The 61,504-nt window shown below is 38.3% G+C and overlaps 4 protein-coding genes across 4 annotated transcripts; all 4 read left to right on the top strand.

The window, feature by feature from the left end:
• Positions 1–16,349: 16,349 nt before the first annotated feature.
• LOC308678821 (olfactory receptor 5J3-like) lies at positions 16,350–18,362 on the top strand (the record flags this gene model as incomplete). The annotated part of the gene is made up of 1 exon (XM_081346054.1): positions 16,350–18,362. Exon 1 carries the CDS (start codon positions 17,409–17,411, stop codon positions 18,360–18,362), a length of 954 nt encoding a protein of 317 aa, XP_081202180.1. The 5' UTR covers positions 16,350–17,408.
• A 9,764-nt stretch (positions 18,363–28,126) lies between these two features.
• LOC308678820 (olfactory receptor 5AR1-like) lies at positions 28,127–43,979 on the top strand (the record flags this gene model as incomplete). The annotated part of the gene is made up of 4 exons (XM_081346053.1): positions 28,127–28,760; positions 38,634–38,766; positions 40,028–40,128; positions 43,786–43,979. 4 exons carry the CDS (start codon positions 28,127–28,129, stop codon positions 43,977–43,979), a joined length of 1,062 nt encoding a protein of 353 aa, XP_081202179.1.
• Positions 43,980–44,277: 298 nt separating this feature from the next.
• LOC308678818 (olfactory receptor 5J3-like) lies at positions 44,278–47,084 on the top strand (the record flags this gene model as incomplete). Its single annotated transcript, XM_081346051.1, has 2 exons — positions 44,278–44,329; positions 46,117–47,084. The coding sequence occupies 2 exons, from the start codon at positions 44,278–44,280 to the stop codon at positions 47,082–47,084; spliced, it is 1,020 nt and encodes a 339-aa protein (XP_081202177.1).
• A 10,754-nt stretch (positions 47,085–57,838) lies between these two features.
• LOC308678817 (olfactory receptor 5BS1-like) lies at positions 57,839–58,792 on the top strand (the record flags this gene model as incomplete). The annotated part of the gene is made up of 1 exon (XM_081346050.1): positions 57,839–58,792. One exon carries the CDS (start codon positions 57,839–57,841, stop codon positions 58,790–58,792), a length of 954 nt encoding a protein of 317 aa, XP_081202176.1.
• Positions 58,793–61,504: the final 2,712 nt, after the last annotated feature.

Genomic DNA, 61,504 nt, shown 5'->3' with positions numbered 1-61,504 from the left:
CTCACTAATTACATTATTCTTCTAATATTTGTGTTTGCATTAGGTTTTAGCTCATTTCTTTTTACCCTAGTCTCTTACATTCGCATCATTTCAACCATCCTGAAAATTAAATCAGCAAAAGGCAGGCAAAAAGCTTTCTCCACATGCAGCTCCCATCTTATTGTTGTGGGTTTATTTTACCTTACATCTTTTTTTCACTATATGAAGCCAAGTTCAGAATCATTCATGGATCTGGACAAAGTGATCTCTATTCAATATAGTATTTTAACTCCAATGTTAAATCCTATCATATACAGCCTAAAAAACAAAGAGATCAAATCTAGTCTATTGAAAATGTTTGGAAAATGGAGGCCCTTTCCTCATCCCATGAAATTTCATCCCATGAAATAATACATTTAGTTCCTTATAATTACACAGCTGCAATCCTAGTATCAACAACATAAAAGGCTTAACAATACAGCATGGTGTAAGGGTAGCCTCCCTCTCTTTCTATGACAACTTCTTATTTGGGGACTGATATAATGTTAAATAATATTGAATAAGAGAACCAAGATACAGTAGGCTAAATGTATAATAATATATTCAATAATATATTTAAAAACTGCTGAAAAAGAAATATATGGATATGGATAGAAAGATAAAAATAGATACCTCCTATTTCATCAGTAACTATTTTAAAATGAAAGCATGCATCCCCATTTAAAATGTTTTTTTTAAAAAATGGTTCCATATATATATATATATATATATATATATATATATATATATATAATATATTAATGCCTGTATTACCCCAAATCTAATTTCTAAGCACACAAAGACAAACACACAAGTACACATACCCACAAACATACAGATGATAGATAGATAGATAGATAGATAGATAGATAGATAGATAGATAGATAGATAGATAGTTAGATAGATATCAAACTGATTATTTGCAAAATCAAATAAATGGAATTTCTAATATATTTTATACTACAATATGATATGCATATTTATCTGGGAAGATGGAATATCTCATTTAATATCAGGTACTGTTTAGAAATTTCATTTACTTTATTTAATTTAATTAAATTTAATAATATTTATATACCGCCCTTCTCCCGAAGGACTCAGGGCGGTGAACAGGGCAAGAATAAAAAATACAAAGTTACAAAAGTTAAAAAAGAATTAAATATATCCACATTGTTGTCATCAACAACAGTCTGAGAATATATTGCATATTTTCATCATGCAGCTATTTTTCAGTTGCAGCTACTTTTGTTGTCTTGATATTATTTTTTTAGTCCTAAACCACATAATTTGGTTCACACTGATAGACATATACAGATTAACTGGACATTTTATGGATGTTTTGTGAAGAAATTACAAATGTTCTAAAGGTGTATTTTTCATCATATAATGATAAAGACCCACTTTATGGTTTCCATATTCCTTTTTAATTATTTAAAGAATACTGTTTTGCTTCCTGAAACCCTATCATGAAAGAATATTTAACAGAGGTTGAATTGATGAACTCTGTTAATTTGGGTTAAGTCATTTCAGGTTTAGAATTATTTTTTTAAAAATATTCTATATGATTTATTTTTATTTTTTCTAAGTGATAAAGATTGATTGAAGTGGGCAATATGGTGACCTACAAGAAAATGTTTAAATGCATACTTTTTCTTTGTCATGCTCCTTTTTAATTATGAATACCATTTTAATTAATGAATACTATTTTGCTTCCTGAAACCATACCGTAAAAGGATTTTTCTCAGTGGTTGAATTTTGCTTTTAAATTGAAACTCAAGGTGTTATGTATTGATGTAAGTCACTTGGGGGCAGTTATAAATGGATAACTGCTGTGTTTGTTTAAACTCCAGACTGCCTGTCTGCAATATTGTAACATTGTGTTTTGGCCAGGAAAAAACTGTTTTAATCTCATTGGCCGCCACCTATCGGTGGTCTGTATAAATAGATGTTAAAGCGGCTGTTAGAGCTGCTTCTGTGTTAACCAAATAAATGTGTTGTTACTTTCACCTTCGCCTCGTCAATGCCTCAAAGATCCCAGTACTTAACACAAGGAATCCTCATTATGCCCCTGATTCAGTGGTGGGATTCAAATAAGTGAACAATCAGTTGTCTGTGTGGATGCCGCTTCTGGAAGTCCATTCTGGGCCTGGGCAACAAAAAATTAGCTACCAGTTCTACCAAACTGGTGTGAACTAGCTGAATCCCACCACTTCTTGATTGCACTAAATTTTGACAGCAACACATATAAAGGATATGAAAAGGCATGAAAGATACAAAAATATGAAGAATTCAATTCATACACTGTTGAAACTATATAATGTATAAGATTGCTTACTTGTTCATTGATCGTTAAATTGATGGAGTCTGTTAATTTGGGTTAAGTCATTTCAACTTTAGAATTTTTTTAAAAAATGTTCTATATGATTTGTTTTTTGTTTTTCTAAGTCATAAAGTCTGCTTGAGTTCTAAGATGGCGGTGTCTGAATCGGCTGTGGCTGCATTGGCTCTCAAAGGTGGAAAGTTTTGGGAGGGATATTTAATTTTAATTTAATTTAATTTAATAATATTTCTATACCGCCCTTCTCCCGAAGGACTCAGGGCGGTGAACAGGGCAAGAATAAAAATACAGGATTACAAAAGTTAAAACAAGATTAAATAAATGCCCATATACTAAAATACATCTTAAAAACCCAATAAAATGACAATAACAAACCCCCCCCAATCCCCTCATCAGGCCAGGCCAGCTTGTTCAAAAAAAGTATGTTTTTAGCTCACGGCGAAAGGAGCGAAGATCGGGCGCCGTCCGGAGCTCAACCGGTAGCTGATTCCATAGCTCCGGGGCGCCCACAGAGAAGGATCTCCCCCTGGGGGCCACCAGTCGACATTCTCTGACCGGTGGCACCCTGAGGAGGCCCTCTCTGTGGGAACGCACAGGGCGGAGGGAAGTCGATGCCAGCAGCAGGTGTTCCCTAAGGTACTCCGGACCCCTGCCATGTAGGGCTTTGAACACCATTACTAGTACCTTGAATCTATTGAGGGATATGGGCCACATGATTGGGAAAGTTTTGATGTGTTTGAGCAACATGATGGAACTAGGGTGGCATGCAACTGACAGTCTTTGTTGGCATGGCGAGTTTCTACCTGTTTCGGAACTGTTGGTGAGACCATTAAAAGTTGTTGGCACTGTTTGAAATTGTTCTGACAGCAGCAAGGTCTGACTGCTGGCCCAGTGACGGATTCTATTGCAAATCAGGGCTGTTTCCAAAGGAGGCAGAGAAGGAGAAGTCCCAGGGCTTATGGAGCAAAGGAACTGGATGAGACTGTTTGCAGGCCCAGAGGAAGAGAGAGAGACTTTTGGAGGAGTTGGTGGCAGTGGCAGTGTGCTCCAGGGGCGAAAAGAAGCAAGGTCTCTTTAAGGAAAAGATGGAAGAGTCAGGATCAGAAAAATGAAAGGAGGCGAGGTTGTCATGCAGGAATACAAGCTAAATTGAGGGCTAATCCACATAGAGTTCCATTTCCATCTGTCCTGTTTGCTATCATTCGCTCCCTAGAGACTAAAATGGATAATCTGAAACTTGAGCAGGCTACAAACAAGGAGTGTATATCGGAGGTGGTGACCCTTTGAGAGCTGTATGCAATGAAATTTCATTTTTGATGTATGCCAATTGGTGTACATTCAAAGTGACAAAGTTGTTATTATTATTATTATTATAAAACTTTTATTCATAAAACATGAAACTGAGTCAACTGAACATTAAAATTGACTGGCACTAATGGTTGACACGGGTTGCTGCCATCATCCTAGGTATCAACCAAGTATCTCCTTAAAATGTAAGATGTTCTGAGTAGCACAGTTTTTTGTAGCTTTGCTGGAGTTATTGCAGGAAGCTGCAATTTCTTGATGTATTTTGCAAAGAGTTTGGACATAGTTCCCAGTGCTCTGATGGCAATGGGTATCACTGTTATATGTTTCATCCATAATCGCACAGCTTCGTTGGCCAGGTTGCGGTATTTCATAATTTTTTCCAGTTCTTTTTCTTTGACTCTGGCATCTCCTGGTACAGCAATATCAATCAACTGTATGCTTCAGTTCTCTATGACTGCGATATCTGGCATGTTGTGTTCCAAATGGCAATCTGTCTGTATTTGGAAGTCCCACAAGATCTTCACCCTCTCATTCTCGACAACGTTTTCCACCCTATGTTCCCACGACTTTTTGGACACAGGCAATTTGTATTTTTTACACAATGTCCAGTGGATTAGTTTAGCAACTTGGTCATGTCTAGTTTTGTAATCAATTTGTGATAATAATAATAATAATAATAATAATAATAATAATAATAATAATAATAATAATAATAATAATAATAATAATAATAATAATAATAATAATTGGAGTGAGCAATATGGTGATCTACAAGGAAATGATTAAATGCATACTTTTCAAAGTTTTTTAGCCTTCTAGAGCAGAGTTCCCCAACCTTTTTGACTTTGCAGATTGGTGGGGGAAGGGGATGGTTCTGCATGAGCACTGGGCAAGCGCACACATTCACACAAATGGAGCCTGCATACACACACTCCCTTGCTGCTCACAGAAGTGGAGATGTGCACACTCATATTTGCCCACCACTTCCACTTCCATTCCGCTGGTTCCAAATGGCACAAGACCTGGTAGTGGGCTGCAGCCCAGGGGTTGGGGACCCCTGTTCTGGAGATCTCTGAAGATCTAGATTCCCCCAGGCATTGGACTAGAATGGCAGGTTGCACTATAAGGATGTTTGATCTGGCCCCCAAGGAAAAGAACATATTTTATCCAAATTTTATGGATTGTTTTGAGCCAGCTAGAGTATGAGTTACATAACCATATATGTCCTGTAAATAAATAAATTAATACTTGAAATAAATATAACATTATCTCTTTCCCTTGCTATAGCACTTGCAATAAAAATACTAAATTGTCCAACAGCTTTTATGCACAACAAGTGGTTATTAAGTGAATTCCTTTGAAAACATGAGTGTGTTTGACTACATTTTTTTAAAAAAAAACCTAATTCCCTTCAGCTTATATTCAGTTTCCAATAACATATGTTTTCTGAACTATACTGACCAAAATTATAAGGTTGTTTTTGAAAGAAAGAAAAAGCCAAGTGCTTTCACAAATATCTCTTCTACTAGAATCAATGGTAAAATTATTTTAATTCCTACTCCAAGCATGCTGCATTAGAGAGCTTTCAAAACTAATCCAGGTTGGTTGTCTTCTAAAAAAGGTAAAGGTTCCCCCGCACATGCGTGCTAGTCGTTTCCGACTCTAGGGGCCGGTGCTCATCTCCGTTTCAAAGCCGAAGAGCCAGCGCTTGTCCGAGGACATCTCCGTGGTCATGTGGCCGGCATGACTAGACGCCAAAGGCGCACAGAACGCTGTTACCTTCCCACGGGAGTGGTCCCTATTTTTCTACTTGCATTTTTACGTGCTTTCGAACTGCTAGGTTGGCAGAAGCTGGGACGAGTAACAGGCGCTCACTCTGTTACACGGCACTCGGGATTCGACCCGCCAAACTGCCGACCTTCCGATCGACAAGCTCAGCGTCCTAACCCACTGAGCCACCGCGTCCCTGGTTGTCTTCTAGTGACCATTAAAAATTCTTATCTAGCCATTCCATGTTTTGTGTCCATGTCCAAATTATACTGATGTTCCATGTTTTTCAACAAGCCTGGACCTAGCTATCATGTTAAGCCAAATGAAATTGGAAGTTTCAACTGTACTATTGAAACATTGTTAAGGACCTCGAGAGTCTGATTTGTTTTTCACTACTCCCACCATAATGGATTTATTACTATCACAAAGGATTAGAACATCTTTTGACCTGCTATCTTGGTGATCTCATAACATTCAACAATTATTGAATGAATGAATGTAACTTGAGGAGTAGTGATAAACTATAAGTGAAAAACCTGGAACATCAGTATAATTTGGATGGGGAGAAACAGGCTCCGACTCAATCCTGCCAAGACTGAGTGGCTGTGCGTACAGGCATCTTGAGTGAATCATTCTATTCCACCTTTAATGATGGGGGGTGAGGTGTTACCCCCTGTTGATAGGGCTCGCAACTTGGGTGTCCTCCTGGATTCGCGGCTCAGTTTTGAAGATCATATAGGAGCCATGACCAGGGGGACTTTTGCCCAGGTTCACCTGGTGCGCCAGTTGCAGCCCTATCTGGACCGAGATGCCTTGCGCACAGTCACTCATGCACTCATGACCTCCCAGTTAGACTATTGTAACGCTCTCTACATGGGGCTGCCCTTGAGGACCACTCGGAGGCTTCAAGTGGTGCAGAATGCGGCCGCGTGAGTTGTGATGGGGGCTCCCCAATACTCCCATGTAACACCTCTGCTCCGCGAGCTGCATTGGCTTCCGGTTGCCCTTCGGGTGAGATTCAAGGTGCTGGTGATGACCTATAAAGCCCTAAATGGCTTGGGTCCAGGATATCTGAGGGAACACCTGCTGCCGGCATCAAGTTCCCTTCGTCCTGTGTGCTCCCACAGGGAGGGCCTTCTCAGGGTGCCGCTGGCAAAGGATTGCCGAAGGGCGACACCCAGGGGGAGGGGCTTTTCTGTGGGCACGCCTGCCTTTTGGAACCAGTTACCCGTAGAGCTCAGGACTGAGAACTTTTAATTTTTAACCTATTGTAATTGGGTTTTTTAATTAGAGTTAAGGGTTTTAGATTTTAATTAAGGATAATTTAATTTATTTTAATTTGTTATTAACTTTTGTATTGTTATATTGTTTTAATCACCTTGTGAACCGCCCTGGGTCCTACGGGAGAAGGGCGGTATATAAGTTTAAATAATAAATAAATAAATAAATAAATAAATAAATAAATAAATAAATAAATAAATAAATATCATCCAGTCTTCTCACTGCCAATGCACCTGTTGCAACAATATTGGCCATTAATGAAATAACCAACACTTTGTTCCTGTAACAGAAGCAAATATGTATCTAGATGAAACAGCTAGCTCTGACCATGAACTGCTCACTTAGCAAAAGAATTGGAATCAAAGTCAGATGCCAGCACATATGGGTCTTCTGTTTCCCAACACTGGGTTTCCCTTTATTCTGGTAATCCAAGGAAATTTACTCATCTTCTTCCAAATCAAATATGCATTGGAGTCTCTCTTGCAATATCAAAGACATGTAACATCATAAACCTATCAGACTTTTACTGTTAATTTACCCCTAATGTTTAGTGCTGACTACATCACTTACTTTTAGTTCTGTCATGACAAATTTGTAGAGAACAGAAGGTTATAGTATATTTTTTATTCTCTTACACTTATTAGTATGTTACATAAAACTAATATCATTACATTCTAAATTTTGCCATGAATGTGGTTGGTATACATCATTTCAATTTCAATCAAAAATGCAAAAGTACAAGACATGTTATATTGGAAATGCCACTGATTGTAACCTTATTTGAATTGTCATTGCAGATGAATAAATCAAGCTTCCAATATCTGAACTATATTTGCTGTACCTGATTGGAAATTAACTAACCTTTATAATTAGATCACATCAAAATAACTTTTACACTTTAAAAAAAAAACCCTCAAAAAGAAGAAAGATATAGGTAGTCCTCAACTTAAGACCACAATTGAGGCCAACATTTTTGTTGTTAAGTGAAACATTTGTTAAGTGAACTTTCCCCATTTTACAACCTTTCTTGCCATAGGTTTTAAGTCAATCACTGCTGTTAAGTTAGCAACATGGTTGTTAAATGAATCTGGTTCTCCATTGATTTTGCTTGTCAGAAGGTCACAAAAGGTGACCACATGACTCCAGAACCCTGCAACCGTCATAACTATGAGTCAGTTGCTAAGCATCTGAATTTTGATCACATGGCCATGGGAATGCTGCAACTGTTATGTGTGGAAAATGGTCATAGGTCAGTTTTGTCTGTGTCATTGTAACTTTGAATGGTCACTAAATGAACTGTTGTTAGTTGAGGACTACCTGTTCTTAGACATTTGAGTTAGTTTGAAAATCTTCTTATTCAGAGTATCTGCTGAACTTTATTTAAAAATTGCTAGTGAAATATGATTCAAAAAGAGAACAAGTCAAATACTGTATGATCAGTTTGCTACAGAGTTTAGATTAGCATTATTTATTTATTTATTTATTTATTTATTTATTTATTTATTTATTTATTTATTTATTTATTTATTTGATTTATATACCGCCCTTCTCCCGAAGGACTCAGGGCGGTGTACAGGGCAATAAAAATAGGAATACAGGATACAAGATTTAAAGTTAAATGATTGTGCCCAATGTAGTAAGTTAGTTAAAAATAATGTTAAAACCCCAAACCCATCAGACCAGGCCGGCTTGTTCGAATAGATAAGTTTTTAGATCACGCCGGAAGGAGCGAAGGTCGGGGGCCATCCGTAGTTCAGCCGGTAAGTGGTTCCAAAGGACTGGTGTGCCCACCGAGAATGCTCTCCCCCTGGGGGTCACCAGTCGACATTCTCTGACCGGTGGTACCCTGAGGAGGCCCTCTCTGTGGGAGCGTACAGGACGGAGGGAAGTTGACGCCGGCAGTAGGTGCTCCCGTAGGTAATCCGGACCCATGCCATGTAGGGCTTTATATGTCATCACCAGCACCTTGAATCTCACCCGGAAGGCAACTGGAAGCCAATGCAGCTCACGGAGCAGAGGTGTAACATGGGAGTATCGGGAGACCCCCAAAAGAACTCGCGCGGCTGCATTCTGTACCAGCTGAAGCTTCTGAGTGGTCCTCAAGGGCAGCCCCATGTAGAGAGCATTGCAGTAGTCTAAACGAGAGGTCACAAGTGCATAAGTGACTGTACGCAAGGCATCCAGGTCCAGATAGGGTCGCAACTGGTGCACCAGATGAACCTGGGCAAAGGCCCCCCTAGTCACAGTTCCTATATGGTCTTCTAAGGAGAGCTGTGAATCTAAGAGGACACCCAGATTGCGAGCCTTATCTACGGGGGGTAGTAACTCACCCCCAATAGTAAGAGATGGAATAATCTGAATTTCCTGAGATGCTGGTATGTACAGCCACTCAGTCTTGTCAGGGTTGAGTTGAAGCCTGTTCCTCCCCATCCAGACCCGGACCGCTTCCAGGCAACGGGACATCACGTCGAGGGCATCACTGGGGTGGTTTGGGGTCGAGATGAAAAGCTGGGTATCATCAACATACTGATGATACTCCACTCCAAAACCACGGATGATCTCACCTAGCGGCTTCATATAGATGCTAAACAGGAGAGGTGAGAGGACCGACCCCTGAGGAACTCCATAAATGAGAGGTCTCGGGGTCGATCTCTGCCCACCCGCCAACACCGACTGTGAACGTTCCAGAAGGTAGGAGGAGAACCACTGAAAAACAGTGCCTCCCACTCCCAACCTCCTGAGACGCCGCAGTAAGATACCATGGTCGATGGTATCAAAAGCCGCAGAGAGGTCTAATAGGACTAGGACAGAGGAACAACCCCTGTCCCGAGCTCGCCAGAGATCATTCATCAGAGCGACCAATGCCGTCTCCGTGCTGTGTCCGGGCCTGAAACCCAATTGGTACGGGTCTAGATAATCAGCATCTTCCAGGAACAGAGGAAGTTGATGCGCCACTATGCTCTCAACAACCTTCGCAAGAAAGCGAAGGTTGGAGACCGGGCGAAAGTTGTTTAAAACAGCTGGGTCCACGACAGGCTTTTTAAGGAGGGGTCTCACCACCGCTTCTTTCAAGGCGGTGGGAAAACTGCCCTCTTTCAATGACGCAGTTATCACTGCATGGATCCAGCCTCGTGTCCCATCCCGAGCCGCATAAACCAGCCAGGAGGGGCACGGGTCCAATAAGGACGTAGTGGAGCTCAGTTTCCCCATGATCTTGTCTACCTCGTCCAGAGTCACAGGATCAAACTCTTCCCAGATAACATCAACAAGACTGTCCATGTTCTCATCGTCAGATTCTGCCCAGTTGGAATCCAAACCGGTCCGGATCTGAGCGATTTTGTCCAGCAGATGTTGGCTAAATTCTTTGGCACGACCCTGTAAGGGATCCTCCCTCACCTCTTGATTAAGGATGGAGCGGGTCACCCTAAACAGGGCGGTCGGGCGATTATCTGCGGACGCGATAAGGGTAGCAAAGTAATTAGACCTTGCCCTCCTCAACGCCGTGAGATAAGACGTCGTAAAGGACCTTAGTCGCGATTGGTCGGATTCGGATCAGCTGGATCTCCAACAGCTCTCTAGGCCCCGTCTCCAACGTTTCATCTCCCGGAGCTCCGTAGAAAACCATGGAGCCCACTGGGATCTGCACCGGGTCAGGGGCCGCATGGGTACAACTCGGTCGAGTGCTTCTGTGGCTGCCTTTTCCCAGGCTTCCACCATGGCATCGGCCGAGCTATGAGCAAAGGAGGCAGGTGGGGACCCAAGCGCTGTTTGGAACCGCTCAGGGTCCATTAGGCATCTGGGGCGGTACCATCTCGATGGTTCAGTAACCCCATGACGGGGAGTGGCAAAACGGAAGGTCAGCCGCAGGAGATGATGATCACTCCATGACAGGGGCGTAACAATTGGGGAACCCCCACCCAGATCATGTAACCACTGTCCAGATAGGAAAATCAAATTGAGCGTGTGACCCCCCACATGAGTCGGGCCTTGGATTACCTGCGTCAGGTCCATGGCCGTCATGGAAGCCATGAACTCCTGAGCTAACTCAGATGATCCCCCCAGGGATGGTAGGTTGAAGTCACCCAAGATCATAAATTTGGGGAACTCAACCACCAGTCCCGAGAGGATGAAAACAAGCTCAGGCAGGGCTGCTGCTACACGACTAGGTGAAAGGTACACCAGCAGCAAGCCCAACTGAGCCTTAGGGCCACATCTTAGGAGGAGAGACTCACACCCGGCTATTTGGACAACAGTGGCCTCCCGCAGATATAGGTTCTCCCTCACCACTACCGCCACTCCCCGCCTCTTCCCTGAGCCCGAGGCCTGTGTAGCACCCAGAAACCTGGTGGGCAAAGATCCACCAAAGGGACACCACCCTCTGGTCCTAACCAGGTCTCCGTAATGCAAGCCAGATCCGCATATTCTCCCTCAACCAAATCCCGGATGAGAGGAGCTTTATTAACTACGGACCTGGCGTTAAGATATACAAGCCTGAGCTCAGGTGGTTGCTTATCTTCGCTCCCAAAACCACGGGCTGAAACCAGAGGGTCGGAGCACATCACCGCTTGAAGATAGCGGGGACGCACTCCCAGATGTTGATGCGGCCCTCTGTTCGTACACCTACTGCCATTCCCTAACGTCGTGGGAATAGGTAATCCCACACCCCGCTTCGGGGCCCCGGGGGTAGCCAGTCCAAGCTCCATCTCAGCATGATCAATCTCAGGCCTGGCCTGAATAGCAGTTGGTGGACACCCCCCAGTATCCAGCCGAACCTGTAATCCCTCCCCTCTCCCTAACCCCACAAAAATTAGCTAAAAATAAACCAGGGATCTCTTATTGGATTTATATCGGAGGTCCCTGTCCCTGCCCAACCATCTCTCGGGGTCCCAATAATTGGGTCCATCATCAAGAGGAGAAGTAGAGAAAGAGGTGGGTTGCACCCAGGAAGAGGGGGCACCCCTGAGAGCGAATAAGTCTGTGCTAGCATAACAAAGGCGAGCCATAATTGTTCATAAGATCCAGCAATAGGCGATTCCATGATTGATCAGGAGGATTTAAAGTCAGAAAGTGGGCAGATATCCAGACCGTCAAAGCAGCTCCACTGCCACTCAAGCTGGTTAAATCTCTGGAGCAGGTCAGCCACCGTCCTCTCACGACGGTCATAGGCCTGATCCGGGAAGCAGCTTGGAATATACGCCCAGGGTAAGGCATACCCCCATAGGTCTCTCACCTCTAGGGGGGTAGCAGATGGAAAGTCTAAGCCACTCTCTCACAGTGACTTTATACCCGGGTCTTTCTGAGTCCTTTGGGGGTATGTCAGACAGAGGAATTAAGCAGCTATTGGTCAAAGGCATAACAGCCAGCTGAATAATAAAATGGAAAGGTCTTCCAGCTGCACATATTCTTTTCCGTATCAGGAGAGGGTTAGGCGATAAGTGGAACCAAAATCGGCTGGCTGAGCACCAACAGCTTCGAGTCCAGCATTCCCTGTCATGGTAAAGGAGCTATAAAACCAGAGCTCCCAGGTATAGTTGGCAGGTCAGTGCTAGTTTAAATAGACTAAATGGACTAAACAGGTCCACATTCAGCTCGCCAAACCCTGTGTCTCTGGATTTATTAGGGCAAGTAGGGGAAAAAATTAAAATCCTCGTAGATCTTCCATTTGGTCTAGCTGGCCTCACAGAGCGCGAACGATGTAAAGATGAGCTGTGTCGCCCAACGGTCTGTGGCTCAAACTGCCTGCATTCCATCACTGGGCTGTGGATCCCCATGTCGGAGTGGCCGGGGCATTTCAGTTCTCCTCCCCGCCAGCCGGTCTAGATGTTGTTGTCATTCTTCCGATATTTCAGCACTTCAAGCACCATTCTAAGCTGCAGCTCCATCGGCTCCGATAATCAGCTGATCGGCGCTATATAAATTGCAGCTCTTCCGGGCCTTCCAGGCTCTTCCAGGCTCTGTCGAGGCCATTCCGAAGGTCGCCAGAAATCTCGGAGCTGATTTCTGATACGGAGGGCTCTGCCGCTGCTGAAAAAGCGGCAACATAAAAACCTTCTGTCTGCGTGTTTTAACCCCAATACAGAGGGTAAAAACACCTCTGTAGGGCTCCTAGGATCGCATAAATAGCTGGAGCTCTTCGTGGAGCTCAGCCAAGTATGTCCGCCATCTTGGGCATGCACAAAATAAAAATAAAAATAAATGTCCAACAAAGGGATTTTCAGTTAAAGAAAAATATTACATTTACATCAAATATTAGAGAAAATTGGTATATGATTTATAGTTTGTTTTCTTAAAATTGATGGAAATGCCATGAACAGACCATTCTTTTATATGTAGCAGCAATGCTGCAAATCTCAATGTTTTAGGAAAATAATTTATACAATAAATAAACCTTAAATGTTGAATTTTCACTTTAGCCTGTGATATTTCATTATATTTTGTAAAATTAAATATTTCTACAAATACACTGAATTAATTTTGTAAATGTTAACTTAAGTAATACCTTTTATTAAAAACAATATTTGATATAGAAGAATGTTAACTAAGTTCTGGAAGTATGCTTTGATGTCTGAAATCTCAAAATAATTTATTTCAAATTGGAATCAACTCTTGGATGGCAATGTAGTACGTGAACTTATGACAAACTGATAATTTGATTTTCTCTATGCATAAAGTTTATATTTTAATTTTATCTGACTCCTAAATTAGAAATGGACTTTGAAGAAATAGGAAGAAAGAATATTGATGCTTTTGAAATGTGATTTTGGAAAAATATTCTGAATATATTATGGATTGCCAGGAAAATGAATTTATATGTCATCAAGAAATCAACCCAGGTTCGTCATTCCAGGTACAAATATATTAGGTTCAAATACATCAGGCACATAACGTAAAAGCTAGCTGTGTGAGCAAGTCTCTAAAACTGGGAAAGGTAGAAGGAAAGGGAAAAGGATAATCAGCAGCAAGGTGGATGGACTCAGTTATGGTGATGATGCATCATTAATGGAAGACATGAAATACCATTATGGGGGAAATCTATGAGGGTACTCCCAAAGGTGCTTTTTCAAAAAGCAACTGGACTTCTTTATTTTTCCTTGAAGACATTTCACTTCTCATCTAAGAAGCTTCTTCAGTTCTAACTGAATGGTGGAGAATGGAAGGATTTATATTCCTTGCCATCATCTGGTTGTTAGCACTCTCTCTGAGAGTCGTTGAGGCACTGTACATCCAGAATAGTGGAAATTGATGTGGAACTTTCTTGGAACTGCTGAAAGAGCTATGTTGTAAACAGGAGATAGGTGGTGTCATATTCCTCCACCTCTGTTAAGAGAGGGCTGTTCAGTTTTAATGTAGATGGCCTCTTTGACCCCTCTTTCAAGTTTTTTTTTAAAAAGTGTTTTTTAAATTGGTGATTTCAAATGGTTTTTAATGGCAGCCCCATATGCAGTACATTGCAGTAGACAAGCATTGAGATGATTACATCATGAATGTCTGTTTGAACCATTGAAATGAAACAGCTGTCATACTTGATGGAGATGAGTGAAGACCCCCTTGATAACATCTGCCCCCTGCTCTTGGAGAAGGAACTGTGAGACTAAAAGAATCCACCAACTGTGAACCATTCTTGGGTGGAAATATATTACTCTATCCAAGAGTATGAATGGAAAGTCCTCAAAGCCGGGAGAGGGGAAAGAGGGAGGGCTAATATCCACAGCTACCCAGTCAAGCTATCATGTGTGTCAGGATACTACATTAATCTGTGTCTATCTTATCCTGAGTCCAAGACCATGGTTTTTCAGAAACCATATGCATGTTACAAGCCAATTACCAGATTCTAATAAAAGCATAATAACTAGTTTGCAGAGACCTCTCCCTAGCAGCTTATTTGCTATGCAGCTGGGAACAAAGTGACTTCAGGATAAGTACTATCATTCATGTTAATCCATAATCATTCTGGGTTGTGTAACATGATTTGTTCCTCCCTTTATACTGCACCCCCAACTGACACAATTCTCATTTGTACAAACCTTTATACTTTGGTCAAACCACAGGGCTGAATAATTCTATCAGCATATATGCAGCATTCATAAAATGGCTAAATTAACTTCTTTGACCAGGGATAAGACAATATTTATATTTATTTGTGACTGGAAACCTTCATTGATTTTTTTGCATAAAACAGAAAATAATTAACCTATGAGTTATGGTCTTGATGATTAGATAGAACAGATTGTAATGAGAAGAGAGTTATATAATAACCATAGTAAGTAAGAGATAAGCTTATAACCAAACTTATAACTTTTCTATTTTTCTTTCACTGTTCCCCTTTCTTTCACTTTTAGTTTTCTCTTTGATTTCTTTTTCTTTTCTTCTTACTTCATGTTAGTTTATATTAGATTTTATTTTCCTTTGTAAAAAAAATGGTAATATGTGCAGGTATGCAGCACTTTATATTCCAAATAGGGTTTAAGGAAGATTGCTTCAAACAGAGAGGACCTTGAACTATTCAAACATGCTTTTAAATTCCACATGGCATTAATACTTCATTTCCATTTAATAAAATCATGTTTATCTAGACTTATGTAATCCTTAGGCTTATGCATTCCTTTCATAAGGACTTCACATTTTTAAGTAGATTATTTTTATTGTAAGTATTTTAACTGTCAATTGTTTTAAATAAGGGAAAACAAAGAAAAGATAAACAAAAACTTTGTGGCAATTTAAATTGCTTTTATCTTAAATTGGAACAGGTTGCTCAATGAGTGTCAACTCTACAATGAGCATAACTGCAGCCATTTTTTCTTCTCATTCTAGGTTGCCACATAGAATGGAGGGAGGGGGTTGCCCAGGTCTTCGTTAGTCAAAATAATCTTCTGTCTTATGGGAACCAAGGTCATCTACTGCTCCCCAGACTAGGGACTGGTATTGCATAAAAAGCGTGCCAAATAAGTATATTGGGGAATATAGCTGCTTGCATAGTTATGTGCAGGGCTTTTTTTCCCATAGAACGCTCAGAACAGAGTTCCGGCACCTTTTTTGGATGGAACCTTGTAGGGTAGGCAAGGCGGGTTGTATCATATGTGTGAGTTCCGGCACCTTTTTCTTTTACAAAAAAAAGCACTGGTTATGTGGATAGGATATTTAACTTTGTAATAGGGCAATTGTTACTTGTATTTTCATACTCAGTTTCACTTTTGATCTTGCTGATACTTTGTAACTAATAAACATGTTCTTTGAGGAATTTTCAAGCCTTGGAGTTCTGCTTTATTCATCTCTGTCTGTCAGAACCATGACATTTGAGTTTCTACTGCTCTGAAATGACCGAGGAAGGCATCGGCTGACTCCTTCTTTAATGTCTTGCTCAGAGAAAACATCTACACATATAGATGCAGAATATGGCTTTGCTGCAACAGAACTACTTCTTACAAGGTAACTGCTATTCTTATCTTTGTGTGTGCATGGGTGTTTGTGATTAAAGGAAAGAAAGCAATTTTGTGACATAATAATAACAATAACAATAATAATAATAAAGTTGGAAGTGGCCTTGGAGGTCATCTAGTCCAACCCCCTGCTCAAACAGGAAACCCTATACCATTTCGGACAAATGGTGGCCATTGGTAAAGAGAGAGAGAGAGATAAAGCAATAGGTATAAATATACATATTATAGATAGAAATATAGACACAGATACAAACACAGATATGTATTTCTATCTTTCTATCTGAGCATGATTAGCTGATATGTATATGATTAAAGAATGGACTTTATATGTATATGTTTGTGTGTGTATATTTTTCAAATCAAATATGCATAATCAAAATTCAGTGTAAAAATTAGGGTCAGTTTACTGGAAAAAAAGTTATTCTTAAGCAAAAAAGATAACCATGACGTGAGGCTGAAACTAGTTCCATCAGAACTAGGATGAAAAACCCCAAATCATAAAAACTAAAAAAAATATGAAAAGGAACAAAAAAATGAAGGAAAAAAGGAGTAAAAACAATTTTAGTACTGTTGTGAAATCAAACTCCAAAATAGATGTCTCTATATAGTCTCCAGAAGGCCAGCAGGAGAATATGATTTCCCTGTCAATAAAGGTAGAGTAGGATACATACTGAATACATGAACAGCAAATTAATAGGTTGTCAGAAGGAAAGAATCTCCTCATTGCCATAGTGGAAAGAAGGATGGTCCAGCATTTTCATACCACTTACCTCAACTTCCTAAAATGCTACTACTTTTAATATGGCATATACAGTAGACTTTTGTAATAATATGCATTAACACTGTCCTTAGAAACAGCTTCCCCTGCAGAATGTATAACTCAAGTTCATGTGGATAAATTTATATATGTAATTTCATGAACAGTACCCTTTTATTTATACATGGTAAATGCATAGAATCCCCCACTTCATTAATGCACAGAGATATAAGCCAAATGGTTGCAGAGAAGATACATGTTACCAAAATTTATGAACGAAAAACTATAAAGAAAAATTAAACACATCATTAAATGAAAAAGGCAGAAATTATATTTTCCCATTAATGAAACAAATAAAAAGGAAAAAAAAACCAGATCATCATTCATTCCCAAGAATTTTTAAGCATTAATCTGAAGATGCTAAATTTAAATATATGTATGCGATTTAATGGAAATTGTGGCTCAATGATTTCTTTTTAATTTTCTTTTCCAGATCCTATGTTTCCTGAATCCTCAGAGCTGGAAAATCTCACTATAATGACAGAGTTTATCTTGTTGGGGCTCTCCAATGATCCAGACATAGAAATTTATTTTATTTTCTTGTTCTTTCTCATTTTTTTACTCACTATCTTGGGGAATACAATAATTATACTGGTGATCAAATCTGAGCTTTACATTCAGACCCCCATGTTCTTCTTTCTCAGCCATTTAGCTTTTGTTGACATCTGCTATTCCTCAGTCACTATTCCCAAGATCCTGGCAAATTTTATTACAAAGCAGAAAACCATTTCCTGGGAAGGATGCATTGCACAGATTGCATTCTTTTTCCAAATTGCTTGTACAGAAGTCTTCATCCTCTCAGCAATGGGTTATGACCGATATGTGGCTATATGTCACCCCTTGCATTATAGTAGATACTTGACAAAAGAGAAATGCAATAAAATGGTGGTTGGATCTTGGCTGATGGGTTTCTTTTATTCTATGGTGAATGTAGTACCTTTGCAAAATCTTCATTTTTGTGGCAACAAAATAATCAGACACTATACTTGTGAGCTCCCTTCCCTCTTGGCTTTATCTTGTACAAACACATTCATGAATTACATTGTTCTTCTAATATCTGTGTTGGTTTTTGGTGTTAGTCCATTTCTTATAACCCTTGTCTCTTATATTTACATTATTTTAACTATCCTGAAAATTAAATCAGTAGAAGGCAGGAAGAAAGCTTTTTCCACGTGCAGCTCCCATCTCATTGTTGTGGGCTTATTTTACACTACAGCTTTTGTTCGCTATATGAAGCCAAGTTCAGAATCACTTATAGAACTGGACAAAGTAATCTCTGTTCAATATAGAATTTTAACTCCATTGTTAAACCCAATGATATATAGTCTGAAAAACAAAGAGATCAGATCTGGTGCAAAGAAATTATTTAGAAAATGTAGGCCCATTCTTTAATCATAAAATGATACTCAGAAATCTTGATTTAATATCCCCACAACTTCAATAGTGTGAGAGAGAAAAGAATAACATAGCAAGGATGAGTGTTACTTCCTCAAAATCCTCAATATTTTGGAGTTATCCTGTGATAGGAGTATATGAATAATTCTAATTGAGCACTGCTGTAACAGTGTGGGGTAATTCAAGTGAAAAAAAGTAAACTTGCTCCAATATTCACCTGAGTATTTTTTTTAAAGAATCAGGATGAAAGTATCCACCAATATATATTTCTTAATTGTTTATTCTCACAATATGACACCCCCTTGCTCTATCTTACTCTGAAGCATGTAACATAAACATATTTTATCCGTTTTAAAGATCTTTTTTGAAGACTACATAAGAACTGAGCTGCAAAATTAAAGGATGCAATATATTCTATCCCATGAACAATAAGCACATTTATCTCGGATGCTAGGATTTATCATTTCATATCAGAATTTATGATACTACATTATATTTAAAAATGGCTATCAGTTTTATACTTCCTTAAGGCCATTAGTGACAACAGTCTTAGCAACTATAGTGCATATATGAATCATGCATTTATTTTTCACTGTTCATTGTTTCATTCATATTATTGTCTTAATAGAATTTCTAGTCAAAATCCATGTTGTTTGATTCCCATGAATAGACTTCCAGACAGAAATATTAGCTAGCCATTTCTAAACTTACTACAAATACTGTAAAGGCATATTCATTGTTATTTTATTCATAAAATAAAGAATTATTGAACAACTTGCCATGTTGTAATAAATATTGTTTGCTTTCAAAAACATTAATCTAAAAGAATTTGCCTTGCAATACTTAAGAAAGTCTAAGTAATGTTTATAATGCACTAGCTTCAATGAAAGCAGCATGTTCTTCTTCATCTGGGAATCAGCATCTGATATCAGGATACAAGCAATAGAGTAGGAAGTTACAGATGTACGAAAAATTTAAATCTGCATAATGTCTTGCTTAGTTCATTGACAGTTAAAGTGTGGGAGCTTCTTCATTGGCTTAGCTCAGGGGTAGGCAACCTTGGCTCTTTTATGACTCCTGGACTTCAACTCCCAGAATTCCTGAGTCAGCCATGCAGGGTCAGGAATTTTGGGAGTTGATGTCCACGAGTCATAAAAGAGCCAAGGTTGCCTACCCCTGGGTTAGCTCAGTTCAGGGGACAAAGTTGTTTAGAGGTTTTGAAGCTTTTGTCCTGTTAGTTTTATTAGTTTTTTTTAAATGTATTATAGGTTTATAGTGAAATTGGAGGGGGCGATGTGTGCATTGTAGTGAATAAATTAATGCTTACTTTTAAACAATTAAAGGAAATGGATTCATAACTTATAGCATCATCCTTTTCCTAATACTTGTGATAATGAAACATTCTACATATCTCTTGGAGATAACTCAACCAAATCTTGCATGAATTACCTTCAACTCTTGATGGTGCTTGAGTAGTAGTAGTAGTAGTAGTAGTAGTAGTAGTAGTAGTAGTAATGATGATGATGATGATAATGATAATGATGATGATAATAATAATAATAATAATAATAATAATAATAATAATAATAATAATAATAAATACTAGTTCCTTTTAGTTCATACCCTGTCAGCAATAACATCTGTTTTTTTGTTTTTTTCCTGCTCTCAGAATTAGAGAAAAGACTTCCTGTGGGTTGTTTTTCAAGTGAAAAGAAATAAATAATCAAGTTCTTTGGCCAATTCCTCTACTAAAATCAGTGGTGAGCTTCTTCTTTTTAAATTCTTTTTAGCTTCCAAATTACTCCAAAGTAGCTATTTTTTCCTGCTGTTTTCTTATTGCCAGAAGGTACAAAAGGGACAGCAGGAAATACCTGTGGGGAGAAAGGGAAAAAGCATCCATTTCCCTTTAAAGCAGCAGATAAGTACAGAGTAGAAATTAAAGCCCTTTATTCATTTTACCCAGCTTATTAAAATAACTATTTATACTTGACTTCTTAATAGGAATTAAGTTAAACACAACATTTTTTTTTCTGAAAAAGTAAAACATGATCAGGACTTCATACAAACAGGTTCAGTGTAGTCCCAAAACTATACCACCAGTCTGATTTATTTTTTGTTTACCAAAAGAGGTGTAAGCATAACATAGATGTGTGAATTATAATATGTTACCTATCTCAAATTCATAAGGGATGTGGTGGCTCAGTGGGTTAGGATGCTGAGTTTGTCAATCAGAAGGTCAGCAGTTTGGCGGGTCGAATCCCGAGTGCCGCATAACAGAGTGAGCGCCTGTTACTCGTCCCAGCTTCTGCCAACCTAGCAGTTCGAAAGCACATAAAAATGCAAGTAGAAAAATAGGGACCACTATGGTGGGAAGGTAACAGCATTCCGTGCGCTTTTGGCGTGTAGTCATGCCAGCCACATGACCACGGAGAAATTCTCGGACAAGGGCTGGTTCTTCAGCTTTGAAATGGAGATGAGCACCAGCCCCTAGAGTTGGAAACGACTAGCATGCATGTGCAGCGGAACCTTTACCTTTACCTTTATCTCAAATTCATGGATTTGCAAATCTTTTGAAAATGAAGACATTTCAAGATTAAAACATCCAATGGGCTGCTTTGGCAGTCTAGTGCTTAGCTGAACTATAGGCAAAATAACCTCTTTCAAAATTTGCAATACTGTCAAGTGGTACACTAATATAAGTAAATAACATTGTTTAACATAATACATTTTGTATACATAATGATTTAATCATTTAAATGTGAAATGAGCCTGTGGGCTGTGGTCTACTATTGGGCCATGGCCTCTTAGTCACCAGTTCATGCACATGTGTGCTCACACTCACCCCCTACTTGCACAAGCACTACCACCATTGTGTGGGTACTAGTGGCCCCGTTTGTGTCACACAGATACTAACAGCCCTGTTTGTGACATGCGGTGCTAGCAGCCCCTTTTGTGTCATGCAGGCACTAGTGCCATTCCCAAGCATTGTACGGGTGCTCAAATGGTCCATTTGAGGCATGTGTGTGCTTCTGGCCCCATTTGCTCATGTGCCTGCCTTTCCCTCCCGGCCACCAATCCAAAAAGGTTGCTGACCTCTGATCTAGGAGAAGTGTGAGCTGGTTGATCCTCATTGAAGTAGAAAGTGTTCTCATTACCTGGATGAAATGGATTCTCTTGAATGTTTCCAGTGTAGATTCAGCCAAATTATAGGTATAGCACTAAAGGGCATAAATTATTCATGCTGATGAGCTTGAGGGCCTGAGGTGAAGTTGTAAAACCATCCTGGTTCTCTTGGATCTCTTGGCAGTTTTCAATGTTATCAACCATAGTATCCTTCTCAGTATCTTCCCCAGGATTTTGTGGTGAGCTGTTCTTTTCCTATTGCCAGTTGCAATTGATGTTGATGGATGAGAAGAGATCAAACCCTAGGCCTTTGTAGGGTTCTTCAGGGCTCAAGTCTCTTCTTCTTTTTCACATCTATATAATGCTGCTATTTGCAGTCATCTGATTGCATGGAGTATAGCATCCTCTCTATACTGATGATACTCAGCTACACATTTCTATTCCTAGCCAGAAAGATGGTGCTTTTGCCATACTTTCCAAGTGCTATAACATGTAAAGGTCTGGATGGGAAAGAAACTTCTTTGCCTCATCCCTGGTAAAACAAAGTAGCTCTGAGATTTTGGCTTCCCAGGATCTAGTTACTTGTCATCTTACACTCTGAATGAGGTTGCCCTCCTCCGTCAAGCTGGTGTTCACTTTGAGAGTCCTCCAAGACTTATGACACCTGCCTGATGAGTGGGTGGCAGCTATGGCTGGGTTAGGGACTTTTCACAAAACTATCTTGTGCAATGATTGCATCCTTTCCTGGATTGGGAAGTACTGAACATAATCATTCATGCCTTAGTCATTTTTCTGTTTGGATTCCAAATGTGCTTTATATTGAAGTGGCCTTGAAGACCACTTGGAAGTTACAACTTGATATAATGTAGCAGCACACAGAGTATTTGGTGCTTATATATTTGCCCATGTTACACTCCTATTACCCATGCTACACAGGGTTTCAGGGTTTTTTTCTGGATTCAATTCAAGATGTTGATTATCACCTTGAAAGTCCTACATGGTGTTGGACTATTATTTACAGGATCACCAAAGAATATTTATCTTTCCCACTGAAATGGATAGGGTAGGTACACTCCAGATGCAATAGGACCTTCTAAGTATACTATTTCCATGGCTGCCCCTACCTTATTGAACACCCTTCCCATGGCAATACAGCAGGCATTCCTTCTCTTTTAGTCTTTTGGAAAGCCATCAAAACCTGGCTTTTTAAGGAGATGTTGGGATAGATTAGAACTGAACTTAAATAATGGAACAGTAGTGATTGACATTAGTTGTGGAGAATCTTAAAAGGATTATTAAGATGCAGTATATTGTTTTGTTGATTTATTTGATGCAAAAACACACACAAGGATGCACACCTTCACAGACAGACATACACCAAGACTTTCAAGCAGTTCTTCAGACTTTCAATAAGTTGAACCTTTAGGTTAAGCAGAAGAAAAGCCCTTTTCAGTTGCCATGCAAGACAATAAAGTATACCATTTTTTCTTAACGATAAAGCCTACTAAAGTTGAAGTTGCCTTGGACCCTGTTTTATATCACAACATGAAAAACTAAAGGTATTTAAATATTATAACTTTTGGGAAATAATGAGAGGGGAAGCAAAATGTATCTTTGAGTCATTTAAACAGTACATACTTTTGTTTGGGGAATATGTATTCTGAGATGAAAATAGTTTCATGAATTCCACAAGGAATGAAGAATCAACTCACTTCTCTTTTTTATTATCTTGCTCCAGATTGTACTCACACAGTCTTAACAGAAAGGTTGCACAGATCAATATAAGATGCTAAACATTTCTATGCTTCAAGGTAACTGCTCATTTAAAATCTCACTGCATTTGCAGTTCTGTATGTTTTTTTTTTTACTTTTCACATTAACCCTACAGCTTTTGTACAGAATTAATAACAAAAATGATTAAGTAACTGAATTAAATGCTTTCTTAAAATAAACTTTCAATCAAACTTAAGCAAACTAACTTTGGCTGGGTTATTGTAGGTCTTATAAACTGACAATTACTGGCATAACCATTGTAATAAAGGTTCAGCTATATTTATTATGTTCATCCGTTCTCCTTCTCCTTCTCCTTCAGTTCTATATCAGATATATATTAAAAATTAATTCAGAATAAGAACACTTTTGGTGTGTGTTGATTTTTTAAAAAAATCCTATCATAATTTCCATTGTGAAAGACATTCTTTTGGATATTTTATAACAACCCTCTCCCACTTTTGAATAACATACATTTTTTTCTCCAATTTGCAATAGTAGATGCCTCTATTTAGCTTTATTTGGCTATTTATTTTTTTAAAAAAATACCAAAATGGCCAAAACAAAAATAAAAACCCAATAGCTTGAAACTCAAAAGAAAAGAACAAAGCTTTGTGGGAGAATGAAATAAGTTACTTTTGTGTTACTGCCGAGGGGGTGGAAACAAAGTGAATATCTCTGTATAATCATATACAGTAGGACCAGCAAGAAAGATGTTTGGGAGTTGGAAGGGAACAATGAAGATGGAGAAAGTGCCTATGAAATACAGTAAAAGCAAATCAGTGAATACCTGTATAGAAGAGAACAAATATGGCCAAAATAAATACTATGGATTGTCCTACCATTTAATTCCTTGCACTTCAACTCCCCAAAATCTCTCCATTTTGACTTTATGAAGAAACTAAAGTTTCAGATAATATTTAATATTTTCCTTAGGTTTGTTAGGTATACACAGTAAAAATTGATTACCAATGAATTAATGAATTAATTACATTATAACAATCAAGGAAACATAATGTTAAAATGAAAAAGGCAGCACTTAAATTTCCAATTCGGTGATAGATATGAAAAAAGAACATAGTATCATATAATTCTCAGTACAGATATGAAGAAAATGTGACACTTAAATTAATATGTATGTTTAATTGAAATCATATCATATATCTTTGTTTATAGCATAATTAACTGTTTTATTTTTTGACAGATCTTATGATTCCTGAATTTTCTGGGCTGGAAAATCAAACTGGAATAACAGAGTTTATCCTGTTGGGACTCTCCAATGATCAACACATAGAGGATTTTTTTCTCTTTTTATTTATGATAATTTTTTTAGTCACCATTCTTGGGAATACAACTGTTATATTAGTGGTCAGGACTGAACTTTGCCTTCAGACCCCCATGTTCTTCTTTCTCAGCCATTTAGCTTTTGTTGACATCTGCTATTCCTCAGTCACTGTTCCCAAGATGCTGGCAAATTTTATTACAAAGCAGAAAACCATTTCCTGGGAAGGATGCATTACACAGATTTTCTTCTTTATACAAACCTGTTGCACAGAATTGTTCATTCTTTCAGGAATGGGATATGATTGTTATGTGGCCATATGTGATCCACTTCATTACAGCAGATATTTGACAAGAGAGATATGCAATAAAATGGTGGGTGGAGCCTGGATTCTAGGTTCCTTATGTGCTATAGGGAATGTCCTGCCTTTGCTAAATCTCACGTTTTGCAGCAACAATATAATCAAACACTATAATTGTGAGCTTCCTTCACTCTTGGCCTTGTCTTGTGCTGAAACTCTCACTAATTACATTGTTCTTCTAAAATTTGTGTTTATGTTTGGTTTTAGCTCATTTCTGTTCACTCTGGTCTCTTATATTAATATTATTTCAACCATCCTGAAAATTAAACTTGCAGAAGGCAGGCAGAAACTTTTTTCCACATGCAGTTCACACATCATCATTGTGGGGTTGTTTTACATTACAGCTTTTGTTTGCTATGTGAAGCCAAGCTCACAATCATTCATGGATCTGGACAAAGTGATCTCTATTCAGTATAGCATTTTAACACCCATGTTAAATCCGATCATATACAGTCTGAAAAACAAAGAGATCAGTTTTGGTGTGAAAAAACTATTTGGAAATTGTAGGCTCATTTTTAGTCATAAAAAAGTATTGCCTGCTCTTCTTAAAATCCCAACAGCTCCAACAATGAAAAGAATAAGAAGTAATGAAGCAGCAGGAATGACTGTTACTACTTCCCCAAAGTCCTCAACATTAGAATTATGTTCTGATATGAGGGTATGAGGACTTCGTTTTGCACCTTTCTGTAATAGTAAGGAATAATTCAAAGGAAACGAAAGTGGTGTCACACTGATATCCATCTGAGTCCATTTTTTTAAAGAATCAAGAAAATATCCACTGTGGTTTTATTTTTTTGTTGCCATATTACTGTAATAGTAATTTTTATTAGCTGTTTATATAAATTTAATTTAATTTAATTTAATAATATTTCTATACCGCCCTTCTCCCGAAGGACTCAGGGCGGTGTACAGGGCAAGAATAAAAATGGGTACCATACTTTTTTTTCACTTTAGTCTCTCAGGATAGTATATCATTATATCTATTGTATCTATTGGATTTGAAACCAAACCATTATTTCTCCAAAGCATGTACATAAAGAGCATAAATAATAATCCTCCCCCTCCCCCCAAAAAAACAAGGATGAAAATAATGCTGTGCAGATATAAAGAATGTTATCTGGAGTGAGAACTATTGATTTTTTTTAAATCCAATGCTTCACGCTGGGTTGGGCTACCCAATTTATTTCTCTAATGGACCTTTAATTGGGACAAGCCCATTTGTACAAATCTTGTAGAATAACAACATGGCAAGGAAGCAGCATTCATATATGAAAATAATATTAAAAACAGAACTCAAAAGTGAACTTCCCAAATAGATTGGACTTTGCATCTCTGTGTGTCTTCAAGTCAGTGTTGATACTTGGTAACTGCCTGGACTGATCTTTGCAGTTTTCCTGCCATTATTTCAAAAGTGGTTTGAAATTTCATTCTCCTAGTGCTAAGAAATATTGACTGTTCCTAAGCCTCTGCATGTAATGAAATGGAGAAAGTGACGAAGTAATGCTACCTAGAAGTAATCAGACAAGAATGGCAGAAGCCCACAGTCACTTAACAGTTACAAAAATAAATTAAGAACCCATCCACCTCAATGGATCAAACAATTAAAAATGGCAGGTGGGAAGTTTGTACTTTCAGACTTAGGAGTTGTCACAAAGGGGTTTCCACAAAGAAGAGAGAGTCAACCTATTCTCCAAAACATCTGAAGGCAGGACAAGAAGCAATGATACAAACTCATCAAGGAGAGAAGCAACCTAGAACCAAGGAGAAATTTCCTGACAGAACAATTAATCAGTGAAATCACATGCCTTCAGAAGTTGTGGATGCTCCAACACTATAATTTGGTTTAATTCAGAAATATGCATTTCTTTCATATACAATTATTTATGTTGTGTGGATTTCAAAACAATAACAACAAATCAAATATATATTTAAGTTATGATTTTAAATGAAAAAAATAAAATAAAAAAGAACAGTAAGCAAAATATCTTTGATATGTCTACCTTTCATATATTTTTTCTGGGGATGATCCATTCCCAATTGGTTTTCTCTGCCCTGAATTCCAGAACAAATAGTAGTATGAACTTATCCCTTTTTTATTATCTGGCTCAAAAGAAGCCTCTTGCACATTTAGATGAGGATGTTGAAGATACAGAGTGTTTTTCTACTGTAACAGAACTATTTCCTGCAAGATGAATGCATGTCTAATGTGGACTGTGAGTTAAGAGAAAGGAAAGCAGTTTTATAAATAAGCAGTTCTCTAATACAGTTTAGGTCTTCTTTCAAAGCTTACTGCAATACTTGACAGAATTAAGAACAAATGATTGGGAAAAAGATACATATTTTTTTCAATCAAACCTAATTTGAATTGCAATATTACAGTTGAGTTATTTTACTATTACATATAGATTATGATTGAACCCAACCTGTTTTAGAGGGTTAGTATGATTAATTCTGCTCAATCTTAACATTCAGTATTTTTTAAACTTTGAGTTACATATAAGTATATTCTGTTAAAAAGTGGATTAATCCTAATTGTCACACAATCCCCCCCCCATTTTGCAAGAAGCAAAGATGATGTAGATGTTATATCAATTTAGATATATATTTTTATAATTTTCAACCATTAGTGTTTTCTTTTTTCAATTTTTCACAGCAGATATTTCCATTTATATAAACTTGGCTAAGATTTTTTTTAAAAAAATAGATAAGCATGATTCAATAGTCCAAATTCTTACTGGAGTGGGAAATCATAAAAACTCAGAGCAAAAAAGGCAAGACAGGACAGGGAGACAGTTTTGTCAAAAGAAAAAAGTTTAACATTTCATGTTTGATGATCTTGAAATCTCTGCATTTTGAACACAGACATTTGTAGTAATGTGTATTAATCTTTTCCTTAAAAACAATTTTTTTGACATAATACATATTATCTAATAAAAAGTTTAATTCAAACGCATTTTTTATCATGTGCAAAGAACTTGAATTTCAATGCTGTAATCAAGGAAAATGTCTTACTTCATAAAAGCACAGCTGGATATGCAAATGATACTAAGAACAAATATGCTTTAAAATAATAAATAAATTAAAATTTCAAGAAAATAGGCAACACTTAAGTTGGCCCTCTTATGAAAGAAAGAAAAATTAGGAAACCCAGCATAATGAATTCCCATGTAGTGTTCAATATTAATTTGACATTTTACTATTTTTTTTCCTTTTCTAACAGATCCTATGGTTCTCAAATCATCTCAATTAGAAAACCAAAATTCAATAATGGAGTTTATTTTGTTGGGACTCTCAAATGATCCACACAAAGAGGATTTTCTTCTTCTTTTGATTATGATCATATTTGTACTCACTATCCTTGGAAATATAAGTGTTATATTAGTGATCAGGTCTGAGCTTCACTTTCAAACCCCCATGTTCTTCTTTCTCAGCCATTTAGCTTTTGCTGACATCTGCTATTCTTCAGTCACCGTTCCTAAGATGCTGGCAAACTTTATTACAAATCAGAAAACCATTTCTTGGGATGGATGCATTACACAGATTGCCTTCTTTTTCCAAATTGCTGCTGCAGAGGTCTTCATCCTCTCAGCAATGTGCTATGATCGATATGTTGTTATATGTGATCCCCTGAATTACAGCAGATACTTGACAAGAGAAATATGCATTAAAATGGTGGGTGGAGCTTGGCTTCTTGGATTATTTTATGCTATACTGAATGTAGTACCTTTACTAAATCTCCATTTTTGTGGCAACAATATAATCAGACACTATACTTGTGAGCTTCCTTCCCTCTTGGCATTGTCGTTTGGAAATACCTTCACAAATTATATTGTTCTTCTAATATCTGTGATGGTATTTGGTTTTGGCTCATTTCTCATCACCCTTGTCTCTTATATTTACATCATTTTAACTATTCTGAAAATTAAGTAATCAGTAGGCAGGCAGAAAGCTTTTTCCACATGTAGCTCCCATCTTATTGTTGTGGGCTTATTTTACATTTCAGGTTCAAGTTCAGAATCCTTCATGGATTTGGATAAAATAATCTCTATTCAGTATAGCATCTTAACTCCTGTGTTAAACCCCATCATCTACAGCCTGAAAAACAAAGAGATGAGATGTGGTCTAGAGAAAGTATTTGGAAAGATTAGGCTCATTCTATACCCATGAATTAATGTTCATAATTTATGACTTAAAATCTACACAGCATCACCAATGGGAAATAATAATAATAATAATTAATGACACAGCAAGGGTGTGATATGATGTTTCCACCAAATCCTCAATTTTGGTAGTAAAATTATGCTCTGATATGAGAGTATCTGGACTTCTCATTGAGTCTTCTGTAATAGTGGGAGATAATTCAAAGTAAGCAAGGTAGTCTTAATCTAATATCCTTCGGAACAGTTTATTTAAAGTATATATAAATGTTTCTTCTTACAATATGTCTCTCTGTGTCTCATTGTCTTTTTAACTTTGAAACATGCAATGAATACATTACAATATGCATTTCTAAAGTCATTTTATGTAATTGTATAAGAATTAGGCTGTAGGGATAAAAGATCCAATATATTCTGCACTCTAATATGATTAGTACATTTATCTGGAAAGTTGGAATCTATTATTTCATATTAGAATTTAAGATACTACAATGCTATATGCTGTTTAGAAAACCCATCAGTTTTATATCTCCCCATGGCTGTCACTGAAAATGTTCCTAGTAATTGCATTGTATATATTCATCATGCAGCTATTTTTCAGTTATTGCTGCTATCTTGGCAGCAGTTCCAGTCGAATTCCATATATTCAGGCTCACGTGGATAGCAGCCATGTTTGGCAAGCCATTTTATATGCTTTGTGGGTTACCTTAATTTTATTATAAGTACTTTGAAGACATATTCTTTGTTATCTGTTGATAAATAAAGGACTACTGACCAACTTTCCATGTTCTAATAATATAATAAAAGTTGTATTTATTATTGTATCCCAAAATACTAAACTGCAAATTCTTTTGGGTGGATGAATTATGGTTAGAAATGAGGAGTTATATCCAGACTGATTTTTTTTTACAAAATTAAACCTAAGTAATTTTATGATCCACTGGGTTTTATGAAAGTAACACATAAGATCTCACCTTTATACTCTTCCTCAGTTGGGAATCAAGATCTGATTTAAAGATACAAGTAGTAGGACAAAAACTTACAGATATATAAAAAAGTTTTTTTAAGCATTGGACTGATTGATTATGGCTTAGTTGATTCATTGATATTTAAAGTATGAGAGGCTTCTTCACTTGGCTTATCTCAACTCAACTCAACTCAACTCAAGAGGCAAAAGTATTTATTTTATTGTTTTGTTTTGTTAATGTTATTATTTTTGAAAGATATTAGAATTTTATAGATGATTTGTATTTATTTTGTTTTTTTTATTTTTGCAATCTAATGAAATTAGACATCTCTAATAAATTAATTAATGCTTACATTTAAGCAATTAAAGGAAATGGATCCATAAAACCACCATATTTAACATAATACTGTGATAACAAAAAGCATATGTCCTACATATCTTTTACAGATAACTCAACAAGATACTAGGTGAATTCCACTGAACACTTGAGGGTGCTTGCATAAATGCAAAACAGAGTAGTTCTTTTTAATCTATAATCTGTCAGCAATTAAATCAGTTTTCTGTACACTTAAAATTAGAGGATGGACTCTCTACAGGTTTTGTCTGGTAATAAATAAATAAATAAATAAATAAATAAATAAATAAATAAATAAATAAATAAATAAATAAATAAATAATCAAGTACTTTGGCCAACTCCTCCATTACAGATAGTCCTCGACTTAGAATTATTTGTTTAGTGACTGTTTAAAGCAGGGGTGTCAAACTGCTGGCCCACGGGCCAGATGCGTCACACTGAAACCATGCCCACCCCCTTGCCGGCAATGGAAAAAAAGTCACAATATGTCACAACATGACACGTGACATTGCGAGTTTGACACCCCTGGTTTAAAGTTACAATGGTACTGAAAAAAGTGACTTATGACCATTTTTACATACAACTATTGCAGTATCTCCATAGCCATGGGATCAAAATTCAGAATCATTGGCAACTGGCTCATATTTATGATGGTTGCAGTGTCCTGAGGTCATGCAATTACTTTTTTGCAACTTTCTGACAAGCAAAATAAACAACTCCAGTAGTTCACTTAATAAATGTGGCAAGAAAGGTAATAAAATGGGGCACAACTCATGTAACAACTGTTGTGCTTAGCAACAGAAATTTTGGGCTCAATTGTGTTCGTAACTCTAGGACTACCTGTACCAAAATTTGGAGTAAAATTGATATATCTTTGGTAGAAGAGACAAGAGGAACAGCAGAAAATACCTGTGGGGAGGAAGGGAGGAATCTCCATTCCTTGTATAGCAGCAATCAAGTAGCAGAGTTTCTTGGAGATTGAAGCTCATTGCCCTTTTATTTTACCCTCTAATGAAAAAATAATTTAAAGAATTGGATTTTAGCAGAAATATTAAAAAATAAATCTACTTAATACATGGTTGGATTTCACCATAAACATGTTGAGCATAAAGTAAAATATATGCTACTAATCTCATTTATTTTTACTCTGCCAAAAGGTCTGTCAGCATAACACAGAGGTGTGAACTATATATAATATATTACCTTGCTAATCTAATAAACTATCTCAGTTTCATGGATGTGCATATCATTTCAAAATCAAGATATTTCAAAATGGAGACATTTCAAGGGCTTTTTAGCTGAACTATGGGACTGCTACAGGGTTCACTGATGCTTTGGGTTGCACACTGTTGTTTAACATGGGGAGCCATATACATCTTTTAAATAAATAAAATACACAAGCAAACACATACACACAAATACACAATGCCACCTAAATTTGCCTTGAACCTCAAGATGGGCAGCATATAAATGTAATTGATAGAGAGAAATAGATGATAGATAGATAGATAGATAGATAGATAGATAGATAGATAGATAGATAGATAGATAGATAGATGATAGATAGATAGATGATAGATAGATAGATAATAAATAAAATAGGCATTCAAGCATTTTTTCTATATATCAATATGTACAGCTTTTACAATGAGCAGAAGAAAAGCCCTTTCGATTTGTTGTATTATTTTTCCCCATACCAGCCACTCTTGACATGGGGATGTCTTGTCTCAGAACATGAAAAACAATGTAAATATATTTTTGATGTGATTATAGCAATTGAGAAAGAGGGGAGGGGCAAAAGATAGTTTCATTTATTTAACAATATATATAGTTTGATTGAGGAATATGTATTCCCAGATAGTACTAACTGTACCAATGAATTCCAAAAGGAATGAAGGATCAGCTTACTTCTCTGTTAACTTATACCAAAGTGGAATTACATTCTCTAAGCAAGAAGATTGAAAAGACAATGCAGAGCATTAGTGAGCCAGAAGGCAACTGCTTCCTTCAAGGTAACTGCATGTTTAAAACTCCTCTCTGTTTACAAGAAAGAAAGCAATTTGATGAACAAAATAGTTTTGTATGTTTACTTTGTTATCTTTTCATGTTTAGCACAAAGGCTTTTTCACAGAATTAGTGATAAGAATGATAATGAAACTAATGGAAAACCTTTGTTAAAATAATTGTTCTATGAAATCTGTGCAGAATAGGAATCCTTGGATTGCGTTATTGTGACTTATAAATAGACAATTACTGTCAAAGTGATGTTGTTCCACTATGTCAATGCTAGTTCTGTCCTTCTGTCAGATCTTCATGTCGGCCATTACTAGCCTCCTTCTCCCTAGTCCACTTGCATCAGATTTTTCTCTGGATCTCCAACACGGAACACCGCTCATGTAGGTTCTCCGGTATACCCACAACTTTGGCTGTCCCTCCAGGACCTCCTATGCCTCTGAGGAGCCCCCGCAGACACTGGGTGAGAGGTTGTGTGATATAGAGAAGCCCATTCACACAGCTGCCTGCTCTGACAGCTGGCTCCACCCCCAACTCTTACTGATTTTTGTTTGAAAAATAGCCTCTACTAAGGACTATTTATAATTATTACAAAATGGAGAAGGATCAGCCACAAACCTCACTTGACAATAACCTTATACTGGAAACAATCTACAGAGTCACTGAGATGTGTATCTCCAGATTTAATAATTTACATGCCAACCTTAAGTCACAAATTGAAACCCAGACTGCAACTAAAGAATTTACACTTCAGAATATAACAAAATTGGAAGATATTATTATTGAGACAGAGGAATATAAGCAACAAGTATTATATCTTTGAAAAATGCTAGGGGCTACACTAACCCCAAATTGGAGGCACTTTACTTTAAAAGCCGCCCTGTGTGTTACAATAGTCTGTGCAGCAGCTGTGGCTTCGTCCACAGGTAGCTGTTGATAGGCCTGTGCCAAATCTAACTTTGTACCCCCTTGCAGTGATGCCAGGATATGGCTCATGACTGGTACCAGGTACACATGCTGCTTGAGTGCCCAATTAATGGTGCACTTGTAATCCATGCAAATCCTGACCCCCCCATTGGCTTTAAGTGGCATGAAAATAAGGGTTTTCCATTCACCCCCATCTACGGGCTGTAGTATCCCCTGTTCAACTAGCTTGTCCAACTCAGCATCTATCTTGTGTTTAAGAGAAAATGGCACTCTGTGGGGTTTAATCATGATAGGCATTACAGCAGGATCAAGTTTAAAGGCTATCAGAGGACTCTTGTATGTTCCAAGGCTAGTGTTAAAAACATCTGCGAACTCCTCGCATACTGATGCTAAGTTCGCTGTTTGTGTCTGGTTGATTCCTGTGACCAGGATGCCCAATGCATCAAACCAATCAACTCCTACCAGGCTCGTTCGCTGACCCTCCACTACAATAATGTCCAGAGGCCCTGAAAACCACTTGAATTTGACAGCCAGTGTGGCCTTGCCTTTGACGGCGAGCGTTTTGAGAGTCAGTCAGAATAATGTCAGATGGCCTAAGTTTGGCCCACCTCTTGCTGTGGTTGCAGATGAACCGGAAGGTATCTAGTGAAATGATGGACACGGCTGACCCAGTGTCCAGTTCCATCCTGCAAGGGATGCCTTGCAGCTCGACCTGAAGTCGGAACTTTGGCTTAATGAGGTGGTGAGCTCGCATGCAGCAAACACTCTGGTGGCTGGAGCAGAACCCTATCCTAAATTGTCCCAGGGCCCCGGTACCTCTCCTGATAGGAATGTCTGATTGGCGGTCCGATTGGCGGTCCCTCTGGTGACCTCTGCAAACTGAAGCGATGTGGCTAGTCTTCCCACAGGCCCAACACATGGCTGTCTGGAACCTGCAGTCCAAGTGTTGGTGGTGGCCACCAAAACCCAGACATCAAGAAAAGGGACTTGCCTTGTAAGTAGTCCCTTGTTGTTGGTTGTTGCACCATTGTTGGTCACTGTGCTGTTGAAGCTTGTCCACTGTTGTTGGAGTCTTCTGCATGTTCAGCATCCTCCTGGTGGACAGCCTCCTTGTGCTGCATGCATTTGGTAGGCTGCATGGCTTTTACGGCCCTGGCAGAGGCTTTGTCTGCCATAATATCCTTCAACGTGTCTTGGAGCGATAAAGTCTCTTTGGCGAAAAGCTTCTGTTGCAGCTCTCTGTTCTGAAGGCCACAGACAAGTCGGTCTTGAAGCCTCTCTTCTAAATCGGTGAACTGGCACAGGCATGAAGCTTACCTCAAAGCCACGATGAATTCAGAAGCTGTTTCACCTGGCTGCTGATCCGTCTGTTCGAATGTGTGCCTCCAAGCTATTACTGAAAGCTTCGGCTGGAAATAGTCGCCAAACTGTTTCTTCAAGTCCGTGAACATCATGGACTCCAGCTGTTTTGGTGCAACCAAATTCTCCACAATGTCGAATGTTGCTGGGCCACAAACGCACAGGAGTGTTGCAGCCTTCAGGCTGTCTTCTGCAACTTGGTTGGTGCAGAGATAGTTCTCGACCCTCGAAATGTACAAAGACCATCTCTCCATGGGAGTTACATCAAATTCTTACAGCTTTCCAACCTTTGACACCTTGGGAAGTCTTTGTGGCTGGGTCTCATTGTCTCCTTGTCCTGCTCCTCCATAGCCCCAGGGAATGGTCCACAGGGCTTGTGGTCACTAGCTTGGCTGTGCTAGGCTGACCAAGGGGGGTGGAAACACTTCCCTGCCAGGTGCTTGGCTGGCCTCACCCCCTAGTGACTCTCAGCTCTTTGGGAGGAGCAGGATCCCACCCTCATCGCCAGTGTTGTGTACTGGGTTCTTTTCTTGAAGCAACAGATGAGTGAGTTAGTTCCGGGAGGAACATGCTTTTATTGAAATGCAAGAACTGTACTGAGAAGCAGGGCTGCAAGGCAGCTATTTATACTCTGGCCTCTAGGCAGTGGCCAATAGGTTTAAAGCAAACTATTGCTGCCCTAGAGCCAACCAATGGCAGCCCTGGAGATGGACTGTCTGAGGAGCTGGTGGCCCTTAGCCAGCTCCTTGCTTAAGCAATCTTCCAGCATTCAAACCCATGTGGTACACTCAAGTTAAACAAGGCCCAATACATTACAGATCCTATGTTTTCTGAATACTCTGGGTTGGACAATCAAACTGGAATAGCAGAGTTTATCTTGTTGGGAATCTCCAATAATCCACAGATACAGGATTTTTCCCCGTTTGTGTTTATAATAATTCTTTGGTCACCATCCTAGGAAATATACCTGTTATATTAGTGATCAATTTTGGGCATCACCTTCAGACGACCATATTCATCTTACTCAGATATTTAGCTTTTGTTGACATCTGCTATACCTCAGCCACTGTCCCAAACATGTTGGCAAACTTCCTGTCAAAACAAAAATCCATATCCCAGGAAGGATATATTTCACAGATTTTCCTCCTTTTGCAAATAGCTCGTACAGAAATTTTTATTCTCTCAGCAATAAGTTATAAGTGATATCTAGCTATATGTGACTCCCTGCGTTACAGTAGACACTTGACAAGAGAGATACGTAATATAATGGTGGGTACAGCTTGGTTCATGGGATTCTTTTTTTCTATAGTGAATGTGCTGCCTTTGCTAACTCTCCAAAGACTTATTTAATAAAAATAATTTAAAGAATTGGAATTTTAGCATAATTTTTTTAAAAAAATAAGCTCACTTAAACGCAGGGCATTTCTTCTGGAAAAAAATACATGGTTGGATTTCACCAAAACATGTTTAACATAAAGTAAAATATATGCCACTAATTTGAGTTGTTTTAGTCTGCCAAAAGATCTGTAAACATAACACAGTTGTGTGAATTATATGTTACCTTGCTAATTCAGCTATCTCAGTTTCATGGATTTGCAAATCTTTTTAAAATCAAGACATTTCATGATTGAAATATTCCATGGGCTACTTGGACCAGGTCTAGAGTTTAGCTGAACTATGCGACAAAATATAATTTTGTTTAATATTCTACCATTATTACACATGATGATGTTATACTTTAAGTGTGAAATGAACCCTATCATCTGGGATAAATTTGACCCTGAGGATGTGGACAGTGTTCTCATGACTATGAGCCTGGCCAACTGTGTTCTGGAATCCTGGCCCTCCTGGTTAATTAAGACCCTCTTGGAGGTGGGTGGGACCAAGTGGTTATTAATGTTTCATTGCAGGATATGATACTGCCTGCTTTGAAGGCGGACATGGTGCACTTTATTCTTAAAAGGTTATCCTTGTACGCAACCATACTATACAACTTTTCCCCATCTCTAACCTTCATTTTTTTCGGGAAGGTTGTTGAAAGTGTGATTGTCACCCAGGGGGGGAAAGAAAAATATTATTATTATTATTTTACTTATTTAACAATCTGTATGGTTGGTTGGTGAATATGTATTCCCAGATAGTATTAATTGCATCTTTGAATTCCAGAAGGAATGAAGGATCAGCTCTATTATCTTGTAGCAACGTTGAATCATACGTGCTTAGCGTGAAAGTTGAAAAGACTAAAGTACAAGGCTGCTTGTTTAAAACTTCTCCTTTTTTTATAAGAAAGAAAGCAACCTGATGGACAAAGTAATTTTGTATGTTTGTTTTGTTATCTTTTTACAAAGGTTTTTTTGCAGAATTAGTGATAAGAATGATGATGAAACTGATGGAAAGACTTTCTTTAAATAATCATTCAATCAAATCTAATCCTTTTCCTTCTCCTTTTGTTTAATTTGATAACAGATACATACAGAGAAGAATGAAAATATAGGACTCAACATTGGTAATCTGTTGAAAATCTTTTAATCCTTTATGAAGGACATCCATTCAGGTTTTTTAAAAAAAATTCTGAAACTTTAAAAGGTACTTATTTCTTTAATTTATTGCAGCTTATGCCACTATATAGTCTTACTTGGCTACTCTCAGAATCACATACTACATCACATTAGCACTTGAGGAGAGGGGAACAGACCCAAAAGTTAAATATAATAAAAAAGTATTCTTGAAAAAAGAAGTAATACATCTATTCTTTGTTATCACAAAAAGGAGAAAAATATAAAATATAAAAATACATAAAAATCATCTATAAAATTCTAACACTTCAAAAATAATAAAACAGAGAACTGAAAAATGAAGAGAAGCATAGCTGAACAAAACAGAACGGATTGCCCAAACTTTAATTTCTTGTGCCTCAACTTTCTGAAATCTCTCTATTTTGACATTCTGAGAAATCTCTCACATAATATATTCCAATATTTTCCTTAAGATAAGTTTCTCTAGACATAATCTATGAGTTTAACTCATTTAACAAATGCATAGTTGAAGATACAAATAGTATTCCTAGTAAATACTGGTTACTATATTAATGAACTGAAACATTGTAGCAAACAACAAAATGCATTGTCAAAATGAGAAAGACAATACTTGACAATTACATTGGGTGAAACATATGAAAATCAGAACACACATTATAATATAACTCTTAATATGGATCAATAGTAAACTCTAATCCTTAAATTAACTTGTATCTTTAACTAATGTCTGTGTTTATCTTGGTTTACTACATAATTAACTGTGTTTTATATTTTTGACAGATTCTATGTTTTCTGAATCCTCTGGGCTGGAAAATCAAACTGGAATAACAGAGTTTATCCTCTTGGGACTTTCCGATAATCCACAGATACAGGATTTTCTCTTGTTTGTGTTTATGATAATTTTTTTAGTCACCATCCTAGGAAATATAGCTGTTATATTAGTGATCAGTTCTGAGCATCACCTTCAGATGCCCATGTTCCTCTTTCTCAGATATTTAGCTTTTGTTGACATCTGCTATATGTCAGTCACTGTTCCCAAGATGTTGGCAAACTTCATAATGAAGCAGAAAACCATATCCCGGGAAGGATGTATTTCACAGATCTTCTTCCTTTTGCAAATAGCTTGTACAGAAAGTTTTATTCTCTCAGCAATGGGTTATGATCGATATGTGGCTATATGTGACCCCCTACAGTATAGCAGATACTTGACAAGAGAGATATGTACTAAAATGGTGGGTACAGCTTGGCTTCTGGGAGTTTTTTTTTCTATAGTGAATGTGCTACCTTTGCTAAATCTCCATTTTTGCAACAACAATATAATCAGACACTATACTTGTGAGATTCCTTCCCTCTTGACCTTGTCTTGTACAGATTCTCTCAATAATTACATCATTCTTCTTATATCTGTGTTAGCAGTTAGTCTTAGTTCCTTTCTTATCACTCTGATCTCATACATTTACATTATTTCTACCATCTTGAAAATTAATTCAGCAGAAGGCAGGCAAAAAGCTTTTTCTACATGCAGTTCCCATCTCATTGTGGTGTGCTTGTATTACTTTTCAGGTATCATTTGTTACATGAAGCCAAGTCCAAAATCCCTCATGGATGTGGACAACATACTGTCTATTCAGTATAGCGTTTTAACTCCTATGTTAAATCCCATCGTATATAGCCTGAAAAACAAAGAGATCTTATCTGGTGCAGAGAAACTATTTAGAAAGAATTGGCCCAGTCTTTAATCACAAAACAATACCTACAGTTAATGATATAGCAGGGGTATGGAATGCTCCTTCCCCCAAATTCCCAACACTATGTGTCTTGCTCTAATATCTATCTAAGAAGGTTTTTCTTTTAATGACAATGAAAATATCTATGAGATTTAATTTTGTAATTTCTTTCTTCTCCTACTGTATTTCTCTTTCCCTCTCTCACCTTTTCTCTCTCTTTTCAATTATAGCATATAGCTTAAATTGATTATTCACTACAAAATATTTATTTCTAAATATATTTTGATTTAGTTGTACAACAACTGAGCTGCAAGATTAAAACAAATAAATGACCCAATGTATTGTCCCAAAGTCAACTGTCAACAACTGAATCCTGAAAAAAATAGCTTTGGAAACTGAATGATTCTTAGAGTTTAGTTACTGCTATATATCAGAATATTTGTGAGACTGGAAAAAAATAAATTATTATAATCTAATGGGTTATACAGAAAGTAGGGAAGCTGTATGTAAGATTCTTCATTATACTGATCTTCAGTTAAATATCAGGATCTGATCTTAGGATACAATTTAAAGAATGGAGAGGTGCAAATATATGAAATAATCAAACTGTATATTGTCAAAAATAAGATTGGTTATTGCTTCATTAAATGATAATTAAACTATTGGAATCTTGTTCATTTGAAATAGCTCAATTCTGTTAAGAAAGTTGTTTACAATTTTTGAGATCAAATACTTTTATTTTGGTTTTTGACCATCTTTGGAGAAATAATTTCATATAGCAATTTAGTATTGAGAAAAACTTATACGACAATAAAATGACCTATCTAATCAAACTTTTGCATATTTGTATAATTGGTGAATTTATTAGGCTGTCTGATATGTGAGTGTAAAATTAATATCCCTTCAAAAGTAATGAACAATAAATTTTGAGATGATTTGGGAGATCAAAACATGTCTTGGGATATCATAGATAAAACTTTCTGTACATTGTTTTTCAAATTATGAAAAAGAAAATGTTTAGTACTCTGAACAACTCTTCTTCTACTATAAACAGTGGCAAAATTCTTTTCATCTTTATTCTAGGTATGCTGAATTAGAGAGCTTCCAAATTCCTCCATTTAAGAGTTTTTTTCCTAGTTTTGTCATTGGCAGAAGGGAAGCAGGAAATATTGATAGGGAAAGAGGTGAGGAATACTCCATATTCTCTTATAGTAGTGGTCAAATAGCAGAGTTTCTTGGAGATTGCAGGTTTTTGTCCATTGAATCAGTGGCGTAGCGTGGGGGGTTCAGGGGGGGCCGGCCGCACCGGGTGCAACATCTGGGGGGGGCACGCTCGCACTGAGCTGCTCAGGGAGCCCCAAGGGCTGCACAGAGTTGGCTTGGCTCCGCTCTAGAGCTGCTCTTTCTTGCAAAGAGAAATGAGTCCGGCAGGTGAGATGGGCGGCCACATAAACTGAATAAAATAAATAGAAGTGGCCAACTCTCCACCCAGGCTCAGGCCAACCGCAAGTGCCCCGCAGGTGCCCTGGCAGGTTTGGCCGAGTGAAGACGGACCCGCTGGCCGGCCGGCCTAGCTTCGTGCGCATGCGTGGCTTTATTTAGTGGGGCTCACGTGTGAGCTTGAATGCAGCGGCTCTTGCAGGTCGGAGCCCCGCCCAGCCGCCCTCGAGAGGGACCCGGAAGCATCCCGCATGCGCGCGACTCTTCTTGGAAAGTCTACGCCGCTGCGGGGTGCGTCTTTTCAGCAGTGCCGTGACGTCACCGCCCGCCCGCCCCTCTATTTCCGCTTCCGGTTGCCTTGCCCCGGGTGCTGACAACCCACGCTACGCCACTGCATTGAATTTGAGAAAAAATAATAATATAAATTCTTAACATAATTATTAGGGAATAAGGAAAGTCAGTTTGCTGCCATAGTTAAGGTACTGGGCTAATAACTGGGAGACTTTGTGTTCTAGTTCCACATAGATAGTCATCCTGTCTCAACCCTAGAAAGGAGGATTTTTTTTTCAAATTTAGAAATTGCCCATGTCCTTCTCAGAGGAACTATGAGCAGTGTACAGATAACATATCGAGAACATAAAAACTGAATATAAAAATATAACAGACTGAAGGATAATTAAAATTCAACATTAAAGGCACGGTAGCTTTCAGGGCACTAAGAAGATGCACAAAATGGATCCTTCTCTGTGAGGCTCCCTATGAGGCTCTCAGAATAATGGCAAACTCCTCTCAAAATCTGGTCAAAAATCCTGCAGGGGTTTGTCTAGGCAGACATCAGACGTCAACACACACTCTCACACACAAAGTCCATGTAAATGCAGAGTATATTTTTAAGAAGAAGAAGAAAAAAACATGGTCAGATGTTCACAATCAACAGGCTCAGGATAAACCCAAAGCTATTTTACTACCTTTTAAAAAAGCAGATACTTCTAGATCAGGTCTTTTCAACCAGTGGTACGGGTACCACCTGTGGTACATTGGCACCTAGCAGGTGGTACGTGACCATCTTAGAAAAGTGGTAGTGGGGGAGGGGAATGAGCTGAACTGGTGGCAGCACCACACAAGCCTGAGTGAGAGATGACTGAAGCTGCAGGGCTGTCAGGGGCTCAGCTGAAGTGCCAGGATCAGTGCCAGGCTCCAGCTGGAGCTTGGCACTGATCCCGGCACTTCTGCTGAGCCCAGAAGAAGCACCAGTCAGCTGGAATGTTGCAGCATCTCCAGGGTCTTGGGATTTACATTCGGATGCTTGGCAACTGATTCATATTTATGATGGTCACAGTGTCCCAAGGTCATGTGAAGTGACCAAAACCTGCTGCAACCACCCAGCAGCCCTGGGGAATAAAAACCAAACACCCTCCCACCCCCCACTCCCCACTGCCAATCCTCAACAGAAATGCTCACAACAATGAAAACCTCAGGCAGGAGGAAGAGCACCACCAGGTGGGCAGGCAGGTGTCTTGCTCGGCTGGGGCTTGGAGGGCACTTTATTAGTGTCATTGTAACTTCAAACAGTCAGTAAGTGAACTGTTGTAAGTTGAGAACTACCTGTACTTTATCACTTTTTCTTTCTTTCTGTCTTTCTTTCTTTCTTTCTTTCTTTCTTTCTTTCTTTCTTTCTTTCTTTCCTTCCTTCCTTCCTTCCTTCCTTCCTTCCTTCCTTCCTTCCTTCCTTCCTTCCTTCCTTTCTTTCTTTCTTTCTTTCTTTCTTTCTTTCTTTCTTTCTTTCTTTCTTTCTTTCTTTCTTTCTTTCTTTCTTTCTTTCTTTCTTTCTTTCTTTCTTGGTCAAGTTTTTGACATCTTGCTAGGCGACTGGTGGTATTCGGATGTTGCCATATCCTAAAAGTGGTACGATGGGTGAAAAGGTTGTAAAGCCCTGTTTTAGATCACTTAAGAATCAGATCTGATTTATTTTTAATCGGACAAAGCATGTGTAACCATAACACAGATACATGAATTGGAATAAATATTTTACCTATCAATACCACAAAGATTTGCAATTTTTCTTTTCCAAATCAAGACATTTCAAGACTGAAGCATTCTGTGGGCTGTTGGGGTCAATATAGAGCTCAGCTGAACTATGGTGCAAAATAACCTGCTGCAAAATTTGCAATAATGGCAGGTGACACACTAACATAGATAAAGATCATTATTTAATATTATGCTATTATTATGCATAATGATGTGACAAATTAAATGTGAGGTGTATATAAAAGTAACTTTTAAAAAAGAACAGTATTGCTTTATTAAATTCCCAGAAGATATCTTCAACTGGTCCCCAACTGGCTCAGACTGGTTCAAAAAGATAAATAGACTAAAGTGAGGGAGTCTCATCATCTCAGTTCTTCCTGTGGTATTACTCATTAAAAAGACAATAATATTTTTGAAGAATCTGGCCACTCTGAATGAGAATGCTTTACCCATTCCCCCTTTCTGCTATCTATCTATCTATCTATCTGTCTGTCTGTCTGTCTGTCTGTCTGTCTGTCTGTCTGTCTGTCTGTCTGTCTGTCTGTCTGTCTATCTATTTAACCTATGTCTATGTCCACCACCCAACTCATACATAGTGACTCCAGGAGGTTTACAACATTAAAATTCCATGATATCACATTGTGATGGGCTTATTTTACATTACATTTGATATATGTTACATTACATTTCTTTTGATACATGAAGCCAAATTAAGAATTGCTCATTAATCTGGACAAAGTAATTTTCATTCAATATGTTTATTCCCTTTTTAAATCTGATCATATAGCCTGAACAACAAAGACATCAAACGTGCCCTGCTGAAACTGTTTGGAAAATGGAATCCCATTGTTGATCTTGAAAAATATCCACAGCTATTTATCTGTTTTATACTGGTAATCCCTGAGTTATGAACATTCCCTTAGTGAATGTTTAAAGTTATGTGATGGGCGCCCCTAGTGTTTACAAGCAAGTCCTGACATTATAAATGTTACCAAACCATGGCAGTCATTCACCTTTACAAATGACCACTGTGGTGCTGCAACATTCACCCTGACTATTCCCTCTCTTCCCCGCCCTTGGTCCCCCAAAGCACTAGGCATTTGGATACTCACTTTGCAAAGATCAAGAGATCCTTTACTTTCTTGGCAGTTTTGCTGCTTCCTTTTGTACATTCACAGAGAATGGAGGCTTAATGTACTACAAGATCATGCAAGATCAATGGTGCTAGATCTCACACAACTGATCTTGCATGATCTCACAGTACTTTAGGCCTCTGTTCTGTGCAAATGGAGGCCTGGTGGAGATATGCAGCAAAAAGCTTTGCAAATACAGGTAAGGTCTGAAACTTCAAAGCCTTCCCTCTGTTTGCAAAGCGTTTTGTGATGTTTGCAAACAGCCTTTCCTGTTGGAGGCCTTGTCCACACTACTGCCACCTGGAACAGAGGCTTTTGTGGGCCTCTGGAAGTCCATTCTTGGCATCAGAGGCCTCATCCAGACCTCCATTGGCCAAACAGAGGCTGGAGACAGTGGCCACATGGCTTTGGAGTTGTGGGGAAGCATAAGATAGGCACTGCAAACACCGCAAGAGTTCAAGCACCATTTCTCTACAAAAAAGGATGGGTGCCTGAATTCACACAATAATATGGCATACAGGAGCTTTCATTGACTCTCCTCTTTCTCAAAAGCAGGAATTGCAGCAGAGAGGAGACAGATCTTTTCAAGGTAAGTGATTCTGGCACAGCAGGAAGGGAGGGACAAACATGAGGTATCTTAGTGGGTTGAAAAGACCTTTGGACCTGTTCTATTACTAGGGTCCCCATGGCCTTCCCCACCCTGAGATACCTTAACAAAACACACATTCACCTATGCATTTGATTGGCAAAGGTGTGGTGAAAGCAGGGAGTGATCTCATTCAAGGTAAGAGACTCACTCCCACAATTTTTTTAGTTATGAATGGAATGGGAAGGCTTCATTACATTCATAACTTGAGGATTACCTGTATTCCTTAAGGTAGAAACATAGCAACCCATTACCTAAGTGTTTAATAAAACAACAGTAACAGGTGGTTTCTATTTTCCTCTCATTTGAGCAGTTTTCTTGTTACGATTGCAGAAGTGGTTTGCCTTTTCTTTCTTCTCAAGGCTGAGAAAGTGACTAGCTCAAAGTCACCAGGCTGACTTTGTGCATAAAGCAGAACTAGAATTCCCAGTCTCCTGGTTTCTAGCCTAGTGTGTAATCTTCAAAATCAAACTATCCCTCAGGTAGGATTAGAGGTTATTCAAAAGTGTTCTCAACTTCCCCCTACCTTTCATTCTTTAGGGTTTTTTTTGTGTGTGTGTGTTTATGTTTGTGGCTTAAACTTTGACTTCCAATGAAAAAAGGACAGGAAAAGCAAATCAAAATATCTTTGACATATTTACACTGTATTGTAGTTTAATCTGGGGATCGTGTATTCCCAACTGGTCTCTTCTGCATTGAATTCCAGAAGGAATAATGGTGACTTTTTATTATCTTTCTGCAAGAAAGGCTCCAGTGATTTAGACAAAGGTGGCAAAGATAAAGAGTGTTCTTGAGTACAGCAGAACAACTTCATAAAAGGAAAATGCATGTGCTGCCTGGACTAGAGGTCAGAAGAAAGACACCATTTTTAGGAATAAGCAGTTCTTTAATACAGGTTGGTTCTTCTTTCGCACTCTAGTGCCACATTCAACATAACAAACTAAAAGTGATTTAGAAACAGGGAAAGGCTTTCTCAGAATAATCTAACTTGAATTATGACATTTCAGTTGGGTTATTTGGCATTACATATAGATTGTCATTGCAAATAATTTCCTTTTAGATGATCAGTAAGAATAATTCTACTCATTCTTAAAGTTCAGTGTTATTCCCTGCTGTTGCATGTCAGTATATTATGCATAAGCTGGTATTCAGAGCAAAATTAGTGGGCTGTACCTGTAGTGTTTTCTCAGAAAAAAAAGTTAATTCTCTTAAAATTTTAAGACAATCTCCCCCATTTAGAAGAAACAAAGATGAGATATATATCATATATCTTTACACTAGATATATTTCAAAATCTACAATTATCTAATGTTTGCTTTTTCAAATTAATCACAACATGGCTAAAGTAAAAGAAATTATACACATAATTCAGTAGTCTAATTATTACTAGATGGAAGGTCAGAGAAAATCAGGATGGAAAAGGGAAGAAAAGGAAGCCAATTTTGTCTAATTAAAAAGAAATGATAGGGCAATAGTTTAACATTTAATTTTTGAATGTCCTGAAATCTCTGCACTCTCCATAAACAGAAATTTATAATTATCTCTATCAGTCTTCTCCATAAGACCAGTTTTTCTTGATATGAAAGCATGATTTGTTGACATTAGCATAGAGAGTAATTTAATTTGAGAATTTTTTTTATTCTTATGAAATATATTTTAATTTTCAAGTCTTGTACTTGGTGGATGTCACTTCATCAATCCCCAGGTGGATATATAAATTGATACTAAGTACAAGTACCTTTTAGAATAATTAATCAAAATGTCCTGAAAACAGGTAAACATATCATGAAAATGAAAATCAACCCTTACATTTTGACTTTGATGAAAGAAATGAAATGAAATGTAGAACACTCAACATAACACATTCACGTGTAACTTTCAACTTTAATTTGAAGTTTCATTAATTTTGTTTCCTATTCTCACAGATCTTATGATTCCTAAGACATTTGAGTGGGAAAACCAGACTATAATAACAGAATTTATTCTTTTGGGACTCTCCAATGATCCAAACATGCAAGATTTTCTTCTTTTCTTCTTCATGATCATATTTTTAGTCACCATCTTGGGGAATATGGTAATTATATTGGTGATCAAGTCTGAGTTTCACCTTCAGACTCCCATGTTCTTCTTTCTTAGCCATTTAGCTTTTGTTGACATCTGCTATTCCTCAGTCACTGTTCCCAAGATGCTGACAAATTTTATTACAAAGCAGAAAACCATTTCCTGGGAAGGATGCATTGCACAGATTTTCTTTTTTCTACAAACCTCTTGCACAGAAGTATTCATCCTTTCAGCAATGGGTTATGATCGTTATGTTGCCATATGTAATCCACTTCATTACAACAGATATTTGACGAAAGAGAAGTGCAATAAAATGATGGGTGGAATATGGTTCCTGGGTTTCTTGGGTGCCATAGGGAATGTCCTGCCTTTGCTAGATCTCCATTTTTGTAACAATATCATCAGACACTATAATTGTGAGCTTCCTTCACTCTTGCCCTTGTCTTGTGCAGAGACTCTCACTAATTATATTGTTCTTCTAATATTTGTGTTGGCATTTGGGTTCAGCTCATTTCTTTTCACCCTGGTCTCTTACATTAATATTATTTCATCCATTCTCAAAATAAAATCATCAGCAGGCAGGCAAAAAGCTTTTTCCACATGCAGCTCCCATCTTATTGTTGTGGGCCTATTTTACATTACAGTATTTGTTCGCTATATGAAGCCAAGTTCAGAATCACTCATTGATTTGGACAAAGTAATCTCCATTCAATATAGCATTTTAACTCCTATGTTAAACCCCATTATCTATAGTTTGAAAAACAAACAGATCATATCTGGTGTGGTAAAACTCTTTGGAAAGTGTAGTGTCCTTTTTTGTCATGAAAAATAATACTCACAACCCCTCATTTAATATGTCTATAAATTCAAAAATTAGAGAGAAAAAATAATCAATAACCTAGTGGAAGAGAGGGTTACTACTTTCCACATGTCCTTTGCATTGGGAGTTATGGTCTGATATGAGATATTATTTATTATATATATATATATATATATATATATATATATATATATATATATATATATATATATATATATATATATATATATATATATATATATATATATATATATATATATATATATATATATATATATATATATATATATATATATAGAGGGACGCGGTGGCTCAGTGGGTTAGGACGCTGAGCTTGTCGATCGGAAGGTCGGCAGTTTGGCGGGTCGAATCCCGAGTGCCGCGTAACAGAGTTGAGCGCCTGTTACTCGTCCCAGCTTCTGCCAACCTAGCAGTTCGAAAGCACGTCAAAATGCGAGTAGAAAAATAGGGACCACTCCGGTGGGAAGGTAACAGCGTTCCGTGCGCCTTTGGCGTCTAGTCATGCCGGCCACATGACCACGGAGACGTCCTCGGACAAGCGCTGGCTCTTCGGCTTTGAAACGGAGATGAGCACCGGCCCCTAGAGTCGGAAACGACTAGCACGCGTGTGCGGGGGAACCTTTACCTTTACCTATATATATATATATATATATATATATATATATATATATATGTTAAATGCTTGTTAACTTATTTAGATTACCTTGCTAGGCCCCAAACATGGGACAAATCTTTATTTCCTGTTTCGGCCTAACCGAAGGCCATCCACAGGCAGTAGTCACAACAGTGACAGCTCATATTTTTGTAAATTTTAGATTGCTAACAAAGAATTAAAGGGAGACTGATATGCATTTCAAACTTATTTGTTTTCATCAGTCAGCCATACCCTTCTGAGATTCGAACCTGGGCTGATTGCACATTAGGCAGTTGTTATAACCTCTAGGCCACAAGCTCTATCTCACTTTGTTAGCTGAGAAGCAAGGGAGATATGTGTTAAATGCTTGTTAACTTATTTAGATTTCCTTGCTAGGCCCCAAACATGGGACAAATCTTTATTTCCTGTTTCGGCCTAACCGAAGGCCATCCACAGGCAGTAGTCACAAGAGTGACAGCTCATATTTTTGTAAATTTTAGATTGCTAACAAAGAATTAGGGACGCGGTGGTTCAGTGGGTTAGGACGCTGAGCTTGTTGATCAGAAGGTCGGCAGTTTGGTGGGTGAAATCCTGAGTGCTGCATAACAGAGTGAGCGCCTGTTACTCATCCCAGCTTCTGCCAACCTAGCAGTTCGAAAGCACGTAAAAATGCAAGTAGAAAAATAGGGACCACTACGGTGGGAAGGTAACAGCGTTCCGTGTGCCTTTGGCGTCTAGTCATGCCGGCCACATGACCACGGAGACATCCTCAGACAAGCGCTGGCTCTTCGGCTTTGAAACGGAGGTGAGCACCGGCCCCTAGAGTCGGAAACGACTAGCACGCATGTGTGGGGGAACCTTTACCTTTTAACAAAGAATTAAAGGGAGACTGATATGCATTTCAAACTTATTTGTTTTCATCAGTCAGCCATACCCTTCTGAGATTCAAACCTGGGCTGATTGCACATTAGGCAGTTGTTTAATTCTTTGTTAGCAATCTAAAATTTACACAAATATGAGCTGTCACTGTTGTGACTACTGCCTGTGGATGGCCTTAGGTTAGGCCGAAACAGGAAATAAAGATTTTTGGGGCCTAGCAAGGAAATCTAAATAAGTTAACAAGCATTTAACACATATCTCCCTTGCTTCTCAGCTAACAAAGTGAGAAGAGGCAGAGGAACTAGAGATCAAATTGCTAACATACGCTGGATCATGGAGAAAGCTAGAGAGTTCCAGAAAAACATCTACTTCTGCTTCATTGACTATGCTAAAGCCTTTGATTTTTGTGGATCACAACTCTGGCAAGTCCTTAAAGAGATGGGCATACCAGACCATCTTATTTGTCTCTTGAGAAACCTATATGCAGGCCAAGAAGCAACAGTGAGAACTGGACACGGAACCACTGATTGGTTCCAAATTGGGAAAGGAGTCCGGCAAGGCTGTATACTGTCGCCCTGCCTATTTAACTTATATGCAGAGCACATCATGAGAAAGGCAGGGCTAGATGAATCAAAAGTTGGAATTAAGATTGCCGGAAGAAACATCAACAACCTAAGATATGCAGATGATACCACTCTAATGGCAGAAAGTGAAGAGGAACTAAAGAGCCTCTTGTTGTGAGTGAAGAAGGAGAGTGCAAAACTTGGGTTGAAACTAAACATTAAGAAAACCAAGATCATGGCATCTGGCCCTCTCAATTCCTGGCAAATAGATGGGGAAGAAATGGAGGTAGTGACAGATTTTATTTTCCTGGGCTCCAAGATCACTGCAGATGGGGACTGTAGCCAAGAAATTAAAAGACTCTTGCTCCTGGGGAGGAAAGCCATGGCAAATCTAGACAGCACACTAAAAAGCAGAGACATCACCCTGTCAACAAAAGTGCGTATAGTCACGGCTATGGTCTTCCCAGTTGCAATGTATGGCAGTGAAAGCTGGACCATAAGAAAGGCTGAGCGCCAAAGAATTGAAGCCTTTGAACTATGGTGCTGGAGAAGACTCCTGCGAGTCCCTTGGACTGCAAGGCGATCAAACCGGTCAGTCCTAGAGGAGATCAACCCTGACTGCTCTTTAGAAGGCCAGATCCTGAAGCTAAAACTCAAATACTTTGGCCATCTAATGAGAAGGAAGGACTCACTGGAGAAGAGCCTAATGCTGGGAAAGATTGAGGGCAATAGAAGAAGGGGACGACAGAGAATGAGGTGGCTGGATGGAGTCACTGAAGCAGTAGGCGTGAGCTTAAATGGACTCCAGAAGATGGCAGAGGACAGGAAGGCCTGGAGGAACATTGTCCATAGGGTCGCGATGGGTCGGACACGACTTCGCAACTAACAACAACAACAACAACAACATGTATATATATATATATATATATATATATATATATATATATGTATGTATGTATGTATGTATGTATGTATGTATGTATGTATGTATTATTCACACACATACGTATTCCTCCCTAGAATGCATTGGTGTTTTTTCCTATTTTTTCCTTGAATTATGCAGTGCATATGAATGTTCCTAAACAATATGCATTTCTAAACCTATTTTATGTGGTTATATAAGATTAAGCAAACAGAATATGCAAAGTGTCTATATCATGATGCAATCAGCACATATATCTGAGAAATTAGAATCTATTATTTAATATCAGAATTTAAGAATTCTGATGTAATGTATTTTGTTTAGAAAATAACATTGGTTTTATATCTCCCTATGGTTGTCACTGAAAACAGTCTTAGCAAATATGTTACATGTATTTATCACAAAGCTAGTTTTCAGTTGCTATTGCTATCTTGACTGTCTTTCTAATCAAATTCCATATAATATGATTCACATAGATAGATTTGCTGATGGAAGAATCAAATGGTCTTTTCTATGTGCTTTATGGACAATTTTTAATTTATTGCAAATAGTATAAAGGAATATTTTTTATTATTTTTCATAAATATATATCTTCTCAACAACTTTCCATTTTTATTTTTTAATAATTTAATAAATGTATTTTTGTTCTCAAAACTGTATTCTGAAAAAAAGCTTTAATGTTCATGATTCATACCTTATACTCCACAGATGAGGGGTTATATGAGACCCGATTGGGTCCCAAGTAATGCATGCAAAACATCTCCAATACAATGTTCTTCTACTCAGAATTAGGATCTGATTTCAGAATAAAATTAGCAGGTCAGGAAGGCATACAGTAATGTGTTAAAAGTTCAAACCTTAAATTATTGAAATGTATTTAACAATACATATTGTTGCTTGTGGAATCTGTATACCCAAATAGGTTTAATTGCATGAATTCCAGAAGGAATAAAATATCTGCTCATGTCACTTTTTGTTACAATACCTTACCTTACATTATATTACATTACATTAGATACTTTATTTGGCCAAGTATGTTTAGACACACAAGGAATGCACTTGGTGTACTTGTAAAACAACATTAATAATAATAATAATAATAATAATAATAATAATAATAATAATAATAATAATAATAATAATAATAATAATAATAATAATAATAATAATAATAATAATAATAATAATTCATTAGACATGAACTTCAGTCAACTGAACATTCAAATTGACTTGCACTGATGCTTGCTGTAAGCATCCTAGGTATCAACCAGTTCTCTCCCTAAAATGTAAGAAGTTCCGAGTAGCACAATTTTTTGTAGTATTGCTGGAGTTATTGCAGGAAACTGAAGCTTCTTGATGTATTTTGCAAAGTTTTTGGACATAGTTCCCAGTGCCCCGATGACAATGGGTATCACCATTACATGTTTCATCCATAATTGTGCAGTTTCGATGGCCAAGTCGCAATATTTCATATTTTTTCCCAGTTCTTTTTCTTCAACTCTGGTACAGTGATATCAATCATATCAATTATTATTATTACTCATTAAACATGAGCATCAGTCAACTGAACATTCAAATTGACTGGCACTGATGGTTGACACAGGTTGCTGCCAGCATCCTAGTTGTTGTTGTTGTTGTTGTTGTTGTTGTTGTTGTTGTTGTTATTATTATTATTATTATTATTATTATTATTATTATTATTATTATTTAATGTACAGCCAATTATAGATAGATAGATAGATAGATAGATAGATAGATAGATAGATAGATAGATAGATAGATAGATAGATAGATAGATAGATAGGTAAGTGTTCAGCAGAGTGATGGCATGAGAAAAAAATCTGTCCCTGGGTTTTGGCATACAATACCTAACCTAACCTATAGGGTTAGGCCTATAGCACTGTCCTAAGGGAAGGAATTGATACCATTTATATTCAGGTTATGAGGGGTCTGCAGATATTTTCTCAGCCCTTCTCAAGTCCAAAAATCTGCAGGAAGTACATAAATATCAGCTTGGCCATTCATACCCCCCTAGATAATAATGATAATGGTAATGGTAATGGTAATGGAAATAGAATAGAATAGAATAGAATAGAATAGAATAGAATAGAATAGAATAGAATAGAATAGAATAGAATAGAATAGAATAGAATAGAATAGAATAGAATAGAATAGAATAGAATAGAATAGAATAGAATAGAATAGAATAGAATCTTTATTTAGAGTGAGGGGTAGTGTCACTCTCTTACCAAAGCATCTCACATCACAAATGGAACTTTCCTTTCCTTCTAATATAAGGATACCTGAGTCTCAGACACATCTGTCGGATAAAATCGCTCGGATTCGGACCGGTTTGGACTCCAGCTGGGCAGAGTCTGGCGATCAGGACACGGGCGGTCTTGTCAATGTTATCTGGGAGGAGTTTGATTCTGTGACCCCTGATGAAGTGGACAGGATTATGGGGAGGCTGAGCTCCACCACATGTTTATTGGACCCGTGCCCTTCCTGGCTGGTTTATGCAGCTAGGGAGAGGACACAAGGCTGGCTCCAGGCGGTCATATCTGCTTCTTTGAGTGAGGGTTATTTCCCCACCGTCTTGAAGGAGGCGGTGGTGAGACCTCTCCTCAAGAAGCCTGCCTTGGACCCAGCTGTATTGAACAACTTTCGTCCAGTCTCCAACCTTCGCTTTCTTGCGAAGGTTGTTGAGAGTGTGGTGGTGCATCAGCTCCCTCTGGTCCTGGATGAAGCGGATTATTTGGACCCCTACCAATCGGGTTTCAGGCCCGGGTACAGCACGGAGACGGCATTGGTCGCTCTGGTGAATGATCTCTGGAGGGCTCGGGATAGGGGATATTCCTCTGTCCTAGTCCTATTAGACCTCTCGGCGGCTTTCGATACCATCGACCATGGTATCTTGCTGCGGCGTCTCAGGGGATTGGGAGTGGGAGGCACAGTTCTTCAGTGGTTCTCCTCCTATCTCCTGGGACGCTCGCAGTCGGTGTTGGCAGGGGGGCAGAGATCGGCGCCTAGGTCTCTCGTTTGTGGAGTTCCTCAGGGGTCGGTTCTCTCGCCTCTCCTGTTCAACATCTACATGAAACCGCTGGGTGAGATCATTCGTGGTTTTGGAGTTGGGTATCATCAATATGCTGATGATACCCAACTTTTCATTTCGACCCCAAACCACCCCAGTGATGCCCTCGCTGTGATGTCCCGTTGCCTGGAGGCGGTACGGGTCTGGATGGGGAGGAACAGACTTCAACTCAACCCTGACAAGACTGAGTGGCTGTACATTCCGGCATCCCGGGACATTCAAAATGTTCCATCGCTTTCTATGGGGGGTGAGCTCTTACCCCCCGTGGATAGGGCTCGCAACTTGGGAGTCCTCCTAGATTCACGACTTACCCTGGAAGATCATATAGTAGCCGTGACTAGGGGGGCTTTCGCCCAGGTTCGCCTGGTGCGCCAGTTGCGGCCCTATCTGGACCGGGATGCCCTGTGTACGGTCACTCATGCGCTCGTGACCTCTCGCCTAGACTACTGTAATGCTCTCTACATGGGGCTTCCCTTGAAGACCACTCGGAGGCTCCAACTGGTACAGAATGCGGCCGCGAGAGTTGTCTTGGGAGTTTCCCGGTACTCCCATGTTACACCTTTGCTCCGCGAGCTGCATTGGTTACCAGTTGTCTTCCGGGTGAGGTTCAAGGTCTTGGTTATGATCTTTAAGTCCTTACATGGCATGGGTCCGAGATACCTCGAGGACCACCTGCTGCCGGTGTCAACTCCCCTCCGCCCTGTGCGTGTCCACAGAGAGGGCCTCCTCAGGGTGCCTCCAGTCAGGGAATGTCGACTGGTGGCCCCCAGGGGGAGGGCCTTCTCTGTGGGTGCCCCGGCACTATGGAACCAACTGCCGGTTGAGCTCCGGATGGCATCGGACCTCCGATCCTTCCGTCGCGGGTTGAAGACCCACTTGTTCGAGTTAGCTGGTCTGGCCTGAAGGGGAATATGGGTTTTCTAATTGGTTTTATTATTTTTTATTGCTGTATTTTAATTGGGCATGGTTTAATTCTCTTTTAATTTTTGTATACCTATTTATATATGCCCTATGAACCGCCCTGAGTCCCTAGGGAGAAGGGCGGTATAGAAATCCAATAAAACTAAACTAAACTAAACTAAACATCATGTAACAATCTAGCTCTCTAGATTGGTTATAATGCTGTGGAACCTGGAAGAAAAGAATTGCTGAGAACAAGCAGCAGCTAGGTGGATTGATTCCCTTACACTGGCAATGGATACGCAATTTGAAGATCTAAAGGACCAAATTAAAAATGCATCATTATGGATAAAATGCTTCTATGTATTTGCTAGCAATGATATGATGGCAACAATGAATTAATCAATGAAGATAAATGGATGCTTCATATTGTTCTGTTGATATATATTTATTATATATTAAATTCAAAACAAGATAATCTTTCTCTGATACTTTTTGTGCATCTGCACACACAAACATATATGATTCATCTAATTTCAAAATTTATTTTAATACAAGATGGTAAGAACATTTGCACAGACATTGAAATATCATTTTGTAAATTTATTTCTCAAAGAATGTATCCTGAAATATATATTATATTAAAGCAAGTAATCATTTTTTTCAAAGATACTTTTCTAAATGTAAGTGTATAAGAATTGAGCTTAAACACTAAAAGAAATGGAGTAGTCAATAAATTATATGTAATATGCAGAATGCAATGCCCCACACAATTTTGCACAAGCCTAAAGTGGGAGCTGCACTGGCTACCAATCTGCTTCCAGGTACATGTGGAGGGTGGTATTATGTTTTTTATGTTGTGGTTTGTACTGTTATACAGAATCATCTATGTATGAGTTGGGTGGCCATATACATTTGTCTAATAAATAATAAATTATAATTAGAAATTTGAGGCAGTAGGGTTAGCTTGGGCTACTTCTTCCGAGGCTTGGAAGAAGGCAAGAGTAAGCCACTTCTGAAATGTTGCTAAGAAAACTGCAGGGACATGTCCAGACAATTGTCATGTATCAACACTGACTGGAAAGAAGGGAGAAGGAAAGAAGTGAGAAAAAGAACCATAATAAATATAAAAATATTAAAACATTAAACTCAAAATAAATTAATAATACATTTTCTTATAACAATGTTAAGTTTTGCTCTTAGACCACTGATATACATTGGGGCTTTATCTTTTATAATGATAATTCTGACATTGCTGTTTTTTAGCAATATTTCCTGATGCCCTGAGTGGTTTTACTAGATGTTATAAGTCTTCTGGATAACTAAGACTCAAAATCTTATATTCAAATATCCTTATCTGTCCTAGTCCATATGTTTCAGCACATGGAGAGTAAGATTGTGGCTTTTCTCAGCAGCATCTTCAGCAGCCTTCTATTTTCAACAGATTGGTGGAGCAGGGTCAGACTACAAGCTTTGTCTCTTTTGTATTTGTATGCATCAACATAGTACACGTACAGAAGGTTGCAGCTTATGTCATGACCCCCTTGATTCTTCTTTCACCATTCTAACTCCTTCCTTCTCCCCATCTCCACAACTGGTTGTGCTTATGCAAGATATTAAAGTCTACTATCCAGAGTGCTTTTATTAAACTTTCATGGTAAATTATAGCTGCTATAGTTTTATTCCTTGCCTTTTATATTTTAGGATACCATACCATTATATACTTACTGGACCTGAAACTAGGCCACAATTTCACCAAAACGTCTGGAGAAATAGCTGCCTGGCCCAATAGAGTCCCCCATACCCCTAAACACCAAGAGATGAGAATGATGCCCCAGTAATGGAAATAAATTAATATTTCAATGAGGACTATTGCTTATTTTAATTCAGTTCTTCACTCTTGGTTGGGTAACCTTATTTGTTCCTCTCTTAAAAGTGCATATTTAATCTCAACAATTCTATTTGCACAATCCTCAATATTCATGAAGATCCTTGAGATTCCCTAACACTTGACAAGAAAGCTGTAGTTAGTGTTATGTTGTGGGCTCTGATGAGCAGGAACGAAGACACACAGCTGAGTACAGAGAAACTCATTTTTTATTAAAGCTGGAACTGTACTGAGAACTTGTGTGCACCCCGCCACAATATATAGCCAGACCCTCTGGTAGCAACCAATTGGATTAAACCCATGCTTGCCCCCCAAAGTTGACCAATTGCAGGACCGGAGATGTCCTGTCTGGGTTGCTAGAGAACGCACATGGTGAGGTACCACAAGCCCAGTACATAACAGTTAGGATGATATTAAAAGTAGAATTTCAGGGTAGCCTTCTCAAGTAGGTTGGAGTCTTTGATATGTGGCTGCAAATCAATACTATCACTTGGTGATTGCCTGGACTCATCCCTCAGCAAATTTATATGTGTTTGTGTGTATAAACTGTTCCTTTCAATGAAATAAAAGATAGGAAAAACAAAGCAAAATATCTTTAATATGTCTACCCTTCATCAATTTAAATTTGTGAACAGTATACTCCCAATTGATTTCATGTGCCCTGAATTCTAGAAGGAATATTGCTATGAACTCATGCCTTTATTATTATTCCAAGAAAAAAACAACACACCTGGTTATTTAGGCAAGGAAGCAGAGACACAGACTGTTTCTCTGCTGTAACAGAACTACTTCCTACAGGTAAATGCATGTCTGATGTAGATACTGGCATTTAAAGGAAAGAAAGTGGTTTTAGGAACAATTTCTCTAATACAGGTTGGGTCTTTTTTCATACTTCAGTGCAACAAATTTTGCAACAGCAAAATTAATTAATAAAATGACTGGAAAACAAATAGAAATTGAAATTAAAAAAATTATTTTAATCAAATCAAATTTGAATTGCAATACTTAGGTTGGTTTACCTATAGATCATTATTGCCCAAAATTATGTTTCAAGGGATTAGCTAAGTCTGTCCATACTTAAGGTTCAGTACATTTTTTGCTTGACTTACATGACAATACATTTTGTATAAGAAAATTTTCAGACTGAAAATAGAGGGCTGAACCAGGAGTGCTTACAGAAGAAAAGTATAATCTTATCAAAATTGATAGACATTCTTCTCCTTTTGGAAGAAACAACAGTAATGTATATATAACATCTATTTTGATATTTTGCAAAACCTTCTAACTTTCTTTTTCTGTTTTTTTTGCAGCAAACATCTTCATTTGGCAACATTTGATTAAGGTAAAAAAATATCAACATGATTAATCATTAGCAGTTGTTACTTTGGTCAGAAGGAAGGGAAGGGAGCCAGTTCTGCCAAAGAATTGCTAGGGCAACAGTTTAACATTTCATGTTTGAAAAGCCAGAAATCTGTGCATTATGAATATGTAGAAATATGTAGTTATTTGTGCCAGTCTTTTCCTTAAGGCTATTTTTTAGACAATGCCTTTCTATCAGATAAAGATGTCTTTAATTCAAATGAAATGTTTTGTTCATGTGCAATAAACTTTATTTTTATGCAGTAAACTTTCATAAATGCACAGATTGATGTCCAACTACAATTAAAAACAAGCATATTCTGAAATATTTAATGAATTAAAATGTCATGAAAATATATAAGCACATCATGAAATTGAAAAAGCAACTTCAAAATTTGCCCTTTGGTGAAATAAATGAAAGGTAGAAACTCAGCATAATGTGTTTCCATGCAGTTTTCAACATTAGTTTGAAGACTGATGTTTTTTGCTTTTCTTTTCTGATAGATTCTATGAATCTTAAATCATCTGATCTGGAAAATCAAACTATGATAACAGATTTTATTCTGTTGGGTCTCTCCAGTGATCTACTGGTACAGGATTTTCTTCTTCTCTTATTCATGATCATTTATTTATTCACAATTTTGGGTAATATGTTTATTATACTGGTGATCAAATCTGATCTTCACTTTCAGAGCCCCATGTTCTTCTTTATCAGCCATTTAGCTTTTGTTGACATCTGCTACTCTTCCGTCACTGTTCCCAAAATGCTGGTAAACTTTCTAATGAAGCAGAAAACAATTTCCTGGGAAGGATGCATTGCACAAATTTATTTCTTTTTCCATGTTGGTTGTACAGAAGTTTGCATCTTCTCAGCAATGGGTTATGACCGATATGTGGCTATATGTGACCCCCTGCATTACAGCAGATACTTGACAAGAGAAATATGTAATAAAATTGTGGGTGGAGCTTGGCTTCTGGGTGTCTTTTATTCTATGGTGAATGTAGTACCTTTGCAAAATCTTCATTTTTGTGGCAACAATATAATCAGACACTATACTTGTGAACTTCCTACACTTTTGGCCTTGTCATGTACACACACCTTTTCTAATTACATTGTTCTTTTCATCTCTGTGTTGTTGTTTGGTTTCAGTTCATTACTTATAACCCTTGTCTCTTATATTTATATTATTTTAACCATCCTGAAAATTAAATCATCAGCAGGCAGGCAAAAGGCTTTTTCTACATGTAGCTCCCATCTCATTGTTCTGGGCTTATTTTACATTTCAGGTTTGATTCGCTATATGAAACCAAGTTCAGAATCACTCATGGATCTGGACAAAGTGATATCTATTCAGTATAGGATTTTAACTCCAATGTTAAACCCAGTTATATATAGCCTGAGAAACAAAGAAATCAGATCTGTTCTGTTGAAAATGTTTGGAAAGTGTAAGACCATTTCATAATTTTGGAGCAATGTGCAGAGCTCTTAATATTTGCATATTATTCATCCACCACTGAATAATAATAATAAAAGATTACCATTATATCAGGTCAGAATGCATTGGCCTAGTGGTTAAAACAGTGGACTTGTTGACTGGAAGGTCAGCAGTTTGAGACCTAATTACTGTGTGACGGGCTGAGCACCCATTCTTGCTCTATCTCCTGCCATCTTAATAATTCTAAAGCATGCAAATGCAAGTAGATAAATAGGTATCACTTCACTGAGAAGTTAACAGCATTTCATGCATCTCACATATAGTCACGTTTGTATTGTGAAATAGTATAAAGTTCAAGTCAAAGCTTTGTTTTAAATCACTACTGTGGGGCCTATCACAGGTTTGCACCAGCCTCATCTTGTTATATGAGGAGGGGGCTATATTTTCATCTCTCACACAAAGAAATGGAAAAATACATCGATCCCCACAACAGAAGAAAAAAAAATAATGGAGCTGGCAGAAAGGGATAGTTCATAATGAGAAAAAAGAAAGTATCCAGCTTTGTTGCTTTGTTTCTTTGCTTCTGGACCTTTTGCTCAAGTCATAAAAAAAACCAATGCACAGCATTGGATTTTGCTGATTAATACAGCTTGTTATTATAGAAATGGCTATTATTTCCTAAGCTGATAAAATAGAATGTTGAGATTGTAATTCTATTCTGTATTTTTCTGCACTAAAAAAATAAGAAATCAATACTTATTTTCCCTTCCTCATTTTCCGATCATCTTTATTTTCATCTGCATTTTTCTATTATGATAATTTTAATAAAAAAAATGTTGTAAAAATAAATACAAAGTCAGTTTTTGTTATTCCCAACACGCTGGCAAAAGTTTTTACAAATCAGAAAGTCATTTCCAGGGAAGGATACATTGCACAGATTTTCTTTTTTTCTACAAATAGTTTGTGCAAAAGTGTACATGATGTCAGCACTGGTCTATGATAGTTACATAGTAATTTGTGATTCCCTGCATTACAGCAGATATTTGATAGAAAAAAAATGCCAATAAAATAGTGGCTGGAGTTGGTTCTTGGGTTTTATGGATGTCATAGTACAGTGGTGGCAAACCTATGGCACACGTGCCAGAGACGGCACTTAGAGCCATCTCTGTGGGCACACTTGCCTTGCCCTGGAGATGGCAACCGTCCCTCTTCAAGCAGCCACCCACTAACTCACTGAGTTCCCATGTGGTCAGATGCATCCCGGCATGGCTGGTTTCCCTCCTCCCCATCCTGTCCCTCCTGGCCTCACCTGCTCTCCTTTTTCTGGGCATGACCCACTGCATCACCTCCTCAGCTGTTGGCCGGCCATGCAGCTCAGAGACAGCTTCTTTGAACTGCTGGTGGCGGGCTACAGAGCCCCAGAGTGTGCTAGTTGAGGGCCCAGCAGGCTGTGGCTGCTGATGGACACCATTGGCCCCCATGCATTCACTGGCCTCTGTGTATGGTGTCATGGGGCCGTTGCCTTGCCCCATGACAATGGCACCCCCACCCTACCTCACTGCACCCCGCTGGATGAGCCTTCTGCCTACCATATGGCCTGCCAGAGACCCCCTGGATTTCCTCCATCCCTGCCCATCCCCCACAGGTGTCCCTCCCCACCAGAAACATTGAGGTGACCATGCCCACCTTGGCCCCACCCACCCAATCTGCCATGACCACCACAACCATGCCCACCCAGTGAGTCACACCCACCCGGCACATGGCAATAAATAAGTAGGTTTTGGATTGCAGTTTGGGCACTTGGTCTCTAAAAGGTTTGCCATTACTGCCATAGGAAATGTCCTGTGTTTGTTAGATTTCCACTTTTGTACTAATATTACCAGGCAGTATAATTGTTAGCTTTCTTCACTCTTGCCCTTGTTTGTGCAGAGATCTTCAATAATTACATTGTTCTAATATGTGTATTAGGGACGCGGTGGCTCAGTGGGTTAGGACGCTGAGCCTGTTGATCAGAAGGTCGAATCCCGAGTGCCGCGTAACAGAGTGAGCGCCTGTTACTTGTCCCAGCTTCTGCCAACCTAGCAGTTCCAAAGAATGTAAAAATGCAAGTAGAAAAACAGGGACCACTACGGTGGGAAGGTAACAGCGTTCTGTGCGCCTTTGGCATCTAGTCATGCCGGCCACATGACCACGGAGACATCCTCGGACAAGCGCTGGCTCTTCGGCTTTGAAATGGAGATGAGCACCGGCCCCTAGAGTTGGAAATGACTAGCATGCATGTGCGGGGGGACCTTTACCTTTAATATGTGTATTGGGGGGACGACAAAGAATGAGGTGGCTGGATGGAGTCACTGAAGTAGTAGGCATGAGTTTAAATGGACTCCAGAAGATGGTAGAGGACAGGAAGGCCTGGAGGAACATTGTCCATAGGGTCGCGATGGGTCAGACACAACTTCACAGCCTACAACAACAATTTGGTTTTAGGTTATTTCTTTTCACCCTTTTTTCTTATATTTATACTGTTCTACCATTCTGATTAAGCAGAAAGTAGAAAGAAAGCTTCTTTTACATGTAGCTCCTGTCTTATTGTGGTGGACTTGTTTTATAGCTTTGTCTTTTATATTTAGATCATTTTATTTATTTATTTATTTAGTTAGTTACATTTATATACCGCCCTTTCCCTGAGGACTCAGGGCGGTTTACAGGGAATTAAAAATCCAACATACAAAAGTTAAAAAC

Source organism: Vipera berus (assembly GCF_964194415.1).
Source record: "Vipera berus genome assembly, chromosome: Z".
Classification (NCBI taxonomy): Eukaryota; Metazoa; Chordata; class Lepidosauria; order Squamata; family Viperidae; genus Vipera; species Vipera berus.
This window is presented reverse-complemented; position numbering and strand designations above follow the sequence as displayed.